General features: G+C 42.2%; 2 protein-coding genes, 1 non-coding gene and 1 pseudogene across 8 annotated transcripts in view; 2 read left to right on the top strand and 2 right to left on the bottom strand.

Moving 5' to 3' along the window:
• SHLD1 (shieldin complex subunit 1) overlaps positions 1–14,973 on the top strand; it is a 104,944-nt gene extending 89,971 nt beyond the window's left edge. For 5 of the 6 annotated variants that reach the window (XM_007191715.2, XM_007191713.2, XM_007191714.2 and 2 more), the window contains one exon: positions 14,055–14,973. In XM_007191715.2, coding sequence (XP_007191777.2) covers positions 14,055–14,497 — 443 coding nt within the window. In that variant the 3' untranslated portion in view covers positions 14,498–14,973. Of the gene's footprint in view, positions 1–11,075; positions 11,229–14,054 lie in introns of all 6 variants that reach the window. The other variant, XR_003624278.2, reaches the window with a different exon arrangement.
• A 27,534-nt stretch (positions 14,974–42,507) lies between these two features.
• On the bottom strand, positions 42,508–42,580 carry TRNAR-CCU (transfer RNA arginine (anticodon CCU)). The gene has a single exon. It is a non-coding gene; the product is annotated as a tRNA-Arg (tRNA).
• A 6,477-nt stretch (positions 42,581–49,057) lies between these two features.
• On the top strand, positions 49,058–62,295 carry CHGB (chromogranin B). Its single transcript, XM_007191718.3, has 5 exons — positions 49,058–49,297; positions 53,805–53,851; positions 54,318–54,411; positions 59,383–61,022; positions 61,917–62,295. Exons 1-5 carry the CDS (start codon positions 49,249–49,251, stop codon positions 61,998–62,000), a joined length of 1,914 nt encoding a protein of 637 aa, XP_007191780.2. The 5' UTR covers positions 49,058–49,248; the 3' UTR covers positions 62,001–62,295.
• Positions 62,296–67,970: 5,675 nt separating this feature from the next.
• Positions 67,971–68,528, bottom strand: LOC102999135 (EEF1A lysine methyltransferase 2-like; annotated as a pseudogene).
• Between the last annotated feature and the right edge of the window lie 3,561 nt (positions 68,529–72,089).

The raw sequence follows: 72,089 nt of genomic DNA, 5'->3' as shown, positions 1-72,089 counted from the left end.
ACGCTCCAGAAAGTAGGCATAGAGGGAACTTACTTACCTCAACATAATAAAGAACATATATGACAAACCCACAGCCAACATCGTTCTCAATGGTACATAACTGAAACCATTTCCACTAAGATCAGGAACAAGACAAGGTTGATCACTCTCACCATTATTATTCAACATAGTTTTGGAAGTTTTAGCCAGAGCAATCAGAGAAGATAAAGAAATAAAAGGAATCCAAATCGGAAAAGAAGAAGTAAAGCTGTCACTGTTTGCAGATGACATGATACTATACATAGAGAATCCTAAAGATGCTACCAGAAAACTACTAGAGCTAATCAACGAATTTGGTAAAGTAGCAAGATACAAAATTAACGCACAGAAATCTCTTGCATTCCTATACACTAATGATGAAAAATCTGAAAGAGAAATTAAGGAAACAATCCCATTTACCATTGCAACAAAAAGAATAAAATACCTAGGAATAAACCTACCTAAGGAGACAAAAGACCTGTATGCAGAAAACTATAAAACACTGATGAAAGAAATTAAAGATGATACCAACAGATGGAGAGATATATCATGTTCTTGGATTTGAAGAATCAACATTGTGAAAATGACTATACTACCCAAAGCAATCTACAGATTTAATGCAATCCCTATCAAATTACCAATGGCATTTTTCACAGAACTAGAAAAAAAATTTCACAATTTGTATGGAAACACAAAAGACCCCAAAAGGCCAAAGCAATCTTGAGAAAGAAAAACAGAGCTGGAGGAATCAGGCTCCCTGACTTCAGACTATACTACAAAACTACAGTAATCAAGACAGTATGGTACTGGCACAAATACAGAAATATAGATCAATGGAACAGGATAGAAAGCCCAGAGATAAACCCACACACATATGGTCACCTTATTTTTCATAAAGGAGGCAAGAATATACAATGGAGAAAAGACAACCTCTTCAATAAGTGGTGCTGGGAAAACTGGACAGCTACATGTAAAAGAATGAAATTAGAACACTCCCTAACACCATATACAAAAATAAAGTCAAAATGGATTAAAGACCTAAATATAAGGCCAGACACTGTAAAACTCTTAGAGGAAAACATAGGCAGAACACTCTATGGCATACATCACAGCAAGATCTTTTTTGACCCACCTCCTAGAGAAATGGAAATAAAAACAAAACTAAACAAATGGGTCCTAATGAAACTTAAAAGCTTTTGCACAGCAAAGGAAACCATAAACAAGATGAAAAGACAATCCTCAGAATGGGAGAAAATATTTGCAAATGAAGCAACTGACAAAGGATTAATCGCCAAAATTTACAAGCAGCTCTTGCAGCTCAATATCAAAAAAACAAATCACCCAATCCAAAAATGGGCAGAAGACCTAAATAGAGATTTCTCCAAAGAAGATATACAGATTGCCAACAAACACGTGGAAGGATGCTCAACATCACTAATCATTAGAGAAATGCAAATCAAAACTACAATGAGGTATCACCTCACACCAGTCAGAATGGCCATCATCAAAAAATCTACAAAGAATAAATGCTGGAGAGGGTGTGGAGAAAAGGGAACTCTCTTGCACTGCTGGTGGGAATGTAAATTGATACAGCCACTATAGAGAACAGTATGGAGGTTCCTTAAAAAACTAAAAATAGAACTACCATATGACCCAGCAATCCCACTACTGGGCATATACCCTGAGAAAACCATAATTCAAAGAGTCATGTACCACAGTGTTCATTGCAGCTCTATTTACAATAGCCAGGACATGGAAGCAACCTAAGTGTCCATCAACAGATGAATGGATAAAGAAGATGTGGCACATATATACAGTGGAATATTACTCAGCCATAAAAAGAAATGAAATTGAGTTATTTGTAGTGAGGTGGCTGGACCTAGAGTCTATCATACCGAGTGAAGTAAGTCAGAAAGAGAAAAACACATATATGTATGCTAACACATATATATGGAATCTAAAAAAAAAAAAAAAAGGTTCTGAAGAACCTAGGGGCAGGACAGGAATAAAGACGCAGACGTAGAGAATGGACTTGAGGACACGGGGAGGGGGAAGGGTAAGCTGGGACGAAGTGAGAGAGTGGCATTGATTTACATACACTTCCAAATGTAAAATAGATAGCTGGTGGGAAGCAGCCACATAGCACAGGGAGATCAGCTTGGTGCTTTGTGACCACCTAGAGGTGTGGGATAGGGAGGGTGGGAGGGAGACGCAAGAAGGAGATATGTGGATATATGTATATGTATAGCTGATTCACTTTGTTATAAAGCAGAAACTAACACACCATTGTAAAGCAATTATACTCCAATAAAGATGTTAAAAAAAAAAGTTTCCGGAGCAAGTGAAGACACTTTCTAAGAGGCTCCAAAATGTTCTCAGCAACATCAGCATTTTTAAAATAAGAACTCGCCCCCCCCACTCCCCAGGGCGATTACTTTGAAGGGGGAACACTCAGCTATATATTTACATTCTGGTGTATTTGTTTCCAATTCAGTCTGTCACTTCATAGATGTACTTAACTTTGATTTGATGTGGAGTGAAATCTGTTTACACAAATATGTGTCTAACAAAAATACTGCTATGTGTAGAGAAATATCAGACTTTCCTTGTCTGTCTCTCTCAGAAAGTCTTACTGCTGGTGTCAACACTGGAACTGGCTCAGTTTTGACAGGAATTCTGTTCTGTTCCTCTTTAAATCTTAAAACTAGGAAATACTGACTTGTGGATTTGGACAGATTGTGAGTAGGCCCTCATTCTTCTTCAAGGAAGACGGATTGGCTTTTTGCTTCTCCAGCAAAGGGGAATGATCTTCTTGCTAAGTATGTCTCCAGCAACACTTCAAGCATCATTTTTAAAGTGCTTACTTTTTTCTTACAGTGAAGGTTAAGGTTAAAGTTTCAAGCATCATCTTAATTAGCGTCTCACGTTTAAATCAACTCTGCTGAAGTAAACAGCCGTATTCAAAATGGTAATGTTGCCATAGCAACCTAAATCCAACTCATTTGCTTTTTCTGCTCACAATTGTTCCTTACTATCTAGGCCAGGATTTGAAACAAATCTGCTGAAACATCCCATGTAAATGAGATTTTAAAAACCACCTGGGGGTAAAACACTTTAAAACAACGGCTTTAAATGTTACTGTGAAGCTCCTAATTCGAAATGGCTCCTGAAGGAGCTTAGGTCCCTTGTCTGATGGCCTCTCCTGGTCATCCCTTCTCAGGACTCCTCGTGCCCAGAACGTGGACGGGGTCAATGGATCACAGTTCTTTTTTTTAACAATCAATGGATTACAGTTCTTTTTTTTTAACAATTTTTTTAATTGAAAAACTTGATTTACAATGTTAATTTCTGTTGTACAGCAAAGTGATTCAGTTATACATATATATATATATATATATATATATATATATATATATATATACATTTTTAAAATATTTTTTTCCATTATGGTTTATCTCAGGACCTTAAATATAGTTCTCTGTGCTATACAGTAAGACCTTGTCGTTATCCATTCTATAAGTAATAGTTTGCATCTGCTAACCCCAAACTCCCAGTTTATCCCTCCCCCACCGGCCCTTCCCTTTGGCAACAAGTCTATTCTCTATGTCTGTGGGGACCACAGCTCTTGTTCCAACTTTAGCTAAACAGTTCTGGTCCAGAAAGTGAGAGAGTTGAACAAGGTAACTCCCCTTGGCTTTTCCAGCTGTGAAAGGGTCAGGTTCTATGTCCCATTAACTTGGTTACTACTTAACAAAATACGAAACCAAGCTGTTTTAAATCAAGCCTCAGGCTAATCCTAAGTCTCATAGTGAAGAAGAGAATTGTTATGCATTCCTAGGATCTAAGCCTGTGGTCTCTAAATGTAAATTATGAATCATCTCGGGAGGCTCTTGAACCCCTTGCCTGGCCCATCATCACCAACATGTAAAACCATCAGCGATCCTCATTATGGCAAATGATAGTTACATGAAAATGATTTTAATTAAGAAAATTAATGAGCAGATTAGCCTTTTTTTGTGTTCTAGTTGCAAATCTCTGCATTAAGTGACTCTGGAGACTTGGTCCTATCTTAATTTTCTTGTCTGGAAAATGAGACTCAGTAAGCTGGATGTGATCCCCGCCCCTGGATCAGGCTTGGTGTATGACTTTTTTATTAAATCGAGTAGAAACATAATATCACTTTTTGGTAGTGATAAGCTGACACCAGGAGAGTTGTTTTGCTTGAGAAAGTTTGCCATTAGAACAAAAACAGAACTTGAGGCTTCTCATGAAGTCTGTTTTTCATCCTCACATTTTTTTTTTAATCCCCTTCAGACTGGAAAAAAAACTAGTCATGAGATTAATTGGAGAAAAGTCAGACAAAGATATTGTTTTCTTTATAATTCATTTTCTATGCCATTAAAAAGAATATAGAAAAGAGACAAAAAAAAACAGAAAGAAAAATGGTAAAGAATATGAACAGGCAGTTCACAGTAAGGAAACTCAAGTGGCCAATAAGTATATGAAGAGCAGCTCAGCCATGCGAGTAATCAGAGAAATGTGAACCCAATAATGAGATACCGCTTGAAATGTCTGACAATATCAGGGTTTGGCGAAGCTGTGGAGAAACAGGAAAATCTAGACAGTGCTGGTGGGACTGTAAATGCTGCAACCACTTTGGAGAGTGATCTGTCAGGATCTAGTGAAATCGAAAACGCATGTTTCCTTCAACTCAGCAATTCCACTCCTGTATGTATTTCCAGAGAAAGTCTCACAAGTGCACAAGGGTTCACTAAGGCCTTGTTTGTGATAGTGAAAAATTAGGCACAACCCACATGTCCTTCAGCAAGAGGATGGATGAAAACTAATGCAGCCTGTCCCTACATTCACATATATATATATATCAATAATGGCTAGAAGTAAAAAATCATAAGGTTGGGTGAAAAAAAGCAAAACTTTGTATATTGAAAATAAGATTAAAAAGATCATCACACATAAAGCAACACTGTCTTGCTTATGGATACATATATATGTAAGGTATAAAAATGGGCTGGAAGGAATCAATTTCTATGTAGGAATTTCTATTTCTATGTCAACTTTAATTGAATTGTTTAATTCTTCTTTAATAGGAAAAAAAGACTTGAAGCAAATATGACATATGTTAATTGTCAATCTGGAGTGGTGTGAACTTAGATATTATAGTTCCCTGTAATTTTCAGAACATTTTAATTTCTTTAGAAAAAGACATAAAATGCCAAGGTAAAAAAGTAAGATAGCTTATGAATCAGACAGTAGAGACTGACCTTATTAATTGCCCCGGGCACCTACTTTTAGGGCTGTTCACCTATCACACATATTTTTGTATTTTTCCAGCATTCATTTTATTTCACAACAGTTGCCTTTTAGAGGTCTGTGTCCTCTGCCCCTTGCATCTGTTCGTCATTAGGATGAAAGGTGACAGCATGGGTGATTCATCCAGTTTTTACTTTCAGATGTAAGTAAGTACAGACCTAGACTGTGGTTTCAAAAGCACCTGACCAGACCATCCATCCTTTGAGGTGTTAACTGGGATTAAATATCTTGATGTCCACACCTCCTTGGGCTCCCTTGTATGTGGTTTTTGTCCTTTAAAGGAACAGCTGCAAATTCTAAACTGTATAAACCATCAGGCAAAAGGAGGCTTAAGCTGATTGATTTTTCTTGTCATTAATTTTACGTTATTAATAAGATAGGAAGTAAGTAACAGTGCTGGTGTTATACCTTAAGAGGAGGGGGACAGTCAGATGAAACCAGAAAGAGGAATCTAAGCAAGTTGCTGATGGGGTAGAGTGAACCGAGGCCCTTCACTTGCAGGGCAGTAATAAAAAGGTTCTTGGACAGCAAGAGGGTAGGAGAAATCCAGGTATGAAAAAGAGGGGAAAGGAAAAGAGGATGGTCTTGGAGTACAGTAGAACAAATCCACAGAAGGTTTAGCAAAAAAAAAAAAAAGTCTGTAGGTACATTATTTATACCACAGACTGGGATTATTTCTGGCATCAAACTCAACCCCCCTGCCCTGCCCCAGGTATGTGTGGTGGAACGTCTCACTGTTGACCAAGATATATCTGCCCCCTCCTCCAGCGTCAGCTTATATATGTAATTTATCATGATTCATGTATTCACATAGTGGATTGTGTAATCCAAGGCCCGTTTGAGAGTGAAAAAGGGTGCTATTAATAATTAATTGAGACAATAGGCACAAACTGGGGATTTCCTGGGCAAACACCCCAGTTACGCTAGTGAATAGTGGTCACCCTACTAATACACACATTTACATGTGCATTTGAAAGTAAAACTCATCAAATAAAACAAAACATCAAAATTTTTTAAATGTATCTACCATGTGCTGGCCCTGGGGATACACCAGGTAACAAGAGAGACAAAAAACCTTGAGTAGGAGAAGATTGACAATAAACAAACAAATCATATATTATTAGGTACTATTAGGTTTATATGGAAAGTATAAGGCAGACAAGGGAGATAGGGACAGCCAGGGTCTAGGGAGTGAAGGAAATGTAATTTTAAATAGTGTGCTCAAGGAAAGTATGGCAGACTGAATTATTGTTCACCAGTAATCTCTGCCTCTCCCTACAGGAGAATTTTTCTTCCTCATTCTTTTGAAATCAGGTTTGGCCATACAACTTAACATTGGCAATGATATGTGAACAGAAGTGACAGAGCTCTCCCGGTGACTGTCTGCTCCACCATGCTCTTTTCCCTCTGCTATAGTCACTAAGCAATGTTGAGGTAGTGGCTGCCCCAGTGGCCTGGGTTCCAGGGAAAGGGCAAGGATGATACAGATCCACTTGTAGTATGACACAGAGTGCAAGTAGTAAGAAACAATCCCTTGTTGTTTTATGAGATTTGGGGCTTGCTTGTTAAGTAGCATACCCTAGCCCATCCTGACTAATACAGAAGGCCTCAATGAGAAGGTAACATCTGAGCAGAGAACTGAAGGTTGTGAGGAAACCAACTGTGCAGATACGTGGAAAAATCATGTTCCACAGGGAGGAACAGCAAGTGCAAAGGTTTTGAAGAGGGAACATTCTTGATGTGTTCCAGGATCAGGAAAGAAGCCAGGATGCAGAGGTATCAGCACCCTGCGGCCTGTGGGGCTGGAGGTAGGACTTATTTTTGTCCATCCAGTGATCCTGCTCAATCCTCTATTCCTCCACAAAGCATGGAGTGGGGAGGCAGGAATGAGAGGCATAGGAGAGGATATGAAGGAAAGGTAGGTGAGATCTGGAGCAGGAAGATGCAGCCTAGCAGAGTGGTGCCCCACATCCTTGGACCACAAACCCTAATATACTAAAATTGGTAGCTCACCCATGTAGATACCTTGGGAGGCCTCTGACTGCTGTCATGAAGAAGATGAGTCAGTGCATCCAAAGTGTGCCCTCCTCCCATTCACCTTGTTCTCATGCCCGTGACTTTTTCTTAGAGCCTCCAACAGACAAACCAAGGCAGCAGGGTCACCCTTAGGAGTGTGCCATGCAGTGCCCTGAGAAAGGGGCAGCTTCCCCTCCAAGCAACATAGAAGACCATACAAACCACATGTTCCTTCTTTCCTTGAATCCTGATAATTCGTCATATTTTTATTGTCTTAGAGTAGATTTCTTTCAGCTCTGTACAGCCTTGAAGCCACAGATCCTCCCAATTAGCAGTTGCTGGTAAAAGAAACTCTGGACAAATAGGCAGGGTGGGCAGCTATTGATGCTGCTGCCTGGAGGAGGCAGAGTTAAACGTCAAGCCCATTTAAAGGGAACCTGTTAAGGATGGAACCTAAAATGTGCCGCAGAGGTCAAACCCCACTGTGCACTTATCAGCTGCAGAAGTAGGCACTGAAGAGTCACTGGAAGAAACCCCCATTAAATATCCGGGTTTTTGATGGCCAATGGCATTAATCTCAGAACGCAGCCATTAATCTCAAATGCTCCATGCTAATTGACTGTCTCGGATTACTAAACTCAAATAACCTCTATAACTCCTCAAGATATAAAAATAGTTTTAGGTTTATAAGAATCTCAAATATCTATACGTTATCTTTTCTCTCTTTGGTCAAAAGAAAATTTAACAAACGGATGTTCTGGTGGATAGATGACCTGGAAGCAATGCATGCAAGAGCATTGTGGCGTCAAGCCCCATCCTTCTCTCTTCTTGCAAATCCTAGAGAAATCTATTCATGATGGAAAGCATATTGAAATAAAAAGGGAAATTCCACCCAATTTATATAATGCCAAAATCATTAGGACTGGGGCCCTTACTGAGAAAAAAAAAAAAAAGCCATCTCAAGGTCTGAGAGGGAAGGAAAGCATGGTGCAAATAGGTGCCAGCAAGAAGGGCATTCACTATGCAGGGATCAGTAGCAAAGATGTCTCGGGGAGCTCAAGGCAAATCAATCTATTACAATTCAGTGGGATTCAGCATTCACTTCCCACTCCTTCCAGAATCCTTTGAGCCAGTGTTGTTCTCTGGGGGTGGAGGGCACTACTGGCATTTGGGGAAAGGATGATTCTTTGATATATGGGACTGTTCTGTGCATTGTAGGATGTTTACATCCTTGAGCCCACTAACTAAATGCAAGTAGCACTTTCCAATCACTGACACAAAAACATCCCCAGTCTGTCCCTAGAGTAGAGTACCCAGTTGAGAGCCCTACAGGTCTGAGCTCTAGCAACAGGTAGAATAAAGTGGGGTTTGAATATAGCTGTGAGGATGCTCCACTGAGCAGGAACTGACCAAGTTATCAGAGATCCATCTTCCATCCACGTGTAGGTGCATCAGGAAAAGAAGTGATTGGCTTTGTATACTGGTGAAGAAACTTTTAATACGTTTGGGTAAATTTAAATTTAAATAATTTTTTTTCATGATAAAATGTTTTTTATTTGTACTATAAATGTTAATTAGGAATTCTTGAATGAAACGTTTACCTTTTTTGGAGATGGGTCAAGGGAATGGTGGGTACAAATAGCTAAGAAATAGTATGAGCCAATGTAAAAATAAGGAGTTGTTTGAAAGCCAAAACTGATCCTTAAACTATCTGAGAAATGAAATGTCAGGATCCCAATGTCAAGTGTGAGCCTCACTACTAACTAGCTGTGCAACTTTTTAAACCCCTATATCTCTCTGCCTGTCTCTCATCTGTGAAATTATTGCAGCAGGTCTCTTTACACATAAATAAAAATCAAAGCAAGACAAAACCCTTCAACTGCAACAGCAACAGGATAGAGCTGACAGAAAAGTTCATGTCTTAGAGAACAAATCAAGAAATGGATTACTTTATGTTAGAATAAAAACATTTAAAAATGATTTGGATGCCTTCCTCCCAGGATGGAGTGAGGAAAACAGCCTAGATGCCTCAGAGCCTCATTCTTGGTTGGATTTACTCCACCAGGACCGTGCTTCACACCCAGTGGGAGCACAGTAAATGCTGAGTGAGTGCTGACACCTGCTTTGTGCAGCATGCATGAATGGCAGTGCATTCCCTAGCAACTGAACAGCGTACAATAACTCTTATGAATTTTTAGATTAAATTTACCCAAACATATTAAATGTTTAAATTTAAATTAAATGTTTTAAATTTAAATAATTTACCCAAACATTTAATATACCCAAAAGGCCACAACAGCCACATGATTAGAGAGATGGCTTTGTAGTTGGAAGTAAAGCAAATTTTAAAAGGAAATCAAAGTCTGAAATGAACTGGAGGCAGTGTTCAAAAGAACTGATGTAGTAAATAACTCAATGCATGTTGTCATTACTCTTCTAGAAAGGGGAAGGAGGGTTTCTTTGAAGACAAGCTGCTGTCTGCTTGACATTTGCATGTAAAATAGAGGAGACAGGCTAGTTTTTTAGGTTCTTTCGTGGATACTGAATTTCAAAAATTAAATGAAATATAACAGTGAGACACAGATGAAAAATTTTTAAATCTGCATATCAAAGTTATTGATCAGTTACTTAATAAGTACCTGCCCTGCTACTTGGAGTGTCACTGCTGAGCTCTCCTTCTCTCTCCCACTCTTCCCATTGACACTTCTCAGCCTCTGGCTTCCTGCCTTACCCCCCAGGACCAGATCATCTGTGGGGAGGAAGGTGTGAAGGAACACCTCATGCTGCCATGGTGGGACCTTTCCCCTTCCCCTTTCTCCTCACCTCTCTAATGGCAGTACATTCGTTAGGCGAGTACATTTGCCAAGCCCTGGACTAAGGCTGTTTTGTTTGTTTTAATTTTAAAGTAGGCCACCCAAAGAAATTTTAACAATTATTCCTCCAGAGGTTTGTTTTAATTTTTTTCTTGAAACAATCTCAAACTCAGAAAACTTGCAAGTACAAGTAACATTTTTTTTCATGAATTATTTGAGAGTAAGCCACCAACCTGTTGCCCACCATCCCTGATTTTCCTACAAACAAGGACATTCTCCTACAAAGCCCAATGAAACCATCAAAATCAAGAAATTAACAGTGACACATTACTACCATCTCATCCCCAGACCCCATTCGCGGGGCCCAAGAATGTTCTGTAGAGCAAAAGGAGCCAGAGGAAATCATGTGCTGCATTTAGTCGTCCTGTCTCTGTAGTCTCCTTCAGTCTGGAACAACTGCTCAGCCTCTCCTTGGTTTTCATGAACTTGGCACTTCTGAAGAGTACAGGCCATTCATTTCGTAGAATGTCTCTTGATTTGGTTTTGTCTGCGGCTTCCTCATAATTGGTTCAGGTGATGCACCTTTGGCAGGACTATCCGAGAAGTGGTGCTGGGTCTTCCCGTTACACCTGGTCAGGTGGCACATGATTTTGATTTGTCCCGTTACTGATGGTGCTCATTTAGATCACTTGTGGATGGTGATATTTGCCATGCTTCTCTGCTATATTTAAAGTTATTCTTTTTCCCTTTGTAACTAATAAGTATCTTATGGGGAGGTACTCTGAGGCTGTAAGTATCCCATTCCTCTTCAAACTTTCAATTATTTTATGGATTCATGGTTTTCTGTTTTAATAAATGGGTTATAATCTGTTAACTCTCATTTTTTTGATGCTCAAGTTGTTCCAGATTTGGCCAGAGGATCCCTTTTGAGCCGGCCTCAGCTCCCCCTTGCTGTGCCCCCATCATTCTTCGAGCATTAGAGAACGGTGAGATGTTCCAGGCTCATCTTGTACTTTCCTATCACCAGCCTGGAACCAGCCATTCTTCAAGGTGGGCTAAGTGCTTTGCATATATTATCTTAGTTAATTCTCACAACATGAGAATCATGTGCTGATAACTGGTAGTGTCTCCATTTTGCACACCAGGAGACTGAGTCTCAGAGGTGTTAAGTAACTTAGTGTTGCACAACTTGAATTTGGCAGAGCAGGGATTTGAACTTGGGTCTACTTGACTTTGGAGACTGTGTTACAAGTCACTCTGCTTTAGATGATCCCCAGCTTTCCACTCTGTCTATCCACATCACCTTCCACGTTGTAGAACCTATTGACCTATGTGGATAAGAAAGTTGCTATTGGAAAGTGTGCTCAGCATTCCAAGTGAGGTGGCCAGGAAGTCCTCTCCTGCAATTTCTCTGACACAAGGACTGGAAAGAGGCCAGCCTCTGCCACCCTCACCCTCTGCCCATCCAGGAGGCTGCAGTTCCGCAATGGGCTTGTTGGGAGGAACTTAGGCAGAACTAGGCAGAAGCTCTGGGCATAGCAGCAGCAAAGGAAATTTCTTTTCCTTTTTTAAAAATTTTATTTTATTTTTTAGGCTTGAGGGGCCTGGGACATAAACTAGGCTTGCTGAAATCCAGTGTAATGGAAGCACCATCCCTGCCACTGAATTCTTTAAAAAGCACGGTCGCTGTTGTCTGTCCCAGGAGCCTGTCTGGCCACTCTGTGAATTCTCTCTCCTTCTGCCTCCAGGCTGGGTCTCAGGCTGCTGAAGGTACAGCCAGCTGGTAGAGGGGGATAATGACAACCAGCCATGGAGTAGTTTAGTTTCTGCTTCTTCTTGCCACATGGCCTTGTTCATTAACCCTCCTCCTGTTTCCACAGTCTCTGATTCTGGTCCCTTCCTAATAAGACTGCACGTAGCCTTCTCCAAAGAGGCACCCCTCACTAGTTCTGCTACGTGCTGATCCTTCCCTTACACTGCATTTGTCTTTGCATCCACACTGTCCCCAGTCAATGTCATCACATCTTTGTGTATTTATGTATATCCTGTGAGTATTTTCCAGTTGTTTGATGTCTAGAAGTATGTCTCCTCTTCCTAGTTAAGGTCTAACTATCTCAGGTGAAGAACATGGTCTTCAGCATCCTCTGTTTATCTTGTAGCAACTTGTAATGAGTTACATTTATATCATCACCTTTCTGTAAATGTGTGTTGAGTCAATGAATGCTTGTCCACGTGTGGCCCTGCGTGTGTCTCTCAAAACGTGTGTCCACATTCTTTTTGGATACTCTAATGCTTTGGATTATACTTCTCCATTCCCTGTATTACCGTAGAAGTTCTAGGCGAGAGATCATTTAGTAAAACTCTTGTTTTGTAGATGAGAAAGCCGAAGCTCAGAAAGGTGTCATATCTACCTGGTAGTAAAACTAGAGTCAAAATCCCAAATCCTGCCTCCTTTTCTAAAACTTCACCCACTGCATCATTCAACATTCTTCATCATTAGCAAGTACAAATATTTTTTATTATAACTACTTGTTGAATTAGCAAGGGTGGGGTGTGTGTGGAATTAAAGTTAGTAATTTAATAAAGCTTATATCGGAGTGAAAAAAGGAAAGTATATTTTGATTTAAAGTATGAACTTTTAAAGAATAAACCTGGTAGTTGTATAAGGAATTCTGCAACTTGCAAATTAATTTTTTGTATGAAGTCTTTTCTAGAACACATCGATAGGAACATTCTGTTTCAAAAGACCTAAGAGATTCCTATGTTAGGAATTAGGGTGCCCAGAGAGGTACAGAAAGTTACCTTTCTGGTACAGAAAGTTACAGGAACTAGGGTTTGTCTTCAGTTCTGGTTTCTTCTTGTCTATTATTAAATCACTTAGTTTGTTACCCCTCCTTTAAAAAGCACAAAGGTGGTAATTTTAATTTAGAGGTAAAGAGTCTATAGGATTATTGTAGGGGGTAGAAAAGAAAATGTCTGAACTGCATAAATGCCCAGAATCGTCCACACTGGGGTCACTGCTGTGTTTGTGCCATGGATCCCTTTGGCATCTGGTGAAGCCTCTCAACCCCTTCTCAGAATAATGTTTTTAAATGCATGAAGTAAAACATATAGGATTACTAAGGAAAATATATTGAAATGTAGTTATTAAAATATTTAAAGAACAAAGATATGATATGTAAAGAATATGTAATGCTTTTTTATTAAGACTTACATAATAAGATCTAGTGTCAGAACTATTAACTATGGTGATTTCAGAGTAGTGTGTCTTAGGCTGCTCGGGCTGCCCGAACAAAGTACTGTAAACTGGGTGGCTCACACAACAGAAATGTATTTTCTCACAGTTCCAGAGGCTGAAAGTCTGAGATCAGGGTGCCACCATGGTCAGGTTAGTCAGGGACACAGTTAGTTCCATAGCATAATGATAAGCATAAATGGTATTTTAAAACATCTTCAACAAGCTCTAATATGAAATGAAAATAACTGTGATCTGTTGGTAACAGGGTCACAGGTACTGCTGCTAATAAGTTTGTTGCCTACATTCATCATGGACGGAAATTCCTAATTTCAGGTAGAGGTTAATGAAAATAAGATAAGATTTTTTTCCCCCATACTAGTTCACAGCCACCCTGAATTTCTATATAAGGACTCCCAGGTTAAGAACCCCTGATACATGCAAGTATCTTACTTTGAGCAAACAAGTGGCATAATCCCAGGATAGTGGGAACAGATTCTGAAATCAGCTGATTCTGTCCATTGCCAGTTACCCAGGAATAGTGAGTGTGTTAAATTGAAAAGAAACATCATCTGCTCTTGCCTTGCTTTTTGATATTTTAAAATATGTGTTTGAGTATTGGAATGTGTTTTGTCTTGCAGACACTAGTAACCTAAATACTGAACAAAATGATTCCTGGACCTCTGAGAACTCCTGGCTTGACCCTTCTGTGAAGGGCCCACCAGAGACCAAGGCAGAGGAGGCTGAACTTCGGAAATCTCTGGATAGATTCTATGAAGTATTTGGCCATCCACAGCTAGCCTCTGGAAATTCACTCTCCACATCTGTCTGCCAGTGCCTGTCTCAGAAAATCAATGAACTGAAGGGCAAGGAGAACCAAAAGTACACCCTCCGCAGTTTTCAAATGGCACGGGTCATCTTCAACCGGGACAGCTGCTCCATCTTACAGAAACATTCCAGGGACGCCCACTTTTACCCAACCAGAGAAGGAAGTGCGTCTCTGGAGGATGAAAAGCTGACCCCAGGACTTTCAAAAGAAATTATTCATTTCCTCTTGCAGCAGAACTTGATGAAAGACCCATAAGTGTTGCCTGGTGGTGAGAGCAAGCATATGCGGGGTAGCCCTGTGGCTGATACTGTTGGTGCATCACCCAGAACCCCTCAGGTCTCTTGCCAGCTCTGTGTGCCCAGCCCCCAGCTAAGTGCTTTGCAGGCAAAGGCTGGCATCTGTGATCTGGCCCTGGAGCCAGTTCGGCCCAAATGGAGAGCCAGCAGTGTCTGGGGGTTTTATTGCCTCCATGGCCACCCCATCTCCTAACCAACCCTTTGACCTAAGGCTGGTGACCAACTGGTTTGGGAGTCTGAAAGTCCAGCTTCCTTGTCTCCAGGAAGGACATGCTCTGAGGCATGATTCAAGTTCCAGAGCTCTCCTCCTGATCAGGCCAAGGCTGGGGCTTCGCATGAAATCTTACTCTTGCCTGGCTCCTTCCTTCCCCTGTCCTTCTCCCACTCACTGGTGTCTCCTGGGAGCGTTTCCTTAATAAATCTCTTGCACCTGAACCCTTGACTCAGATTCTACTTCTGGAAGAAGCTGACCTAAGAGAATAGGCTTCCGTTCAATGAGTTTTTTTTCTTGTTTTTAATTTATTTACTTTATTTTTATTTATTTTTGGCTGCGTTGGGTCTTCGTTGCTGCATGGGGGTTTTTCTCTAGTTGCGGCGAGCGGGAGCTACTCTTCGTTGCGGTTCACGGACTTCTCATTGCGGTGTCTTCTCTTGTTGTGGAGCATGGGCTCTAGGCACGTGGGCCTCAGTAGTTGTGGCTCACGGGGTCTAGAGCGCAGGCTCAGTAGTTGTGACGCACGGGCTTAGGTGCCCTGTGGCATGTGGGATCTTCCCGGACCAGGGCTCAAACCTGTGTCCCCTGCATTGGTGGGTGGATTCTTAACCACTGCACCACCAGAGAAGCTCTCAGTGAGTTTTTTTGAAGGGAACAAAGCCTTATGCTGAATCAAGTATAAGAATTTTACCAAATTGTAAAACTGTGACCATGTGATTGGGAATGTATGTCCCCCAATAATACAAAGATTTAAATATGGTTCCAAAAAGAGCATCAAGTCTTAATCATACCTTTGCCTCTCCAAAACCAGAGTTTCCTGTTTTATAACATCAACTGGGCATGGAAGGAACATTTGAACCATCTAAAATAACAGCTAAGATTCGCAAATTTTTTTTTAAAGTCTTTTCATCTCCACCAGATTGTAAACATGAAAGGTGAGAAAAAAAAATGTGTACCACCCACCAAAGTATGTGTAAGCTCACTTATGATAAGCTAGGCTGATGGATGCAGGCTTGTCAATTTGTGGTGGAAGAGAAAAAGGAATCCTTTGCCCAAGTGGATTCCTTCCTCTCATTATTTTTGTCTTCTGCCTGCCTGCTGCCAGCACCCTCTGTCGCCCTCTGAACAGCTGGCCCCTCACCCCTGTCCTGCCCTTGCTTTGCCAGGGAGCAGCTTTATTTATTTATTTATTTTTAATTTAAAAAAAATTTTATTGGAGTCTAGTTGATTTACAATGTTGTGTTAGTTTCAGGTGTACAACAAAGTGAATCAGTTATACATATACATATATTCTCTCTTTTTAAGATTCTTTTCCCATACAGGCCATTACAGAATATTGAGTAGAGTTCTTCCCTGTGCTGTATAGTAGGTCCTTATTAGTTATCTATTTTATATATAGTAGTGTGTATATGTCAATCCCAATCTTCTAATTTATTCTTCCCCACCCTTACCCCCTGGTAACCATAAGTTTGTTTTCTACATCTGTAACTCTATTTCTGTTTTGTAGATAAGTTCATTTGTACCCCTTTTTTATATTTTTAATTTATTTTTCATTTTCATTTAATTTTTTATGTTTGGCTGCTTTGGGTCTTCATTGCTGCATGCAGGCTTTCTCTAGTTGAGGCGAGCTGGGGCTACTCTTTGTTGCGGTGTGCAGGCTTCTCATTGCAGTGGCTTCTCTTGTTGCGGAGCATGGGCTCTAGGCGCACAGGCTTCAGTAGTTGTGGCACACAGACTTAGGTGCTCTGCGGCATGTGGGATCTTCCCGGAGCAGGGATCAAACCTGTGTCCCCTGCATTGGCAGGCAGATTCTTAACCACTGCGCCACCAGGGAAGTCCCCGTACCCTTTTTTTAGATTCCACACATAAGTGATATCATATGATATTTGTCCTTCTCTGTCTAACTTCACTCAGTATGGCAATCTCTAGATCCATCCATGTTGCTGCAAATGGTATTATTTCATTCTTTTTTATGGAGAGCAGCTTTAAATAGCCTGAGCAGGCCTGTGCTGGCAGGTCTTCTGCTCCTCAGCTGTGTCCTGAATATTCGTTTGAGATTTGGTTGGTAGAAGGACATCTCCCTGCACTGAGCTCCCTGAAATTGTAATCAGAAGCCTCGTGCTAATCCCTCTCTCGAAGGTCCTTCGAACAAATTGTACTGACAGAAAGGGCTCTATCACTTGACTGCGGGAACAGTGAGGGAAGCTGGAAATACTGAACCAATTAGATGTTGAGGACTCTGGATGAAATTTAATTGGCATAAGACTCCGTAAGATTTCCAGAAAGCAGATTATGCAGATAGATCAGCCTACATGTGTATGTTAAGAATGAGGGCACCCTCTCAGGCCAGGTCTCTTAGGGACTCTTTTTTTTTTTTTTTTAATTTGCTTTTTTATTTCCCTGATTCAGTTTTGGAGGGATGCTGCTTCTGCTTTTTTTTTTTTTTTTTAGCAGATATTCATTTTTAATTTTTATTTATTTATTTATTTACTTTTGGCTGTGTTGGGTCTTCGTTTCTGTGCGAGGGCTTTCTCCAGGTGCGGCAAGCAGGGGCCACTCTTCATCACGGTGCGCGGGCCTCTCACTATCGTGGCCTCTCTTGTTGCGGGGCACAGGCTCCAGACACGCAGGCTCAGCAATTGTGGCTCACGGGCCTAGTTGCTCCGTGGCATGTGGGATCTTCCCAGACCAGGGCTCGAACCCGTGTCCCCTGCATTGGCAGGCAGATTCTCAACCACTGCGCCACCAGGGAAGCCCACTTAGGGACTCTTGACTGGAGAGAGAAGCCCTTTTAAAAGTCAGGAATTACTTAGTAAGGCTTCCAGCTTTGGGATGATCAGAGGTAGGAAGAATATCCACTTCGAAGGGCAGGCACCACTGGAAGGAGACCTAACAGAAAGGAAATAGGAAATGAACATGTCTTTGAGAAAATAAGACTCCAGATCTTCCTCTGACAAGCAATAATCTGCATTTTCTCCAATTCAACTGCCCCCCCCCCAATAATTATGAAACCAGGGAGACTTACAATTGAAATTCTACAGGTTGAATTTTGAAGTTGCTAGTTTTTTGATGTGTAGCAAATCCATAGATGCCCTTGAATGCTGTAGTTTTTAGCATTATTCTGTCACCGAAATATTGGACTTTAGTTTCCATGGCTACCAACAGAAGGAAACTAGATTATTTTATACTGTTTTTGAAAGACAAAAGATACAAGCTATTTGAATTTCCATGCTGGGAAGCAGCAGCTTCTGTTTGGCAGTGAGATTTTAATATCAGTGACTTTGTAAACTTTATTAATATCAGTGCTGTGGCTGTTCAGAAAAAAGGTAAACTCTGAAAGCAGAGAATTTAGAAGTCTAAAAACCAGAATCACCTTAGGGTAAAAAAAGACTGTGGTGTGTGTTTACTTGTTTCTGAGTAAGTGCTTGTGACAGGTCAGTACAAAATATTTGATTCCCTGCAGTCTCGCTCCTTAATTTGATCTTCATGCAGTTAGGATGGCATTTTCCATTTATCACTGTTTACCTTTAATAAAGACTAAGAGATAAGGATATTAAGGCTCTGGCCTCTGGCATCATTGTCTAACTCTGCCCTACAGATCACTTCACTGACATCTTATCATCCTCTGAACGTTCTATCTAGGATATCATCTGTGGCCCATTTCAGAGATCTATGGGAGGATGGATTTGCTTCCAGGAACCTCAGAATTCTATGGAAGAGAACTGCTACCAGTGTTTTAAGTTTGTGTAACTGTTATTCACTTCATTAATCTGTTTCTTTGCATGACCTATATATGTAATAGATTTTATTACCGGTAATCAGCACGAAACAATACAGTGATACTTTTAAAACTTTTAAAAACTTACTTTTTAAACTTTTTATTCGTTATAATCACACAGAAAAGTGTTTATAAGTGAACATCTTGAAGATTTTTGCAAACTGAACCCACCTGTTAACCAGCCTCCCGCTCAGGCAGCAGACACTAGCAACCAGCCCAGGCTGAGTGGAGATTTTCAAAGAACTGATCAGAATGGTTTGCTCAGATCAACGTTTCTCAAACCACTGGTTGTACACAAAAGAACTTTAGGTGCTAGATGGACGATGTTTATTTTCATTGTTATCTATTCATTTATAATTATAAAATATTATAACTACTATGTCTGATCTATGCTTTTACAGATATTACATAGGATACACCTAATGTAAGTACTTAAAATTTTAAAGTGAATTGAATTAGTGAAAAATTAACTTAATAATAGTGTAGGTGACACTTAGATATATCAATAATTATGAAAGGTGGTATACTAGAAAATGACTAAAATTTGGAATACAATGGGGTAATCTATGGTAACGTCTGTGTTCTATTCTCTATTCTACCATCTCTCTCCTGGAATACTGCAAGGAAGTTCCATCAGGTCAAGCCACATCCACCATTTCCATTCTCTTTACCCTGCAGCCATAGTGCAAATCATTTTATTTTATTTTTTGGCCATACCATGTGGCTTGTGGGATCTTATTTCCCTGACCAGGGATGGAACCAGGGCCCCCCCGCCCCCGGCAGTGGAAGGGCGGAGACCTAACCACTATACCACCAGGGAATTCCCAGTGCAAATCCTTTTAAAAAGCAAAATATGCATCAATAGGTAGCAAATTAAAGAGAAAGAGCTAGCCTTGTCAAAGGTGAAAATGTTTCTAACTCTACAGTGATTAAAGCAACTAGAAAAGAAAAATAGACAAAGAAAAATAATTCAGCCCATAAATAGATATAAATGTAGATGGAAACTGAATATATGATGAAGGTAGCATTTCAAATCCATGAGGAAAAGTGGATTTTTTAGCAAATGGTCTTAGCACATTTGGCTCCCCACCCTGGGGGAGGAAAGGAAAAAAGTTTAGATTCTTCACCTCACTCCTGATATCAAAATGAATTCCAGATGGATTAAAGATTTCAAATTTAAAAAATAAAATCATAAAAATGTTAGAATAAAAAATGAGTGTATACATATACATATATGGAAAGAGCTATCTAGATATCTTGGAATAGAGGAGATCTTTCTAAGAATGGCACAAAACCTGAAAATCCTAAAGGAAAAATGTGATAAATTTGACTTTTTAGAAATATTAAAATTCTGCAGGCCAAAAATATTTAAGGTCATAAACAAGATCAAAATGAGGAAAAATACTGGGAACACATGTAATAAAGAGACTTTTTTTAATAAACAGAATTCTTACAAATTATTAGAAATAAACCAAATGAAAAACCTGACAAAGGATATGAACTGATAGTTAAGAAAAAAGTATATATAAATGGCTAATAAGCATAACAACCATACTCAAACATGAAGAACTGCAATTTATGAGGTTAAATTTTCATTTATTTCAATAAGATACCCTTAGTTGTTTTGGGTTTGTCTGTTTTTGTTTCTTGATTTTTGTATTTTGGAGGTGGTAAAAAGTTGGAAGGACTCTAGTTCTGGCAAGAGTACAGGGAGACACGTGCTCTGATTGACTATCAAGGGGAAAGTAAAGTGGCAAAGCTTTTCTCAGGGCAATTTGGCAACTTCTATCAAAATGATGAAAGTCTACTTTCTTTGACCCAACAGCAGGGAACCAGACCTGGAAGGTCTCCTGCTGTCATGGAGTTTACCCTCTAGTGAGGGTGACGGACAAAGACAAAGGCAAGGTAACTTCAAATAGTGAGAGGTGCTTTGGGGCAATAAAAGGGACGTAGTAGTGCCTGGGGTGGGTGCTTAGACTGGGTGGTCTGAGAAGGACTCTGAAGAAGTGCCATTTGAACTGAGAGCTGCAGGGTTCCCCAGAGCCAGCCGCACAGAGGCTGGAGCATCCAGGCAGAGGGAATGGCATGTGCGAAATCAGTGTGAAACAGCCTGGTATGCGCTCTGAGTGCCCAGATGGAAGGAGGTCCCTGGGGCTAGAGCACACTCTGCAGAGGGCAGAGTGGTAGATGAGTTTCGTAAGCAGGGGGAGGCCTTTTAAGCCCAGGTGAGGAATTAGAATTTTATTCTAAAGAGAGTGGGATTTGAAGATTTTAAGCAAAATTAAGATAAGTTGCCATATTCATGGAAAATTTTTAAATTAATTAATTAATTTATTTGGCTGCATTGGGTGTTAGTTGCAGCATGTGGCATCCTTCCGTTGCGGCGCATGGGCTCTTCGTTGCGGTGCACAAGCTTCTCTAGTTGCAGCTCACGGGCTTCTCTCTAGTTGTGGCATGCAGGCACCAGAGCACACGGTCTCAGTAGTTGTGGCGTGTGGGTTTAGTTGTCCCTCGGCATGTGGGATCTTAGTTCCCTAACCAGGGATCAAACCCTGCACTGGAAGGCAGATTCTTAACCACTGGACCACCAGGGAAGTCCCCGTGGGAATTTAGTCTGTGTTGAGGGTAACATTTCAAAACTCTGGTAAATGTTGAATTACCTAAATATTCTATAAATGGTGAGATCTCTTCCTCACAATATACACAAAAATAAATTCCAGATGATTAAAGATCTAAGTGCAAAAAAAAAAAAACTCTATAGAATTGTAGATGACAATAAAGATAAGTTTAGATAAGTTTTTTAATACTCTTTGCATGAGAAAGCACTTCCTAAAACAGATAGCAATGCAAAACAATAAAAGACTGACAGTTATGACTACATAAAAGTAAAAAACTTTGAAAGATATCATAAATATGTGATAATGGTATTATGGTTTTGTAAAAAAAAAATAGAGATGTATACTGGAGGATTTAGGGTAAATGTCTTAATGTCTATAATTTTTTATTAAATAAAAAAATTTTATAATACTTAAAATACTTTATCAGAAGCAAGATAATGAAACAAATATGACAAAATGTTATCAGTTACCACATCTAGGTAATGAGTATATGGAGATTCACTAGTCTTTCTACTTTTCTATGTGTGAAATCTTAATAATAGAAAAAAAAGTTTATTTAAAAAAGAAGGAAAGAAAGGTTGAAAGACAAGAGACAGACTTGAGAAAAAATTTGCTCAGATATTAACAAACAAGAGTTTAATGTAATATATGAAGAGTTTCTGTAAGTAAATGCTAAAATGGCAAATGAATAGAAAGATGAACTAAGAGTATGAACAGGTACTTCACAGAAGAAATGCAAATTGTCAGTAAATATTGTGGACAAAAAGCATTGCCTGGCATTTCAGTAAACAATGACTGTTGCAGCCATCACGCCCTCAGCCAAGGCTGCTGCCCTGATGGTGCACCCTGAGGGGAACTCAGGACAGAGAAAAACTAGATGCTGGCCCTTCATAGTTAAGGTGCATATCAAAGGAATAATTTCAATGAGCCCAGACTCTTGCATCTTCCCATACTAAAGCACTAAAATCATTAACTTGAAATGTCTGGTTTTTGGGATTAGCAGTAATCTTTTGATGTTCAACTACATGTTTTGTTTTGTTTTTCAGCAAAAACTCCTATATATCCTGGCTCCTCCCTTAGCTCTTTGGAACAGTTCCCCAGAGCTATCTGGGAGGCTGCCTTCCCAGGCTATAGTCCTCAGTAAGTTCCCTGAATAAAACATAACTCGCAACTGTTAGGTTGTGCGTTTTTTTCTCAGGGGACAGTATGAATAGCCGCTTGATGTAAGTTATCACAGAAGTGCAGTTTTTAGGGACTTCCCTGGTGGCACAGTGGTTAAGAATCCGCCTGCCAATGCAGGGGACACAGGTTCGATCCCTGGTCTGGGAAGATCCCACATTCCACGGAGCAACTAAGCCTGTGAGCCACAACTACTGAGCCTGAGCTCTAGAGCCTGTGTGCCAGAGCTACTGAAGCCCATGCAGGGCAACTACTGAAGCCCGTCCGCCTAGAGCTCACACCCCACAACAAGAGAAGCCACTGCAATGAGAAACCCACACCCGCAACAAAAAGTAGCCCCTGCTCACTGCAACTAGAGAAAGCCTGTGCACAGCAATGAAGACCCAACACAGCCAAGAAAAAAGAAATGCAGTTTTTAAAAAGTGTTGCCATTTTAGAATATATATGATTGGTAAGAAATTGAAAAGATCAATCCCGTCCAGTGTTAACAAAGGTGTGGGGAAAAGGCAATCCAAAATGAAAGCATGTATTACCTTTGCAATGACATAAGTAACTGAAAAATTAAAAACATAGACCCAACCTTGCCACTTGCCTTCCATGCTTCTCGCTGCCCTTGGTCTAGCAGTTGGTCCTGCCCATCCCAGGGCTTCACCCTTACTCTCTTTGCTGCAGCCACAGCGGCTTCTCAGTTGCTCAACATGCTACCTCCTTAACCAACAGGTTTTGGGTAGGACTGTGGATTCCTTAATAAGTGGCAACCATCATTTCAAACACCGCTGTTACTGGCCCCATTTTACAGATGGGGAAACGGAGGCACAGAGAACTAATAGGTAGTGGAGGTGGTGCCAGAGCCCATACCTAACCCCAAGCTATCCTTCTCTGCTCCCTGCTCCAGAATGCTGGCCTTCCTCCCACCCCAGGGCCACCCACAGTGTGCCTTCCTCAGAGAAGCCTTCTGGGACCTCTCCCTCCCACCTTCCCTGATGGGAGGGGCTACCTTCCATAGGTGATGGCTACAGCACAGAGCATCACCTTCATAACTTGATTACACCAAACAAATGTAATGATGTGGTACATGGTTTAAGTCTCTTCCCACCTCTCCATCTCCCACCCCCATATTGTTTAGAGATGTGTACTGAAGGATTCAGCGGTAAAACATTTTGATGGTTGTAATTTACTTTAAAATACTTCAGTGGAAGCAAGATGAAGCAGATATGATCAATTTCATTCGCTTGTTGGTTTGTGTATATCCAAGTAAATGACAAGCCAGTTTGCTTTTTTCAGCATTTTTACTCAAAATATTTTTTTATTCCTTTCCTCTCTCTATTCCCATTCTCCCAGGTCACTTTGCAGTGGCTGACTCTCTCAGACTCTACTTTCTTTTCCAGGGGAAAACCACATTCCTTATCTGTCAGAGAGCACAATCTCCATGAGCAAGTTTACCTTCAGAGAAAGCCCACTTTTTTTTTTTTTTAATTTTTACTTTATACTGGAGTATAGTTGATTTACAATCCACAATATATTTTTAAAAATGTATACAACTTAATAGAAAATAAAACAAGCAACCCAATTAAAAAATGGAGAGAGGATCTGAATAGACATTTTTCCAAAGAAGACATACAAATGGCCAACAGGTACAGGAAAAGGTGCTCAACATCACTAATCATCAGGGAAATGCAAATCAAAACTACCATAAAATATCACCTCACACCGGTAAGAATGGCTATTACCAAAAAGACAAGAAATAACAAGTGTTGGCAAGGACGTGGAAAAAAGGGAACCCTTATGTACTGCCAGAGGGAATGCAAATTAGTGCAGTCACCATGGAAAACAGTGAGGAGGTTCCTCAAAAAATTAAAACTAGAGCTACTATATAACCCAGAAGTTCCACTTCTTGGTATCCATCCAAAGGAAACAAAATCCCTATCTTGAAAATTTATCTATAACCCAGTGTTCAAGGCAGCACCACCCACAATAGCCAAGACATGGAAACAACAAGAGTTCATCAAGAAATGAATGGGTTTTTTAAAATGTGGCATATATACAGTCAAATATTTGTCATTAAAAGAAGGAAATCCTGCCATTTGTGACAACATGGATGGATCTTGAGGGCATCACACTAAGTGAAGTCAGACAGAGAAAGACGAATACCAATACTGTATGATCTCGCTTATATGTGAAATCCAAAAAAAAAAAAAAAAACCCAAAAGTGAAACCAAAGCCATAGATAGAGAACATATTGATGATTGCCAGAGGCAGTGGGTGAAATGGGTGAAGGTAGTCAAAAGCTACAAATTTCCAATTATAAAATAAGTCATGGGGATGTAACATACAACATGGTGAGTAGAGTTAATACTACTGTATAACATACTTGAAAGTTGCTGAGAGATCCTTTTTTTTTTTTTTTAACCAGTCATCTTTTATTGTTAATTTTCCATTAGGATATGAAATGATTCAGGGCTGCCAGGCAAAGGTCATGGTCAGGAATGTAGAGTGTGCCCTCTTCAGTGGTACTCATTTGGCTACTCATGTTTATGGAAGATTTCTTTTCTTTTTACCTTATTCCTTCATCTGCAACATATTCCTCTGTCATCTCATTTTGTCTAATTTACTGTGTTTGTGGTCTCCTTTCTGCAGGCTGCAGGGTCATAGTTCCTCTTGCTTCTGGTCTCTGCCCCCAATGGGTGAGATTGGTCCAGGGGCTTGTGTAGGCTTCCTGGTGGGAGGGACTGGTGCCTGTGCTCTGGTGGGTGGAGCTGGGTCTTGTCTCTCTGGTGGGCAGGGCCATGTCAAGGGGTGAGTTTTGAGGTGTCCGTGAGCTTAGTACAACTTTAGGCTGATGGGTGTTGGATGAGGCTGTGTTTCTGTCTTGCTGGTTGTTTGGCCTGAGGCGTCCTGCACTGGAGCTTGCAGGCTGTTGGGTAGAGCTGGGTCTTGGTGCGGAGATGGGGACCTCCGGGAGAGCTCATGCCAATTAATATTCCCTGGGGCCAGGAATTCTCTGGTGGTCCAGCGGTTGGGACTTGGCACTCCACCACAGGGGCTCAGATTTGACCCCCAGCTGGGGAACCAAGACCCCAAAATCCGGGATTGTAGTTCCCTGAGCAGGGATCGAACTCAGGCCCTAGCCAGTGAAAGCATGGAGTCCTAACCACAGGACCGCCAGGGAATTCACATGTTTAAGTTCCTTGTAAGAATGGCAGTAGTTGGGCTTCCCTGGTGGCGCAGTGGTTGAGAATCTGCCTGCCAATGCAGGGGATACGGGTTCGAGCCCTGGTCTGGGAAGATCCCACATGCCGCGGAGCAACTGGGCCCGTGAGCCACAACTACTGAGCCTGCGCATCTGGAGCCCGTGCTCCGTAACAAGAGAGGCCGCGATAGTGACAGGCCCGTGCACTGCGATGAAGAATGGCCCCGCTCGCCGCAACTAGAGAAAGCCCTCGCACAGAAACGAAGACCCAACACAGGTAAAAATAAATAAATAAATAATTAATTAAAAAAAAAAAAAGAATAGCAGTAGTTGAAAAGCACATAAGCTGCCAGCACCATAGAAAGCCCAGCAACACTCCCCTTCTTCCCATTAAAATACTTGTGGTAATACCGGTAATAACCTCTTTGAAATGCTCCAGCAATGCATTTAGGGATGAAATCCTGCGTTAGTATCCAGTGTGGCAGCTCCCCTAATTTGACATCCAGGAACTTCTCCTTCAGTGGTACGACTGATGCCATCTTGGAGTCCTGGCTGTCTGCTCCAATATGAACTCTTCCGTGTTGAGCAAGGTTTGAGGCATAACTAAAGGCCTTCCCACATTCTTTATCTTCATAGAGTTTCTCACCACTCTGAATTCTCTGATGCAGAAAAAGAGATGAACATTTTCCAGATATAAAAGTTTTTCTATCGCTGATTATTTTATAACTTGAATCCAAATCTGTACTCCAGCTTCTTGTTTCTTCCCTCACAACCATCCAGCGTTCTTTCCCTGGCTCTAATAAAACAATTACGTCTGGCTTAGAAATGGAATGGCCCACTGAGACCAAGTTACTATACTTCTCCATCATCACATCCCAGTACAATTTCTGAACAGGGTCGAGAAATTCCCACTCATGCTGACAGAACTCTACGGCCACATCCCTGAATGTTATTGGTCCATGGGCCATGGTTTTAGACATTTCAGAGCTGATCAGTCCTCATGGTTCGTTTACCAGAAAAACACAGTGTTCGGAAAACCCAAACTGTCCCTTGCGGGCTTGGGCTATCTCTGCACAGTCGTTTCTGTGGACACCTACGCCAGTTTCTTGCTTGGATGGAGAAAGCCCATGTTAAGGAGACCCAAATGACAGCCCCTTTGGGATAAATGATTCTGTCAGCAAATAGGCTTGTGGACCAGACTCAAGCCTGCTTACCTGCTTGCAACCCACTGGCCTTATTCTCTCATTGTTTTTTTCTTAAATACCTGAAAGCTGTGCATTGGAGAAAGTGGTTTTACCAGCAGCTGAAGCAAGAATTCTACAAATCCACCCAAATGAATCCTTTCCAACTGCTGTCTCTCTGGATAGTGCATTCACAGAAGACACAAGACTCAGAACCCCTCTCTCACTGTTATTTTTTCCTTAGCCTCCTTCAGAATTTGCAGCTTAATGTCAGATGCCTTAAGCACACTTTATTATTTTATGAGAATGTAATTCATATGTATTCGAGCTGTGAAAGCGTTCTGGTTACCTTTGCCAGGTACCCCTGGGATCCTGATTAATACTTGCTCACTGACTCTCTAGAAGGTGTGTGGCCCATTTGGATATAAGGTGTGGAATTCTCAGATGCTCTGGTTCAAGAACTCCTGGCAGCAAGGATGCAGTGCCTAACCCTCCCCTGATTTTTCACATTCTCTCCCCACTGTCTTGTATCCTCAGCCTTCTCCCATTTCCTCTCACTTTTCCATCATGTATTTCCAGGTTTCCTTTATCTTAAAAAAAAAATTACACACACACACACACCCATACACACACACACAGCAAAAAAAAGACCCCTTCATTTAATGATGTTAGCTCTGTCCATCTCCTCTTCTTCCCTTTGCTTCCATCTTCTGGACCAAGGAAATAGCTAAGACACAAGATGCTGGAATTTGGAAACAGAGAAGACCCTGAGATGGCTCTGCTGCTGTTCACCCCCAAGCATGCCACTCAGCCTCTCTGGGCCTGAATTTACTTATCTGCAAATTGTAGATAATAGGTGATTGTTATGTCTCAGAGTCTTTATGAGGCTCTCATAAGTTAATGAATATTCAACATATCTTAATATAAAATGTGCCTGAAAGCCCTTTGTAAATTATAGAGCACAGTGAAATTGTGAATTTGTAAGAATGGCAGTAATGTTCTGTGCTCACCAGTTCATCATCCCTTTCTAATCTGGCCTCTACCCTACCTACTGCTGCTCAGTTGAAGCCCCTTTCAGCCATGACTGTGACTAGCACCCTCCTCCCTTGAAAGTGAGGCCATTGTTAGTCACCCCCTCAAATCCCAGCAGAGCCTTTAATGTCCCATAGTAAGGAGTGGTTAGATAGATTATGGCATATCCACATTATGGACCACTATGCAGCTGTAAAAGAATGAGGAAGTTCTTTTTTTTTTTTTTAATTTTATTTATTTATTTTATTTATGGCTGTGTTGGGTCTTCGTTTCTGTGCGAGGGCTTTCTCTAGTTGTGGCAAGTGGGGGCCACTCTTCATCGCGATGCGCGGGCCTCTCACTATCGCGGCCTCTCTTGTTGCGAAGCACGGGCTCCAGACGCGCAGGCTCAGTAATTGTGGCTCACGGGCCCAGTTGCTCCGTGGCATGTGGGATCTTCCCAGACCAGGACTCGAACTCGTGTGCCCTGCATTGGCAGGCAGATTCTCAACCACTGCGCCACCAGGGAAGCCCGAGGAAGTTCTTTTTATCCTGGTGTGTAAAGAGCTCCAAACTCTATTATTAACTGGAAAAAAAAAAGCAAGGCGAGAAAGAGTCTATGCAGTAAATTACCATTTGTGTGGGGGAAATGGAGGCAAAAGAGAAATGTTTGTGGATGCATAAAATATCTTTGGAGACATGCAGAAGAAACATAACTCTTGCTGCCTCTGTGAGGAAGAGCTGGGGAGCTGGGGAATCTATATCCAAAAGTACATCTAGTAGCTTTGTAACAAACAGAAGACTGGTCCCCAAAGATGTCCATGACCTAATCCCTGAAACCTGGGAATATGTTACCTTACATGGCAAAAAGGACTTTGCAGATATGATTGGTATGATTCAGTTAAGGATCTTGAAATGAAAAGGTCATCCTGGATTGTCCAGGTAGACCTGATGTCATCACAAGTGTCCTTATATAGGGGAGGCAGGAGTTTGAGAGTCAGAGAACGAGATGTGATGATGGAAGTGAGGTCAGAGTGATGCCATTGCTGGAAGGGGACCATAGATAGCATTCCTTGGAAAGGCAAAGAATGGATTCTCCCCAGAGCTTCTGGAAGGAATGCAGCCCCGAGATAATATATTTGTGTTGTTTTAAGCCACTAAGGTTGTGGTAATTTATTACAGCAGCAGTCAGCAGCTAATACAGTGGCTTAAACAAAAACATTTGCTCAAAATCCTGAGGCAACTTCCAGTTCCAGGAGAAGATGATATAGACTCATTTCTCCTGGCTCCTCCCCTCTAAAAACAACCAAATGCCATGGAAAGAATTTGACAGACAATCCTACTCTGAAGGACTCTTAAAGATGGAAAGAAGAAAGTGGACTGGCTGGGGACCTCACGTCTTGAAGAACAACACCACGGTGAATTCCCTGGGTGTTCTTTTATCTTCCATAGATCCTGGGTACCAGCCAACCTGAAACCTGAAACCAAAAGCAGACAACAGATTAAAAAAAACAAAAACAATAGACAAAAAAGAGAGAGAGAGAAAGAAAGAACAAGAAAAAGCAAGCAAGCAAGCAAGAAAGAGACGGAAGAAAGGAAGGAAGGAAGGAAAGAAGGAAAGAAGGAGAGGAGGAAGGAAGAAAAGCCTGTCCTCTCTGGCTAAAGGACCAGGAAAAGAGAATGATAGCAAAGGCTTAGTGGGGAGACTCATACCCTGTGGTAGCAGCAGGCCCAACCCGCTCACAGCAGCAGCAAGAAGCAGAAATGAATTTCCAACCCATCCCTCACCCCACAGTCACAGACAGCAGCAGACTGATCTGCCCATAGTGGTGGTAACAGCAAAATGCAGGTTGGCCAACCCATCCCATGCCGTACCCTCCCACCCCCAACAACAGTCAACCCAATCTGCCCACATCAGTGGAAACAGAGAAACCCAGGAACCAAGCTCATCCACTGCCCCACACCAGGTGAACAACAGGCAAGCCCCTCCAAATTCACTAGTAGTGCCAGCAGACTCAGTGTCTCCAGCCTTCCATGCAGTGACAGAAGGTAACCCAGAACATCTCCCTTCATCTGCCTAATGACACCAAGCAGCCCAGGGAAGCACCTTTAACCCATGTAGGCATCATGTGTAGGGATCCAGTTGGAGCTTAAGCAGAGCCAGAAGAACAAAGTGGATCAGAACAACATTGCAAGGGCTCAGAAAACTAAACTGTCATTGAAATGATAGCCTACAAAAGTAAGCCTTAAAAAAAAAAAAAACTAAACAGAGTGGCTGCCTACTAAAATAGAAGATTTATGTAAGATCAAGAGTCTCCTAACATTATATGCAAAATGTCCAAATACTATAAAAAAAAATCACTTGTCATACCAAGAAGCAGGAAAATCACAACTTGAATGAGAAAAGAGAATCAACTGACACCACTAGTGAGACGAATCAGTTGTTGGAATTATCTGGCAAAGATTTTAAAGCAGCCACTATAAAATGGTTTCAGCAAGCAATTATGAAATCCCCAGAAACATGAAAAAATAGAAAACCTCAACAAAAAAATAGAAGTTACAAAAAAGAACCAAGTGAAAATTATAGAACTGAAAAGTACAACCACTAAAATAAAAAACTCACAGGATAGGCTTAATGGTAGAGTGAAGATTACAAAAGATGGAATCACTGGACTTGAGGACTACTCAATCAAATTCACTCAGTCTGAAAAACAGCTAAAAGAGACTAGGGAAAAAGAGGGACCTGTGGGACAGTAACAAAAGCTCTAACATATATATCATCAGAATCCCAGCAGGAGACAAGAGAGACTGTGGGACTAAACAAGCATTCAAAGAAATAATGGCTGAAGTAATGGTGAAAGACAGAAACCTACAGATTCAAGAGCTAAGTGAACCTGAAATAGGATAAATCTAAAAAACTCCTCATCAAAACATATCATAATTAAACTTCTGAAAACTAAAGAAAAAAATCTTCAGAGCAACAAGCGAGAAATGATGCATTACTTACAGGCAAATACCAATTCAAATGACAGCAGATTTCTCATCTGAAATCATGGAGGCCAGAATGAAGTGGCACAACTTTTTTCAAGTGCTGACAGAAAGGAGCTAACAACCACACCTCTCCCGAGTTCCTGTCCTATAGTTCTAATTTCCCACAGGACATTCTACTCAGATGCAGCCTTGTCAACTTAAACAAAATATATAAAAAAACAAGTATATGTATCTGCTTTCCCCCAGGCTAATATTCTCATTTAATGTATCTAACTTGTCAATGGCATTAACATTTTCTGAGTCACTTAGTCATGATGGAGTCATCATAACTTTAACCTCTAACTCCTTTACTTCACTATAGCATGCAGTGGTGAAGATCTGAGACCCAGCAGCCAAACTGCCTGGGTGTGATCTTGACTTTACCGTTTATCAGCGTGTGTCCTTGGGCATGTGACTTAATCTTCCTGTGTCTCAGTTTCTGCATCTGTAAAACAGGAGTAACAATGATACGAGTTCAGGGTGTTCAAATAAGTTCAGATTTGTATGGTATTAGAACAGCACCTGGCACATCACATAGTCTTGGGGGGATTTTTGGTGTTGTTTTTTTTTTACTTAAAAGTCAAAGTTCTCACATCTGCCTTTTCTCTTTCTTCCCACTGCCATCACCTGCTCCACGTTTTCATCTCCTTAGGCCCTCCTCATGGTTCTCCCTGCTGCCGGGCACTCCCACACACTGTTGCTACCATTTTGGTCTTTCTAAATCCAGTCAGTGTTGGATCCCATCCTGTTCCCCACAGAAACCTCCCAAGCTCTTTAATACCAACAGGGTGAAGCACAAACCCAGGTCTGTGTGATTCTAACCCTAGGATTCTTCCCTCTCCTTGGTTCTCTGACCTCATGCCCAAGCTCTATGGCCTCCAAGATATTCCTCCCTTCTCCAGCCCCACTCCCCACCCCCGGCTGTACCCAGCTACTCATTTATGCTTTAATCCTACACAACAGGACCATCCTCTAGTAACGTGTGTACATCTGCTTTCCCCAAATAGACAGAAAGTTCCTGAAGGCCAGAGGCACAGAGCAGTGCTGGATAAATACTGACCATTACATGAACCTATTCTATAGTTACACCTCATGTTCAGCCTCCTGGTGGGGTCAGCTTGACAACTTCTTTCTCTTTCCTACAACTGAAACCATATAATTTTAAACCAGGAGCAAGGGGCAGGGGGTGGGAGGTGGACTTGTACGTTCTGAGAAACATCATGGCCGAAGGAACAGTCCAATTGTAGGCATCAGAGGCAACAGCACTGCCACTAACAAGTGGAATATCCAGTGAGGCTCATATAACTTCTCTGGCCCTCATTTCCATTTGCAAAATGAGGACATTAGCAAAGCTCCAAGTCCTCCTCAGTCTCAAATGTTCCGTGACAAATCTCTGTGAGGGTGGATTCAGGAAACTGATTTTCAAATTGATTGAGTGGTGTGTTGTTAGTGCATGGAGAGTTAAACCACTCTTCATAACAATTCATTTCGTGAGTTTAGCCTATCAGCCAGGGTTTATTAGGGACCATTAACTCTGCAGTACTGTGGGTTGAGTGCTGTGGAGGAACAGAAGTGATATCTCACAGGATCCTTGGCCTCAAGCCGTTTATTATATAATCTGTTTATTATAATTATATACTAAAAGCTCACCAAGCTTATGATCCAGGAAATTACTTTGTTTACCTAAGATTTTTGTAAAATAAAGTTACATATGTTATGTAAGCTGTGTGAGCTATGAATTCTGTGTCATTTCTATATTATTTTATTTGAAATACACACATATTATACATATATAATATATGTTTAGATATAAATATATGCATTGAAAATGTATGTATTTAAAATATCTCCATTAACAGACTGGGTGTTTAAAAACTATTTAATAAACCAAATGATGTAGATTTTCAAACTTTCACAAAAATAGAATTGTATTATGTGCCCATCACCTAGCTTCAACAGTCATCAACTTTCTGCCATTCTTTTTCATCTATCTCTACCCACCCCTGCTCCTCATTGTGTGTGTGCTAAAGCAATTCTTCTTATCAGTGGTGAAGAATCCTTCTGTTTAATTTCCAATCTGTCATGGACCACATACAGTTGGGCATGCAAGTTCAACAATACCCAATTGGGCTCTGCGCTGGTCAATGAGACAAGTCCACTCATAGCTGCTTGGATGCCATGACAATGCAAAGTGCTGTCCCAGTTTCTAAACACTCATTGTCAATGTCTGCATGTACCACAGACTAATAGCACACAATTGGCAAACTGGCACTGATCCACAGACCACACTTTCAGTAATACTGTGCTAGAGTATTTTAAGGCAAACCCAAGACATTCTTTTATTTCACCCATAGATTCAGCATGTATGTCTAATGCATAAGGACTTGGGGAAAAAAACACACCATAATACCACTAATACCTCCAAGATAATCATCAATAACTCCTTAACATCATCTAATAGTCCGTGTTCTTACAGTTTTAGTTGAATCAGGATTTAAACAAGGATCTACCATTGCTTTTGGCTGACATATCTCTTAAGCCTCTTTTAATCTATAATAGTCTCCCTTTCCTTCAAAAACTGTTTTGAACCACTCTCCAGACTGGTTTATCATTAACTACAAAAGTTTCCCTAATTCATAGTGTTTCAAGTGGGTTTTCCCTGAAATTGTTATAGTGTGACCATGGGAAGGGCTTAAAAACAAATGATCTCTACTCTCCCCACCAAACTCCATGATCTATGCATGTTATGACCACACTGCCCACTCTCCAGACTGTTTTCATGGCTACAAAGTCATTCACATTACTGAGTACGTAAAAGTGCCAGTCACTCTCCCTGTCTTAACATCTCTGATTCTTTGTCTCCAATGGGACCATTCATATAGCAGACCTGTGAACATTTTTAATTGAATTATGGGTTTCCTTTGCCTTGATATGCCCCAAACAATGTTTACCAGATACAATCATATGCACCATATAGAACTGAGATATTTGGGGACATATGCACAATATAGACTTGAGATACTCTTTGATTGTTGATTTGGACCAGATCCGTCTGTGGGCTTCACACAATGGCATTTTTTTTCCCCAGAAACCCTCTTCTTACCACTAAGGATACAGAAGCTCAAGTAGTTTTGTGTCTTCACTGTCCAACACTCCATGTAGTGTCATAGACTTTTAGAACAGGAAAGGAAACTTAACAATTATGCAATCAAGCCCTCTGCAGGGAAGGAGATAAAGCCCCTTTGACTAGTTATCTAGACATCTAGATGCCCCCTAGACAAGAGCTAGGTCTCTGACCTACAGGGGAGACTCTGTACACTTGGGGATATCACTCTCTGTGCCCCTCAGGGTTCTGGATGGCACATAACAGGAGTAGACTCCGGCTAACTTTAGTAGAAGGATAATGGGGGCTAACAGAATTGACCAGAAGCCTGGATAACTAGGTTTTAAAGACAGGCAGGATCTGAGAGAGGCTGGGCAGCAGGAACACAGCTGAGGTCATGCTGCAGGGACAGCCTGATTTGAATGTCCCTAACCCTGGCCCTGCTGCCTCTCTGGCTGATGGACACCACCACAGCTGAGGCCAAGAGCCCAAGTGCCTCTGCTGTCATGGAATTCTGAACTGTCCCTGAGTCTAAATTAAAAGTCCAGGGTGGGAACACCTGAGCTGCTGAGGCTGGATAATGTGACTGTCCTCTGGCAGCCAAGTGTCAGGGAAAGGGCCATCTGGCTTGGCTTGCTTCTACAGTAGGAAGTGAATCCTGCTTCCCACCATGACCCACATCATAGAGGAACGAGCCTTAGGATGCTAATTATCCTCCCATGATAGCAGATGACACTATCTCCGCAGTTGAACTTCTGTTAGTGTAAGGACATAGACAACAGTAGTTATTTTAATTCTACGAAATATAGAGATATTTCCTACCACCTCCAGAAAATGGATTACATCCCCAGACAAACAGCACTATTCTAAGTGCTGATTTTGCAAAGGATTTAACCTCATTGAAGGAGAAACAGTTTCTTTTGTGTCCTAGTAGTTCAGTGACTGTCTCCTGGCCTAATTTCTGGGGGAAAACTGAAGATCGATCTGTCCACCTGACTTTCACTCAGATGCTCAGTGTGAGCACAGTGACTTCCAAGGGCATTAAAACTTCTTCTATAAGGATTCCATTAGTGATTGGATTTGCATATGAAAATATTTCATGTTGCTACATATCAGATTGGAGCAGAGATGAGCTGGAACATAGGAGATTTGTTGAGGCAACAGCTAGGATTCTGTCACTGTTCTCTCAGTGCATTTCTGATGGCTCTCAAATTCTATAATGGGAGGTAGTATTGTGTGGGTAAGTAATATGAAGCCAGAGCTGACACTGTGACAGCTGTTCCCAAAGGCAAAGAATATTTTTGTTACCGGGAAAAGATGTCCTTGCATTTCCTGGGCTGAGGTAAGAGTGCTTGGCAGTCCCTGTCTTCTCTGTTTTCTGATCGTCTTAACAGATTACAAGAGAGAAAATAATGAGCCAGAGGGATCTTCAGAGCATTTGTCCACTGCCTGTGTGTCTTAGTTTAGGTTCCCTTAGAAGCAGACTCTGAGGCACAAGTTCAAGTGCAAGTAGTTTATTTGAGTAGGGGAGTAGGGAACTGAGACAAGAGGGATGGAAGCCAATAGGAGGTGCTTGCTTAAGGAAGATGCCACTATGGACAATCGGAACTCAACCCTATTGGGGAACTCTGGGGGGGCAGTGCAGAATGTAAGCCTCAGTTATCCTGAACAAGGAGTTATGGAGCTGGGGTATAAAAACACCAATTCCACAGTGTTTGGTCGAAGGCTGCAGCTGGGAAGGCACTAACTCTCCAGCACTTCTGGCCTGCTGTGTGCTAGGCAGAGCAAACCCAAACCACCAGACAAAGCCCTCTGGCAGTTGGAAGTCAGGCTGCTGTGCACAAAATGTCAAGGCCCAGGGTGATACGGGCAGGGTATCCTCAGCATCTGCTACACTGTGTTCTCTCATCCTCCAAACTAGTGGACAAACTTTCTGCTCCCCATCCGTTCAGATCCCAGAGTAAATCTTCCCAGAATCAACTGGGAGATGCACATCCTCTGCCTCCCCCAAACCAAATTTCCAATTGATACAGATTGCTTACTTCACTACTCATTGTTCGGTAGCTCTCCACCCATGTTACAGGGTCACTCTGTGGTTTAGTCCTCTTTCCTCCCTGTCTGGTAACATGCTAGCAGCTCAGACCCTGACCACAGCCCTGGAATAACTGAATAAATCTCACTGACTGACTGACTCCAACCTCCATCCATTCAGTAACATCTTAGATATTTGGAAATGCCACAGTCCACAGCCAATGCACTTTAGACAGGTCCCTGTCAGCTTTGATGTTTTGGAGAGATTTACTATTTGCTAAACATGATAAGTTTGGGGTATGTGATCTTGAGGGGATATAGTATTTCTCATCTCCAAAGGAAAAGGTCAGATTCCTTTAGGACTATGGATAGCATCAGTGTAAACTGTGGGCCAGCCAGCTGTGAGTTGGCAACTTGGCGATGTCTGGGAAGAAAGGCTGGGACCTCGGTGAGAGCAGAAACATTTACTCAATTGTTGTCTGGTGTATGAACATCCTACCAAGATTCACTGAGTGAGTTGAAAGGCCATCTGAGGCTTGATGTATAATCTTATATTAATGAAGGGATAGCCTGAGTCTGATGTCTTTCTGGTTTTCATCATTTTTTTTTTTCTTCTTCCACCCTGATTATCAACCTTTATTAAAGACTGGGAGATCTCAGAGTCAGTTGGCTCTAACGAAAAGGACCTTAATAGATCACCTGGGAAGTTTCTCTGCCTTCAGGCAACACTACACTAAACCATTCTTGACAGGAAGTTGCTTACCCTTGGTCTGAAAACTCTCCCAAAAGAGGTGGGGAAATGCCACAGCCTCCCTGTTCTCAGTGTCTCTCCTTAATAAGCTCTGGGCTTATCCTTGCTTGAATTTCAGCTTCAAATTTTTAATAAATGTCATGGTGACCTCACTACAAAGATTTATTCTGCAGAACACCCCAAGTGACCTATGACTATCACAAGTAAAATGATAGTATTTAAATATATGAAGTAAGTAGTTTTTCAGGAATTTAGTCTTCTAAGAAATCAATTAAAAACATAAGTAGGACTTGCTTTGAAATTCATCAACAAGTAAGATGAGGTGATGGATGGATAGATGGTGGCTAGATGGATAGACATGAGATAAGTAAGGATAGTAAATGTTAATGGTAAAAGCTGGTGGGTATACAGCTCTTATTTGTAAATTTTTATCAAGGGACTTCCCTGGTGGTGCAGTGGTTAAGAATCCGCCTGCCAATGCAGGGGACACAGGTTCGATCTCTGGTCCGGGAAGGTCCCACATGCTGTGGAGCAACTAAGCCTGTGTGCCACAACTACTGAGCACCGCAACTATTGAAGCCCGTGTGCTCTAGGATCCACGTGCCGCAACTACTGAGCCCGCATGCTGCAACCACTGAAGCCTGCACGCCTAGAGCCCATGCTCCGCAACAAGAGAAGCCACCACAAATGAGAAGCCCACGCACCGCAGCGAAGTGTAGCCCCCACTCGCCACAACTAGAGAAAGCCCTCACGCAGCAATGAAGACCCAGTGAAACCAAAAATAAATAAATAAATAAATAAAATTTTTTATCAAGTTTTCTGCATGTTTGAAATTTTTCATAATAAAATGTTGGGAAAATATATGAAGGATATTTTTTAAGTGTATTAAATGTCTACCCACATACATTTGTTTATAACTTGGGGTTTTAAATTACCACAAACTTTCTTAAAGATAATCTGTTCTTAATAGAAAGCATACTTGAAATCCTAAAGAGACCTTTATTGGCTCCTAAGTGGTAGAACTAATTAAACAATCAACAGATCATTAATGAACACCTCCAAATTACTCTTGGAGATATGAATATATACCACCTTCAAAGAACTTAAATTCAAGTTGGGAAACTTACTTCTATATTTATCTGTCTAGATATCTATCTCATCACCTATACTTAATCTGTGTCATCTGCATCATTAACACCTACATTTTCCTGCCCAGATCATAAAATTGATATTTATGCCATCTATCTATATCAAACACATCATCTACATCTATGTTTAGAGCTATATCATTCATATCTACTCTTACATCATCATCTACATCCATATTTACATACACTTTACCTACATCTATGTTTACATCTATATCATCTACAGCTACATTTTCATGTTCATCATATGCATCATCTACACTGATGCTTAAATCTACATCAGTATCTACATTGGCTACATCACTGGTTCTCAACCCAGGCAACTTTGCACCCAAGAGGCATTTAGCAACATCCAGAAACATTTTTGATTGTCACAACTTGTGAGTGGGGGAGAGAGTGCCCCCAGCAACTAGGACAATACACAGAACAGCCCCTGACAGCAAAGAAATATCCAGCCCAAAATATCAATAGTGCTGAGATTGAAAAAATTTAATCTACATCCATGTTTACAGCTATGCCATGCACATCTGCACCTATATTGAAATCTACTCTGTCTACATCTGTCTTTATATCTACAGCATTTACATGTGCATTTACATCTATGTGATTGACAGCAACATCTACAATACCTACATAAACCACATCATCTATATCAGCACCTGCATCTATGTAACCTACATCTTTGACATCTACATCTACCTGTGTATCTAATTAGCAGCTCAGAGCATGTTTGTTACATTGGAATGAGTGATCCATTTAATCTAAAATTAAAATTTAATCTTAATTCTCCCTTCCTCTGACCATGAAGATTCTGATGAACCAATTCAAATGTGTGTTGGGGGGCAGTTTGGGGTTTCCCTACACCACCAAGCAACTATAAGACAGCAACTGGGAGTCTTACAAGTCAACTCAATTCTGACACTGTCAACCCAGAGATAGCATCAGATGTCATTGGTTGAGGGTTCAGTTCCACAAGACTGCCCTCCACTTCAGGTGCCAATCACAAGTCCAAGACTGACTGACTGTAAATGAAGGGTTCCCATGACCCCCTCCTTGGATTTAATTAGTTTGCTAGAGTGGCTAACAAAACTCAGGAAACCAGTTTAGTCACTAGATCTCTGTTTTTTTACAAAGGATATTAAAGGACATGAATCAACTGCCAGATGAAAACATGCACAAGGCAAAGTCTCAGACAAAGGGGCTTCTGTTCTCATGGAGTGTGGGGCCCAGCATGATGGCACATGCAAGCACTTTGGTTCACCAACAAGGAAGCTCTCCAAACCCCATCCTTTGGGATTTTTATGGAGGCTTCATTACATAGTCATGATTGATTAATGAATTCAACTTCCAGCCCCTCTCCCTTCCCCAGAGGTCAGGGGATGAGACTGAAAGTTCCAGCTCTCCAATCATGTGGTTGGTTCCCCCAGCAACCAGCTCCCATCCTTAGGTGCTTTCAAAAGTCACCTTCTTAACATAAACTCAGTCAAAAGAGGTTTGTTCTGAATATCAAGGCAACTTTATCACTCTTAGGAAATTCCAAGGGTTTTAGGAGCTCTTTGCCAGAAACAGGGACAGAGACTAAATGTATATTTCTTATTATAAATCACAATATCACAGGCCACATACAAAAATGTTACATCAGAATGAGTGGTCCATTTAATCTAAAATTAAAATTTAATTTTAATTCTTCCCTCCTCTAGCCACATACTAAAATGTGAGCGGAACAGAACATGACCATTGTCGATGACACTTGCTAAAGTGTAAGAGTTGTGAACTCTTTGCTGGCTTTGTCCTGGCTTCAAAGGACAACTTTGGTTCCTGTTAGAAGAAGCCAAAGAGACTCCCATTTTCACTTGGATTGAGGTGAGAAGTTAAGCATGTGCTTGATGATTTTCATTCACACCCTCTCTTTGCTTGCCAGCCCCCAGGACCAGAGGGCATCTGCTGCAGACACAATTGTCTCTACTATTGTGATAAAGAATAATTTACTCTCAAGAGAGCAGTCACTGCCCTTTGAGAACTTGATATGGTTGGATCACACCTTGCTCCACCTAAACTCATCTGGGCTGGAAAACATACAGTTGGCACGTGGGAAGCCACAGATCTTGCGAGTTCACCCTGAGCGCTTGGGCCTCAGAGTAGTTAAGAAACTGCTTATCCTACAACCAAATGGCAACTCAGGTTGCCACATTCTTTTAAGCCCCCATGGGCATATGAGCTGACTTGTCAGCCAAGGCAAAAGTAAAATTATGTTTTAAATGAAATTGAGAACATGGGAGACAAAACAAGCAAAAGCAACTTTCTGTGGCTTCTTTAGCCTATGACATTTACTAAATATCTATGCTTCCTGTAGAAACCCACGCCTCTTGGAAACTGTTATTTGTCCTCCAGGAACAAGACTGACCCTGGGTAAAGTTTCAAAACAGATTCTCAGTAAACTTTTTGTATCCTCACTCATTGTAGTGTTTCTAAATTTTCAAAAAATATTAATTTTTAGAAATTGAAAGTGAAAAATTAGCAATTCTTTACTCATTATTATGGATTTCTTAAAATATTTCAATATATAAGAAACACACAGCTTAGTAGTATTTACAAAAAACTGTAGCCTATGGAAAATACCCAAACATTGTAAATGCCAGTGAACATAATTGAATAGTTTTTAAAAATAATCTAACATTTGAATTTAACCCAGCAAATGCTACACAATGTCATAGTTTTAATGTTCTCAAAAGTAAACCACCCACCCTCCTACTGGTTGAATGTCCTCCCTAATAATGATTCCCACATTTGGTTGCTCATCAGTCATTCACTCAGCAACATGCACTGAGCAGCCACAATGTACCAGGCCCTGTTCTAGGTGCCAGGAATAGAGTACAGAATGAAAAGGGCAAAAACCCCTGCCCTCACGGAGCTTGCAATCTAGTGGGAGAGGTAGGCAGCAAACAAATAAGTAAAATAAATGTGCTGTTTTACTAGTGGTAATAAGTACTTTGGAGAACAATAAATCTGGAGAAAGGATAAGGAGAGCTGGCAAAGTGGGAGAGGGGAGGTCTGGGAAGGCCTCACTGAAAAGGTGGCAATGAAGCCACAGAAAGTGCCAAGGATCTGAGGCAGAAGGATGCTTGGCATGTTTTAGGAAGAGCACAGAGGCCTGTGTGGCTGGAGCAGGGTGCATGAGAGGAGAAGTGAGAGGGGTAAAGGAAGCGAAATCATGAAAGGCTGGTTGTGAGTGAAATGGGAGCCATTGGAGCATTTTGAACAGAGCAGTGACATGACTAAATATTTCAGTCTCTGTCTGGCTGCTATATGGAGGATGGACTATAAAGAGACCAGAGTGGAGGCAGGGAGAGCAGTGAGGAGGCCATTCATTTAGCTAGCTGAGGGATGGTGGTGACTTGTAGTAGTGGTAGTAGTAGTTAGAGGTGGAAACCAGCAGTTAGATTCTGTACTTATTTTCAATTAAGAGTCTTCAGGATTTTCTAAAAGATCAGCTATTGGTGTGAGAGAATAGAGGAGTTGAGGATGACCCCAAGGCTTGTGGCAGAGCACCTGAAAATATGGAGACACCATTTACAGGAGTGAGGCCCCAAACTCTTAATCATACATTATATAATTTTGGGCTACAGTAGAGGTGGCTGAGGACAGAGACGAATCAGAAATAAGACTAGTCACAAGAAGTCAGACTCCAGATTGAGCCCGACCACATAGAAACGTGGCCTGATGCTGAACTCTGTGAATCTCTCCTAACAGAGGCTAAGAGGGGTCCTAAGATTCGGGCAAGGCTGAGCCCATAGGCACAGGGTAAAGTGTATTCGTTGTGGACAGTTGAGGTCAGCAGAGGCAGTCAAGTGACACCCCGAGACAAATACCTCCTTGACCCACTGAAGTTAGATCAAATGCTGTCAGGGGACAGAGATTTAAAAAGGCCTGCACCCTCCTCCTAGGAGTTCTGGAAGGGCTTCCCACCACGCACTTTGCAGTGTTCACAGAAATGTCCACTTCAGCAGCCCCACCTTCACCCCAAGAATATAATTATGGGAGTTATTGTTTCCGTGTGGAGCAAGAGCAGAGCTGGCCCACCAAGTGGGCCATAACCCACAGGTATGAGCTGAGAGATCCTGAGAAGGTCCTTAACTGAAGTGGGTCCCTGGGGAACCTCTCGCTGTGTGTGACATTGTACTCATGGATTCTCTCCCCTTGGAGAGAGGTTGCTCTAGGGACAGGTTGCTCTGAAATGCCTCCAGGAGTAATGTTGGCTTGGTTTGGAGCCTCCCAGCATTCATTAGCGCTTTGTAATAGCACATTTTGTACAGATTACCACTTCACTTTTAGAACTGGTATGGTGGGATGTTATCAGGTACTGAGACAGGAAGATGATGGAAGCTGGGTCATCTGGATGCTTACTCTAGAGCAGAATGACAAGGAGACAGAGTGTGGTCCCCAAGTTACTTCTTCCTCACCTCCCAAAGTTCTCTTGGTGTCTCCCTTTCGTCTAGAGGGCCCGGGAGAAATGGAAAAGAGAGTATGGAAACGAGAGGCTTGGGGGCCATTGACTGACTTGTCATTTCAATGCCTTCTCTGAGGCTTTCGTTGCCTCTTTGTGCCTTTTTAAAATTTATTTATTTATTTATTTGGCTGAGCTGGGTCTTAGTTGTGGTATGTGGGATCTTCGTTGCCACATGCAGGATCTTTAGCTGTGGCATGCGGGCTCTAAGTTGCAGCATGCGGGATCTAGTTCCCTGACCAGGGATCGAACCCAGGCCCCCTGCATTAGGAGCACGGAGTCTTAACCACTAGACCACCAGGGAAGTCCCTCTTTGTGCCCTTTTACCTCAAAACAAGAGGTAGCAGCATCCAAGAACACCCGTGTGTGGGTTTACTTAAAGCAGGGGGTAGGAACTTGTGTGTATGACACTCTGTCTCTTATATACTCTTCTTGTTTTCTTTCTTGCTCTACATTCCCACTGTCAAAACAGTGTTCAGTGTATCACAATAAAACACTTACTTATTATGCAAACAAACCATTGCTCTAGCTTTGAAGAAATATTGTCTATCCATTTCATGGCGTTTTGGGTGAATTCAGGAGTGGGGGTAATTCAAGTTCACTTTTCAGTGACTCAACCATTTCCCTTGAAGCAACTGCTGTCCTTCGTGCTGCTCTGGCCTTTCTTCAACCTCTCCTGGGGCTATAGATTCAGTGGGGCCTTTTGGATGCCCCTTTAATTCCTCTTCCACCTCTAGGCTAGAAACTGGCCCAAGATTCAGGTCTGATGAACCCTGAGACTTTTGCTTTAGTCTGCAGGAGCCGGGTACCACTTTGCCCCTTGGGTCATATGCCTGCAAAGGTTCTTTCTCCTTTCCTTAGTTAGCTATGAAGTCTGCCTTCACTTTACTTCTGGGGGGAAAAGACCAAATCCAGTAAGTCTTCCAATATTTATTTTCATACGTAATAGGATAATATGCCTTCTAAAAGACAAAATGTTGAGACTGGCCCATCCATTGGTAATTTAGTTTTAGGCAGTACTGAATTTGTATAGCAGGATAAAATTATTCGGTGCTGTTTTCTCAGCTTTGTGAGTGAATGCAAAAGAAAGGAAAGCAGCTAGGAAAGTGGGAGAAAGAGATGGAGAACAATCCTTTAATAAAACGGATAAGTGGCCCACTATATATATACATGTTACCCAGAACAAAAATATGGGCAATTACAATCTTGGGAGGTTTCTGATTATGCATATTTACTTAATGGTAATGGCTCCTTGAGGACCATTATGAATTACTGAGAAATAAAATATTCATAGGTATAAAACTGTAATTAGCCTACATGGAGTTTTTCTGGAGTTTACATCTACAGAATACATTTTTGTGAAGGAGAGGCCTGCCTGGGAGTTGGTATGCTCTAATCTTCATCATAAATAATTTAAAATTCAGCACCACCAAAAGAATGCCTCCTCTCAGAGCAAAGAGTGCTTATGAAGTCCACCAGATCTCTCAGAATCACGAGATGGAACCAACTTACATTTCATGACTCCTGAGGATGAGCACAGAGAAAAAGGCCAGACAGAGTACACGAGGGAGACTTCAGAACAATCAGCACAGGACTGCTTCTGCTTTCCAGTATCAGATATGTTGGCCTGAAGTTACTGTGATATCAAAGTCATGACCATTATTTCTGGCTTGTTGCTAGAAATTCCACAAATTGAGATACATATTTTGGAATGAAACCAAACTTCAAAAATCCCTATGAAGAGTGTCATATAGAGAAGGATTTTTCAGGAAAAGAGGAGAAATAGGCCCCTGGACATCAAGCCATCAGAGATAGAAAGAGGTTGCTCCTAAGAGGTGGAAAGAACCCAACGGAACAGGATGCAGGTCTTGACATCTCTGCTACTCACTGCTTGGCACAAGTGCTGGAAAAGGGGAGGACCACACCATCTGTGTGCTTCCACTAGGGACCCCACTCAAACTCCTCAACATTCACACCCACATTCCTCCCCTGCTTCTGGACTTGACAGAACTCCAAACCTCCTCTGATCTTTTGCATTAGTCCTATCTTAGGAGCTGTGATTTTTCTCCTTCACTCTCTACCTATCTGCTTTTATCTCTCGAGGATTCTTCATGATTTCTGGTCCTATTGGAGCATTCCCCCTTATACTACAGTACTCATATGTGTAAACAATGTGCAAGCATTTTTCTATCCTATGTTACACATAAACCATTTGAACATGATGAACTTGGCAGGTACACTCAGGAAACAGCTTCAATCTTCTCTTACAACTGTCTGCAAGCATTTCTGTCAAAGCTCCTTTTCTGACCCTTGAACAACATCTCAGGCAGAAACAATAGCTTTTCATTAACTCTGGACTATTACAATAGTCCAAACTTCTATTTTTCACCCAATTCAAAGCCCCTCTAACTCCCAGCTGCTGCCTGTCCTGGAACAAGTCATGGGGAAAAGGGAAGGGTTTGCCTCTCCTTTTGTTTCCTTGTTTCTTTCTTTCCTATCCTACCCCTCCCTTCAGCTCCTTCAGGTCTGGACCGAAGAAGAGGATGACAGAGACGGAGGAGGGTCCAGAGATGGCCAGTGTCGTCTGTGGTCCTCTGTTGGTTTTCAGTGCCCTCTATTGTGGCACACCTCCAGATGCTGGCTGGCCCTTTCACAGGGGACCTTTGTGGATTCATTAGAGTCCTCCATGGGAACCTCTTCACTCCTCCAGTCCCTGATGAGAGTGATGCTCTCTGACCTCTCACAACACCTCTCAGCTACCATTATCAGCACATCTCGGGGATCCCCTTGCTCCTTCAAGCAGGGGCTTTTGGGGGTGACTTGAGACCAGTAGCATTCTGTGGAGGCCATTTAGCCCAGGGAAAACTCTGCACATGCAGATGTTCCAGCTTCTGTCCTCTCCCCTTAACTTGCCATTGAGCCTGCTCCAGCTGACCTCCTGCCCACTCCACCTTGCTCACTTCACTTTCAAACTCTTGGGGACACAAATTAAATTGCCCTGTGATCTCCTTCCCACTCTCTTCTATTGGCATTGGAGCGAGTCTATGGGTTTCTGCAGCTCAGCAAGTGTCTGGCAAGGAAATGAGATATCAGTCTCCCTTCCTGCAGACAACTCCACTTTATGTTAGTTTCTTGCGGCCCCCAACTTGCCAGAGATAGGAAGAAGCATCATGAAACAGTACAGGGCTCCCTACAAACTCTCTTCAAAAAAGTTCTTTCTCCAACCAGTCCCTTTATAGTTTTGCATTTCTAGGTTTGTATCTGTAGTGTTCCCTTACACAGACTTGTGAGTGATACCCACTGTGCCAGTTTGGCCCCCTGTTAACAAGTCTTGTAGAAATGTGACTGGCTTCTCTCTTTGAAACATGTGAGTACTTAAAACCCATGTTGCCTAGCTTTGAGGCTTCAGTCAAAAGTCAGACATAATAAGAAAAATTCTATTTAACATCCTGCTCTATGTTTGTGAATGTATGTGTCATCATTCAACTTTCCCAAAAAGCAGACCCTGAGACAAAGATTTGACTGCAAGTAATTTATCTGGAGATAATCCCAAGAAACAGCAGTGGAGAGTAGAGAAGAAAAACAGGAAAGGAAAGTCAGCCATAAAGAGCTTGCTATCAAGAAAATTTCCACTGTGTGTAACTAAGCTCAGTCTTGCTGGGAAACTCTCAGGGCCTACGTAGAATACATACCTCTGAGGGAGCTGTGAATCTGGGGTGTTTATACACCTCATGTTTGGGTGAGGGCTGCTCCTGGGGGTCTTGATTCCTCAGCATTTCCAACTTGCCATTTGCACAGCTCTGTTTGCTCTGGTGACCAGAGAGAGCTATCGGCAAAGAAATGCAGATCTTGGCCATTGGAAATCAAGCCAGTGTGCTCCAAAATGGTAAGAATGCGGGAAATTAAGGAAATGGGCAGAAAACCAGCAGCATCTGCTGCAGTGTGTGTGTGTGTGTGTGTGTGTGTGTGTGTGTGTTTGTGTGTGTGTGTGTGTATGTTGGGAGGAGGAACATATGAGAGACCAGCAAGCAGCCTTCATTCTAGATCCTTACCATGCGATATGTTGCTAACTATAATAGATTTGTCAAGCACCTAATGGTCTTATCAACCCATCAGACCCAAATCATAGTTATCTCCCCTAGTTCTCAATATCTATTTCTTGCTTTCTCTCCAGTATATAAACAAATAAGTGCACCTGTTCATCTAATTTTCTGCAAACCCCAATTGAAGAGGAAGATCCCCTGTTTTGTCACACCTGAATGGTTGTAGCTCTATCTCTTGACCTCTTTTTTTTTTTTTTTGGCTGTGTTGTGCAGAATTCAGGATCTTAGTTCCCCAACCAGGGATCAAACCCGTGCCCTCTGTATTGGGAGCGAGGAGTCTTAACCACTGGACCACCAGGGAAGTCCCATCTCTTGACCTCTTTTTAGAAATGTTAATATATATCTTCTTGCAAGCTATATGGAGTTATATTACCCATAATTTAGTGGGTTAAAAAATAGTTTCTATCTTCTCTTAAGATGAAGATTTGATTCATGATTTCTTAATTATGTCAAAATGTATTAGGAATCTAACCTGACATAAGAAACCAGGTACTAAATGTATTGTAGGATCATCTAAGGAAAACTACTTATTGACATGGTCTTTATTAGGAAAAAACCTTAAAGTCACAGAGATAAATGTTTATCTTATTGGCCACAAACACAGGGAATTCTGTAGATGTACATCTGCAGGGCAGCAGTTTCCATGGTAATGCCATTTTCCTGGCATGCCATGCTCTCTCACCCTCCTTTGTAGACCTGGAGTCTACCCTACACTTCTCCCATCTTTACTCTCTGACTAGTGAACTCTGCTAGAGCAGGGGGAGGAGTATATTTCCTTTTGCCATTAATGTTGGGATTAACCCTGTAATCTGCTATAGCCAGTGTAATATGTATATACTATAGTCCTTGATATATAGTAAACATTTATATATGCAAATGAAATGAATTCATAAATTTTGAGAGAAAAATCTAAATTCAGAACCTGTATTGCTAACCTGTGGTTTTGAACTACATGCCATTTTTTTGTCTGTTTGCTTCCTGATTCCTTCCTCTGTTCTGTACTGCTGGAGAGACTGGCCCTTGCAAACTATATTTTACAGTCTTCCCTGTCAGTCTTTCCCAGGTATGTTCAGCCACTAAGAGGTACTTGCACTGAAAGAAAGGAGAAGTCAGTGTCTTTAACCCCCTTTCTCTTCTTGGGAGGAAGGGGATGCATCTCTAGCAGTGGCTGCTTCTCTTCTGTGGTTCTAGCTCCCTTCCTCCATGGCCCCATGGCCTTTGTAGCTTGTAAAGCTTCCCACTCCTACCAGGTGGTCCATGTTTCTGGGGTCCAGAGAAGACACATCCTTTCTTTACCCAGCATTCCCTCAGGGCGTAGCAACTGCCTGCAGTTAACAATCTCTGCGTCTCCTCATTTTCTCCTATTTGCTTTTCAGCTTTTCTAATCCTTGAGTATTATTTCCTGTATTAAATTCCCTCTGGTAGTTTCATTTTCCTGGCTGGGTCCTGATGGATTGCCTATTTCAGGAGCCATGTGCAAAGCTATGTTTTTTTCTGAACCCTGGTTCCTAAGGGAGATTTGCTTTCCTCCTTAATTCTTCTTTGAGAGCATTCCTGAGAAATGTTCTTCCTTATGGCTTCTTTTCTTTTCCTATAATAATAGTATTCTGTACAACTTGAGATAAAATTATATCCAGAACAACATCAGCAATCAAAAAGCTACGTCAGCCCACTATTGTAAAGATGTCATCTGTTCCCAAATTGATCCACAGATTAAAGATGCCAGCTGTTACCAAATTGATCTATAGATTTGATGCAATTCCTATCAAAATCCTCAGAGTTTTTCATGAAAATTGAAAACTGATTCTAAAATTTATATGAAAATGCAAAGGGCCAAGAATAACCAATAACATCCTAAAGAAAAACAAGGTGAGAAGACCTTTTCCACCAGATATCAAGACTTATTTAAAAGCTATGGTGATAGAGAAAGTATGGTACTGCTCCAAGGATAAACAAATAGACCACTGAAATGGAATGGACTGATATTCTAGAACAGTCCAGAAACATACCCATACACATACAAAAAACTCCAGGTTTTTTTCAAAGTTAAACTACAGAGCAGGTGGGAAATATGGTCATTTCAGGAAAAAAAAAAAATTCCCAGAACAATTAGGTGGTGATATGGTTTAAAAAAAAAAAAGTGACTGTACCCCTATCTCATACCATGCTTATTCTAAAGCCCTGTTTCCTAAGGAAAATATTGATTTCCTCTGTCATCCTGCTTTGAGAGAATTCCTGAGAAATCTTTTTCCCAAAGGCTTCCCCCCACCCCGCCCCGTACATGGTCATCTGAAATAATAAAAAGTTTATAAAATAATGAGAAAAAAGAAAAGTAAGTCTGAATGTAGGAACTGGCTGTCGACCAACCGACAACAGTGAAAAGACACACAGCCTCAAACACATGTTTCTAGATATGGAGGTTGGGGGGGGCGGTGCGGTGCGGGGGAGATGAGAAATAAGCTTGAGCAATCTAAGCAGGACCTCGCTCCTCTCCCCCCGACTCATTTTAACTACCTCCCCTCACCCTTACACCCCTTCTTCTGCCTAACTCCCCACCCCCGCTCAAGACCCAGAGCACCAAGGCGACTGGACTGGCGTAAATTTCTTCCTACTTGCGCCACCGCCCCCGGGGCCGCCTCACGACGTCAGGGCTGAGCGAGGGGGCGCCGCCTCCTGGGTGCCCGCCCCTCCCGGCCCTGCGGCCCCGGCTTGCTCTTTAAAAGAGCGGGGCCTGCGCCAACCGCGCCACACCGCGGGGACCAGGATACAAGGCTATTTTCCCGGAGTATCTTCATCTCGCCTTCCGTCCACGTCTGCTCACCGCCAGCCGCCGCCCTCTTCTCCTGCGCAGATTACGGCGAGCCGGGCCATGCAGCCCGCAGTGCTTCTCGGCCTCCTGGGAGCCACGATGATGGCGGGTGAGTGGGCACTGTGGGGCGTTCAGCACCGCGGACAGCGCCAGCCTCTGCCTCTCCGGCCGCTCTGGGCATCCTGACTGGCGGATACTGGGAGACGGGGAGGGTTGAGTGGATGGTGTCTCCCTCTTGCTTGAGGTTCTTACTTTCTTCTCTTCCCTGGGTATTTCCCTTCAACTCCCCGCCCCAACGTCTGACTTGGAAAAAGCCAGAGGGCTTCCTAGCCCAACCAAAAGAGTCTCAGTTTTAATAGATATAAAGAAGACGTGCCCGCGCCTCCAAGGAAACCCCAAATTTTGTGCTCACTTCTAAAATGTCACATCCTCTTTACCTGTTTAGAGAGATGCTCTTATAGTCTTATTCTGTATCTGTAATTAAGTGTTTGTTTGGCTTTTTAAAGCCAGATGACCACGGAGAGACAGGAGTACATGTATTATATTAGTTGACAACTGTATAATTTATTTTATTATTTTATTATTTAAACATGATTAGATAAAAGTAAGTCTCATGTATATGTGTAGATAAGATATATCTTTTTTCTTAACACATTCATATATGTGTGTTCAGGTATATGTATGCACAGGTTTAGTGTAATATTTTTCTGTATTTTGTATTTCTGTCTCTGGGGAGAGGTAATTTCACATTCAAATTAATCCATCTTTAAGTTATAAATGGAAACTGCAAGAGATATTTTGACTTTTGTATTCCAGAAAAATAATGAGTATAAAATAACCACAAAAAATATTTTTGGAGTAGTAAAAAAAAAAAAATCGTTTTAGTCAATTTGGGAGGATAAAATTTTAAGTAGTAGATATTTGACAGTGCCTCTTTATGTGTGGAAAATTATGGGATTGATCTTTCAAACTACTCTGAATCTCAAAGAAATGATCTTTGGAGATTTGGAGATTTGGGGGGAAAGTGTGTGTGTGTGTGTGTGTGTGTGTGTGTGTGTGTTGATGTAAAATCCATGAGTCCATTGAGAAGTAAATATGCCACCACCAGACTAAATTGGAGGGTTTTTTTTTTAGCTGTCTTAATGACCTCAGAGAATATTGTTCTTATCTGAGATTGAGATTCCTAACTAGAGTTGAGGCATTGCCATCCATGAACATGAGGGTTTCATTGACAGCAATTATGGGATCCCAAAGAGAAAATGAAAGCCACTGGTAATTTATTTTATTGCAAACTACATACATTCAGAATTTTCTAAAATTCTTGTCACTCTTACAAATTGCCTATAAATGTTCTCGATTTAATTAAAGAAAACCAAATGAATGTTTAGAGTCCTTCCTGGTCAAAAATATTTTCAGAAAGGAATTGCTTAACAAGCTAAATCTGTGCTATACATTGTGCTATAGACCACAAAAACAATGTCATTTATGAGACTTATTTAACTATAGTGGTAAAATATTTATGGCTCTTATGCAAGATAATATTTTAAGAAGGGTTTATATTTTAACAGCAACTAAAATCAAGATATTATATTCTTTAAAAAAATTTTTTTACTGAGCTATAATTCACACACCATAAAATCCACACTTTTAAAGTGCATAATTCAGTGATTTTTAGTACATTCACAGATTATCACATTTCAGAACATCTTCATCATGGTAGAAAGGAACTCCATACGCATTAGCAGGCATTCCCTATTCCCACCTCCCCCAAATGCTTGGATATTAGACATGGTAGCCTTCAAGCAGAGTTTGTTATTTAGTAAAATCACAGGAAACCTGCAGAAACCATCTGGCTCATTTCCTACCATTATGAACTTCTGAAGGGAGATCTACACCTTTCTACAGGAGTTGTGCACTCTAAAAATTAATATGAGTGAAGGAGCTACTTGCTATTCATATATACTAGGTAAGATGGTTTCTGCATCCAAAAGCGTTAGCGGGGACTTCCCTGGTGGTGCAGTGGTTAAGAATCCACCTGCCAATGCAGGGGACACGAGTTCGATCCCTGGTCCAGGAAGATCCCACATGCCGAGGAGCAACTAAGCCCGTGTGCCACAACTACTGAGCCTGCGCTCTAGAGCCCGCGAGCCACAACTACTGAGCCCGTGTGCCACAACTACTGAAGCCCATGTGCCTAGAACCCGTGCTCCACAACAGGAGAAGCCACCGCAATGAGAAGTCTGCGCACCGCAACGAATAGTAGCCCCCGCTCGCCACAACTAGAGAAAGCCTGTGCTCAGCAACAAAGACCCAACGCAGCCAAAAAAAAAAACACAGTTTGCGTACCATGTTATTTTATAGCTGTATTTTCATTCTGGGATGAAACCTTAGTTTGGTAGTCTTATGGAATATTAATACTTTGGAAGTTATTCTCAGATTTATCATATGATATTATTTGAAAAATTTTCTGCCATTTGACTACTTCACTATTATCACAATTATTGGGTTTTCTTTTGTGCACCCTTAATGTTAACTTTTACAAAAATAAGTTAAACTACTTTAGGGGTATCAACATACCTTCGGTTATTACGTTGCTGCCACAGATTCTATTGGAAGAAATACAATGGAACTTAGATGTCTCACTGGATGCATAATATGCTTCCATAAGGAGACCTTAGTTCCTTTCCATCAAAAAGATGTCTGAAGAGCCTCAATTAGGAAACAGGATTGTTCTGTAAAAACAAACATGAGCTACAAATTGTTTAGAGTCACAAAAGAAAAATATTCCTCTCCCCTCAAATCAGATGACTGTTACTACTTTAGCAATATCAGTAGTTAATAATAGCACCTATTAAACATTTGTGGAAAAAGAAGAGAAAAGTTATTAGCAAGAAACTGCATTTACCAAAGAAAGTTTAGTAAAGCTAGAATTTTAAAAGGCACCTTCTAGTTTATGACAGAAGTAATTCTCTCAGTTATTTCTTTTCAGAGCATTTTAAAGATCTCAGGTGGGAAGAGTAAGTGCCAACGTGGGAATGTTCTCAAATAACAGCCATTTGGGGGATAAAATAATGGCCCAGCATATTGGACCCTGAGTACCAAAGGTGGCCATCCAGATCTTGTCTGAACTACATTTCAGGAAGATAGTGGGGTCATACCTTGTTAATCACTTCTTAAATATTTTACCAGTGATTTTAACATGCTGCATAACTTTGGGCCTCTTGAAACAATTGAAGTAGATCCCAGGCTGTGCTTTGAAAAGGAAAATTCAGTAAGGTGAACAAATGAAATAGGAGTTTTATGTCTAGATTGAGCCCTATGATATGTAATTGATTGGGAGGAGGTAAAGAGATTGGAAAGCAAATATTTGGGGAGGAAAGGTCAGGTTGCTGGTAATAAGAAACAGCATTTGAGCAGCTTCCATCTCTGATGTCTGAGAGTTTTGCTCTTGCTCCAAGTAGCTCTTCACTTGTCTCAGAGACCTGGAAGAATCTTCTGCACTGAGCTTCTCCAGCCATAATAGCAGTTTCTCCTCTACGGAGTGTCAGGAGAACTGTAGAGATGGGCATATATGTAAACGCTTTGAGCTCCTCCAGTGGAAAGGGCTTAGACAAAACAAAGTCAAAGTGAAAGATAAAAGAATCAAAGCAACTTCGAAAAAGAAAAAAAAAAAAGCACTGTAAAATTAAAAACACCTGAAGCATTTCCTAAGATGACAAAGGCACTTCGATCACTTCAATCCCTGGTTTAAAATAAGCAGAATCTCATGAAATTTAATTTAAATAAATTAAAATTTATCTTTCTGCAATATCCTCATGAACCATCTGTTAAACACCTATTTGCGTATGATATTACGGACTCAACAATGTCCTGGTAAAATTAGATACCTCCCATATTCTTTACATGGCTTCAGACAACATGGGGGAAGGGAAACAGCACTGATACAGACACATCAGCATGCTTGTCCAAGAAAAGGCTTGGGAGTAAAACGAGGTAATTAATTATATAAGATAATCATAACCACATTTTTGTAAAGGAAGTGAGTTTCAGGGAGAATATTTTCTTGGGGACAGGAAAAGGCAAAGGGAATCACAGATCTTTACCCGTTTTGAGTAGGCAGAAGGGTTGAGGAGGGCACCCCAGTTTCATTTAAACTAGGTTTGTTTTAAACTTTTTATTGACATATAATATATGTACAGAAAACTGCATATAGATCGTAAGTATACAGCTTACTGAATTTTTCCCTCCTTAAGCACACCTGTGTAATCAGCACCCAGATCAAAAACAGAACATTGCCAGCATCCCAGAAGCTCCCCTTGTGTGGATTTGATTTATATTGGATATAAGATAGCATTCATTTTCAAATCATGTTTATGACATTGCTAGGGGAAACAGCTGTGTGTGTGTGTCTGTGTGTGTCTGTGTGTGTCTGTGTGTGTGTGCAACTGGGGCAATTCTGGTCCCTGGGACAGACATCCCCAGCTCTCTCCACTCTGCTCAGCTCTGACTTTGCCCCTCCCTCCAAGTAATATGCTTGGGGTGGGGTGATTTTGTGAGTTTGGGGACACACAGCTTCCAAAAATCAACTCACTTCACATTCTTTTTTTCTTTCAAAGCTGTCAGTTCTATGCCAGTGGACATCAGGAACCACAGTGAAGAAATGGTAAGTTGAAATGGAAGTCTGGAATCTAGACTTATATCTAGACTCTGGATTCTCCCACCCTTTATCTCATCACACTAAACAAAATAAAAAACAAAAATAGACAAACAACAATGAGGAAATGGGAGCAAGTGATGTCCCTCCTGCCCTGGGCTTTTACCTCCTTCCTGGATGTTTTAGTGCCCCTGAGGATAGCTCTCATCACACTGTTTTCCTTTGAATCTGTTCAGAAATGGGTGTTTATTTCTCTTCTCTGGATAGTCTTGACCCTGTGCCTTCTTGCATTGCTCTGTGGGGAGGCCTGGGAGGTTTCATTACAGTCCTATATGTAAGTCTACATTCCTGACCCAAGAGGTCTGCATCGGTACAGGTCACATAGCCAAGCCTCTCTTGACAGCAGCTCTGGGTTAAGTAGTCGGGCATCCCAGTGATACCAGCTTTGCCAACCTGCTTTCTGGTTTCCCCCTAGGTGACTCGCTGCATCATCGAGGTCCTCTCAAATGCCTTGTCGAAGTCCAACACTCCACCCATCACCCCTGAGTGCCGACAAGTCCTGAAGAAGAGTAAGTATCCTCCACTGCAGGAGATTTTTGTCCCTTGAGTAGTTCTTTCTCTTGCTCCCTCTGTTTCACCTTCCAGTTTACCTCCATATGAACCAGGGGCATGATGCAATAGGAAGACTACAGGCTAGATCAGTATCTGGGGAGATAACATATGGCTTCCAAACCCTGCTCTGCCACTTAATAGCTGTGTTACCATGGGGAAGACCCCTTGCCTCTCTGGGCTTATTTCCTCAAAATAAAATGAGGGAGTTGAACTCAATGATAGTCTGTGAGCTGTCTATATAGTTCTTAAATTCCTTGGTTCGAGAGTTTGGAATTTTAAAACAGGGTTTCATTTGGGTGGAGGGAGGTATGGGGAGTGCTTGTTTGTGATTAGACAGGGGGGCAAAGTGTTCTGGAAGCAATGGAAGATGAAAGGATAGAAGGAGACAAAAATTACTCTTCCCTTTACCTTCTATTCTTCTGACAATGAGGAGTTAGAAGTTTGGAAAGGTGACTGGGAAACTTCTGGCCTGTGTACATGACCGATTGGCTAAGCCATTTTAATGCATAGCTTGATAGAATGAGAGGTAATACCAAATGGTGTCAGGAGTTCCAGGCCTGAGAACTGGAAGGGGTGGGGGTAGACTTAGAGCATCCAAGGAGTCAGAGCAATGGCCTTCTGGTTCTAGATTGGAATGTTCCTCTATACAAAACAGCTTATGTTGAAAACAAAATTTGAACAGTGATACGAGCAGTATCCATTGGAAGTTGACATGAAGAGGTAAATTTTACAAAACTATGCATCTCTGGGACTTCCCTGGCGGTCCAGTGGTTAAGACTCTGTGCTCTCAGTGCAGGGGGCACAAGTTCGATCCCTGGTTGGGGAACTAAGATCCCGCATGCTGCACAGCATGGCCAAAACAAAAACAAAAACTATGCATCTCTTTTAGCATGAAGTCAAACTGATTCAAACAAATCCGAAAAGCTCTGTTCTTTTCAACACCTTTCTCTGCTTTTAAATTTTTGGTCAGGCTGAGAAGAGTGGATTTTCTTTTTTCTTTTCACCTTCAAAATCTCCTATTGCAAGATAATACTCTCTTCCTGTTGCTGCACATGAGGCCCATGCATAAAATTATAACAAGTATGAGTGACTAGCCCAAAGAGTAACCTGCGGGGACTCAATCCACTATTGGGGGCTTCAGGATAACCATCGTAGGTGTGGGGGCCTGAGACTGTAGGAGACCCATGCACAGTGGAAGGAAGCTTCTCTACCACTCCCAGCCTACCTGCCTCTTTCTGAATTTCTCCCCAACTTTCTTTTCCAGCAATTACAGGAATGATCTTGTTAGAATGAGCATATTAGCCATTGCAGGGAATGAGTGAGAGCAGGGTGGGTCTCCAGGCAGGGACTAAAGGCTGCTCCTTTGGGCAAACCCATCTCGTTATCTCCCTTCCCCTTTCTTTGTTTACCAGATGGATGCAGAAGTTTTCGGTCTGTCATACTAGGTCATCAAAGAACCAAGATTGCTTAGGAAGAGTTGTTGATTGTAGGGCTTTGCTAACTGCCAAGATCAGATTCTTAGCTCTCAGGTAGGATTCTAGCCTCTGCTCATCACTGATTGTGCCCTGGGGTCTTTTGAGTCTCTTGAGAGAGCCCCAGGAAAACTGGTAAAAATCAAATGACCCATGTCTATCAGGACCTTGGAGACATCATACCCAGAGAGCCATTAAATACTGAGATTAGGGATATTTGAGCTCCTTCGGGGTTGCAGACTTAAACACCAGCCGGGGCCAGGCAAACACATAAGAGAAAGGAATAAAACAGGACAGGAAGTGACTCACGAACTGGAGGATACATGCCCCTTCTAAGGAGGAGTAGATTTTTCTCAGCTTGAAACCTATTGTGAGAGAAATACAGATTCTGTTACCAGATCTTGGGATTTTTCAAAAGAATTTAAAATTTGGATATCTAAGCAATATCTCCTAGTATTTAAGTATTGCCTCTGAATTCAAATTTACTAAAAATGTTATTTAGGCCAAATAGAATTCACCTTTGGGCTACCAGTTCATAACTTCTGTTGACTGAAAAAAAAAAAAAAAAGCACAACCTAAAATTTGAGATTTATATTTTATTCCATGGACATACTAAGGACTTAAGCCCAGGAGAAAACCTCTCAGATACAGTCTGAGGGACTGTTTTGAAGAGGTAAGGGAGGAGCCAGGATATATAGGCGTTTTTGCAATAAAAACCAGATAGTCAGAACATCAAAATATTACTGTTAATTAAAGAAAATCAGACATCTTAAGTTAACGAATTTAGCACTTTTCTAGGTATAGGAAGATGCAAGAGTCTGGGCTTATTGAAGTCATTCCTTTGATATGCACGTTAATTATCTTGTTTTTTTCCATCCTGAATCCCCTCTGGGTACACAGTTAGGTGTGGCTGCAGTGCCTAGATGGCCAGGACATCCTTTGTTTACTGATTTGGCAGGCGACATTCTTTGTCCACACTTCTGTCCTATTCTGGTTTTCTCTCTCCTGCTGAAATGTCTTATGCTGATCACAGGACTGGTGGAGCTTTCTGCCAACAAGCTGGATGAATTCCTTCATGTAGCCTCCCTCCCATCCCCAGCCCATCTCTGTCTCCACTCCCACTCTCTCCAGCACATCTCTGGAGTGAGCACACGCTTACTGAGCAAACGAACATTTGGGGAGCAGGGAAGAATCATTGTTTCATGGCTTGAAGAGACCTTAGGGAATTCATAGTCCAATTTCTTAACAGGTATAAGAATCTCTTTGATCTGGTCATCTTTGCAACGTGATAGCTAGGGATGGAAGGTGCATTTTCCACTTTTTACTTGAAGTAAGAGTGAGCTTCACACCTTGGTTTTACAGATTGACAAGACTGTATGCTGCTAATCACAGCCCTCCTCAGATCTCACCTGAGGGGACTTAAAGCTAAATTTAGGAGGAAGTGCTAAGCCTCAGGCAAGCTGCTACAAGCAACACACATTTAACCTGGAAAAAATAAAAATACTTCTCTTCTTGACCGGCAGGCAGTAGGAAAGGGGCCACACAGCCTCTGCCCCGGGAAGCTGAGATTCTGTCTGGATGACATCAGTATCTGCTCAAAGCCTCCCTGCTTACCTGTGCCTACCTGGTCAGCCCTGCCTCAGTGCTGCACACACCACCACTGGCTCTTAAAAGGCAGAGGCACTGGTGAGGGGCCAGCCCTCAGGTGTCTGGGTGTGAAAGGTCAGGGACATTTCAGTTGCCTCATAAAACATGAAAATATTATCATGCCTGGCTGGGCTTTTAAGCAGAGAGGAATAGACTGTCTGCTATTTCTTGGACATTTTTACAAAACAGACCAATTTTTTCTATTTTGCAAATGTCAGTTCAAAATGACTCATCAAGAGCCATTCAATAGAAATATCATGTGAACCACAAATATAATTCCAAATTTTCCAGTAGCCACATTAAAAAAGTAAAAAGAGACAGGTGAAATTAATTTTAATAATACATTTAATTTTGTCCAGTTTATTTTATTCAATATATAATTTGTACATACAATATGTTTATAATATATATTATCTTATACATCCAAAATATTATCATTCCAACATATAATCAATATGAAAATTTGAGATATTTTACATTCTTGTTTTTCATCTGAAGTCTGAAATCTGGTGGTTTCTTACATTTACAGCATGTCTCAGTCTGGACCAGCCACATTTCAAGTCCTCAGTAGCCACAAAGGTTTGGTGGCCCCCACCATGGATGGCGCAGACGTCAGCCTAGAGCTGTGAGCAACCTTGGCTTCAGGTGTTCTATATGAACTCAGTGACATCAGTTGAAACCCAAGCCCTCACAGCTAACAACTCAGACAGTGTTAACTGCATATCTTCTTTCACAGGATGTCCTTGAGTTAAGGAGGATTTAGTGAAGATGCTGTCAACATTTGGAAAAGATGAGAAAAAACAGCATTCAATTAAAATGTCAGTTATACTGTGTACTGTTGATTTGTGCAATACAAAGATAACTCAGTTTACTGAAGTTCATTCTCAACATTTGAGAACATGTGGGGTGGATGGGACCTGAGTGAGGGAAGGACATGGTCCTTTCCACTGCTGTGCAGTTTTCTCAGGGAAGAAACAAACACCCTGCTTATCACCAATTACTAAGTTTTATTGTCACTTACTGCTAAGTTGCATCTACACAGTTGACTGGACAATAGAAGTCTGATAAACTAATTTAAAAATTTTTCAATCCTTTGTTGAATCTGATATTTCCCATTTTGGGCATTTAACTTCATTTAGCTGGATTCTATGGGAACCATTTACACAACGCTAACTTTTAAACCCCTACTTAGAGCAAACATGGAAAGAATGGTCCTGAATTACACCTCTCTGAGCCTCAGTGTCTCTGTCCACAAAAAGAGGAGGTTGAAATACACAAATTCTAAGGTGTCTTCTGGTTCTAAATTCTAGTATTTTATAAACCTATATTTGGATTTCAATTTGGTCATTGAAAGATGCTTGTTGGGTGTTATGAAAAAATAAATATGCAGAGAATTTATTATCAGCTTTAAACACAGCTAAGGAGTTTTCATACCATTTCTTTCTTTCTTTTTTTTAATATTTATTTATTTATTTGGCTGCGCTGGATCTTAGTTGCAGCATGTGGGATCTTGGTTGCAGCAGGCGGGATCTAGTTCCCTGACCAGGGATCGATCCCTGGCCCCCTGCACTGAGGGTGTGGAGTCTTAACCGCTGGACCACCAGGGAAGTCCCCATACCATTTCTTTTAAAAATAATCTGAGTAAAAAAATAAAATAAAATAAAATAATCTGAGTATATTCTTTATTAACTTAAAAAATTACCCAAGGATTTTCAGGATTTTTAGGATTTGTAGTGATCACTGAGGCTGTGCTTACTGAACCACAAACAATTCTGAAGTGATACTTACTCTTTTTTATTTTCATTACAGGTGGAAAACAGCTCAAAGATGAAGAGAAAAGTGAAAATGAAAACACAAGGTTTGAAGTGAGATTGTTAAGAGACCCAGCTGACGCCTCAGAAACCCCCAGGACCTCCAATAGGGAGGACGCAGGGGAGGAGGACGCCCAAGGCCAGACAGTGGCAGACACAGAGGGCGGTGGGCACAGCCGAGAGCGGGCAGGCGAGCCCCAAGGCAGCCAAGTGGCCAAAGAAGCAAAGACACGCCATTCTGAGAAGAGCAAGGGACACGACAGGGAGGAAGAGGAGGCGGAGGAATATCAGAAAAGGGAGCGTGTGGAAGACGGCAGTGAGGAGAGACACCCTGGAGGGCCAGGAGAGGCACAAACTGCTCTTCTTAGCCACAGAAACCAGACTCCAGCTAAGAAAGAGGAGTTAGTGTCCAGATACGATACGCAGTCTGCGGGGGGCCTTGAGAAGTCGCACAGCCGGGAGAGGAGCAGCCAGGAGAGTGGAGAGGAGACCGGGAGCCAGGAGAATGGGCCCCGAGAGCCGCAAAGCCACCCCGAGCGCCGGGAAGGACCCGAGGAGAGCGAGGAGGATGTCAGCCCAGAGGTGGACAAGCGACGCTCGAGGCCAAGACACCACCACGGGAGGAGCAGGCCCGACAGGTCCTCTCAGGAAGGGAATCCTCCCACTGAGGGAAGGGGGTACTCCCGGGAGGAGCCCCACGTGGGCACAGCCGGCTCAGGGGAAAAGAGAGCCCGCCATCCAACCCTCTCCAGGGCTTCGGAGGAAGAAGCCGAATATGGGGAGGAAGTGAGGGGTCACCCGGCTGCCCGGGCTCCCAGGCCTCCCAGCGAGGAGAGCCCAGAGCAGGAGGACAGGAGGAAAGGCCTCGGCCTAGAGCTGAATAGCATGGCGCACGGCTATGATGAGGAGAGCGAGGAAGAGAGAGGCCAGGAGGGGGGACCCCGCCACAGAGCCCGGGGAGGGGAGCCGGGAGCCTACTCCACGCTACACCAAACAGAAGAGAAACGGTTCTTGGGTGAAGCACACCACCGTGCTCAGGAAAGCCAGACGGAGAAGGCGAGGCGGCATCCACCAGGCGAGTTGAGAAATTACCTCGACTATGATGAGGAAAAGGGTGAGGAAGGAGCCCGGGGGAAGTGGCCGCAGCTGGGGGACCCGCAAGACGCTGAAGAGAACAGGGAAGAAGCTAGGCTTCGAGGCAAACAGCATGCTCCCCATCACATCACCGACAAGAAGAGATTAGGGGAGCTTGCCAGTCCGTACTACGGCCCTCCCCAGTGGAAGAGCAGCCAGTTTGAGAGAAAAGACCACATGGATGACAGTTTTCTTGAGGGTGAAGAGGAGAACGGGCTGACCTTGAATGAGAAGAATTTCTTCCCAGAATACAACTATGACTGGTGGGAGAAAAAGCCCTTTGAGGAGGATGTAAACTGGGGGTATGAGAAGAGAAACCTGGCCCCCAAACTGGATCTGAAAAGGCAGTATGACAGAGTGGCCGAACTGGACCAGCTCCTTCACTACAGGAAGAAGTCGGCTGAGTTCCCGGACTTCTATGACTCGGAGGAGCAGATGGGCCATCGCCACGCAGCAGAAAATGAAGAGGAGAGGGCTGGCCAAGGAGTTCTGACGGAGGAAGAGGTATGGTGTGGGGCTTTTGCTTAAAACTGACTTCCGGTGGTTAATTTTAATATGTTATACACAAGACTGTCTGATATTACGGGGAGACATGGATGGGAATTAATCACCGTGGGACTGGATGCCTAGTAACAGAGTGGAGACAACCTCTGGGTTTGATTTCCACCTGGCGTCTAGCCATTGTCCACATCCCTGTTCATTTCCTCTCACTGCAGTGCTGCAGTGCTGCAGTGCTTCTCAACCTCGGCTGCACGTTGTCATCACCTGGAGAGCCTGAAAAATTACTGGCATCTGGGACCCACACCCAGAGATTCTGTTTGGTACTGGATGCTGCCTGGGCATCAGGATGTTTTAAAGCTCCCAGGCGGTTTCCATGTTCAGCCAAGGTTGAAAACCACTGGTCTGGTGTCTTCTCCTTGATCATTTGACTTTTCATCACTATTTCCCAGGGTAGGAGAGAACAGGTGATACAGAAGTTAGTTGCTTAGTTCTATCTCTGTCATCTCCTGGCCTATAACAGTCAGACATCTACGTGTAGGAGAAGTAACATTACCAGAGCTTTACCTTCCTTAACAATGTGTTTTTCCCCCAATTTTGATTATGTAGGTTGGTGCTTCTCAGACTTGAATGTGCCTCAGAATCATGTGGGATTTCTAGCCTTAGAGTTTCTGATTCAGTAGGTAGGTCCCAGGTGGGGCCCAAGAACCTGTATTTCTGACGAGTTCCCTGGTGATGCTGATGCTGAAGGTCAAGGAACCACACTTTGAAAACCACTGATGTTGGGTATCTCCTATAGCCTCTAACATCAAAAATCCCCCTTTCTGTTCATACTCCCTAAAAGTGCAAAGAGCTAAATTGATCTGGGACCTCATGCCTCTACTTTTCTGTATTTTCTAGGAAAAAGAACTTGAAAACTTGGCTGCGATGGATTTGGAACTACAGAAAATAGCTGAGAAATTCAGTGGTAACCGAAGGGGCTGATGGTCGTTGGAGCAAAGGGCAGATTTTAAAAGCAGCCCTCACATGATCTGTTTTCCACCACTTCACTGAAAGACCCCATTTATTTACCCAAAGGCAGAAAGTAGAATTTACCGTTCATCAAATGTTTGACATGATTGGAAATGTCCTCAATTTTTGCCAGAATGTTATTGAAAATATGAATAGCATGACTTGTAGCATATTCTTTATCAAAAAATAGATATATTAACATGCTTGTGACAATGACTGTGCTACTGTCCTTGAAAAAATGTCTCAGTTTGAAGTAATAAAAGATTCACCTGAGGCCAAAAGTGTCATGTTCTCAGCTTCCTTTGGGCTAATAGGGAGGAGTGTGACTTTTAGATCCATTCTTCAAAGTGAATTCTAAAATACAGCACTAAGATTTGTTGGTTTGTTGATGTTTGGATACAGAAACGAAAAAAAAAAAAGGAAAAGAGCAAACATCTGAAATAAAAGAATGTGGAGAGGGCTTCCCTGGTGGCACAGTGGTTAAGAATCTGCCTGCCAAGGCAGGGGACACAGGTTCGAACCCTGGCCCAGGAAGATCCCACATGCCGCGGAGCAACTAAGCCCGTGAGCCACAACTACTGAGCTCGCGCTCCTAGAGCCCGTGCTCCACAACAAGAGAAGCCACCAAAATGAGAAGCCTGCACACCGCAACGAAGAGTAGCCCCCACTCACGGCAACTAGAGAAAGCCTGCGCATAGCAACAAAGACCCAACGCAGCCAAAAAACTAAATTAAAAAAAAAAGAATGTGGAGGATATAAAGAGAAAGAGATCAGGAAAAGAGATTGCTCCCCTAGGCTGGAGAAAGATTAAATAGGCTTGAAGAACCTGTTTCAAAAATTATTATAAGACATTACTTTAAAAATCCGATTATCTGGAGAGCTCTGGGAATAGCTGGCCAAGGGTCATTTTTCAGGGCTGAGGAGAAAGCCTGGATAGTGGGAAGAACTCCAGACTGGGAATCACAACATCTGGGGTAGGCCAGACAGATCCTTGGACCTTCAGGGCCTGTCTCATATCTGCTCTATAAGAAGACAGTGCTCTGACTCTAAGTAACTGTGTGACTTTGGGCAAGTTACTTTCCCCCTCTGGGCCTCAGATTCATCAGTAAAACAAGGATATCTGTTCCATTGGGTTGTTGTGAGGATGACTGAATTTAAGCAAAACACTCGGAGTAGTGCCCAGTGTAAGGCAATGGTGCAGGAAACGGTGGCTGCTACCATTTTTATGGCTGCAGCTTCTCACAGCAAGACCAACGGACTATAGCCCTTCTCCCTTCTTTTACTTGGCATTTCATTCTTCACAGATGGTGGCTTCTACTTGGTTGATTACTCCTGTTTTGGCAGTTCAGGTAAAGAGTTGTCCTGCGGGCATCACCCATGACTTTTATTCATCTGGAAGGCCTGGTTCTCCTCCTCTAAACTAAGTTAAGACTTGCCTGTGATAATTTAGCCAGATTCTTGTCAGGTTAACTCTTGGTGACATACTTCTCCAGGAGAGTGTCAGTTTATCATATGGAGAGCAAGCCAGTGTGATGAATCAGTGTGACGAATCTGACAGAAAATTGTTCTAAATCTGGGCACACATACACTTCTAAAAGGCTGCTTATTGTCTCTCTAGGTATTTTTTCCGGCCATGGGATCACGATGGGCTGCTCGCAGAGGCAAGTGGGAAGTGCTGGGGGTCATGGCTGCTGGAGGCAGTCCTCGCGGGACAAGGAGTTAGGATGCAAATGTCGTTCCGATTTCTGGGGGCTGCCGTAAGAAAGTACCACAAACTGGGTAGTTTAAAACAACAGAAATTTACTCTCTCACAGTTCTGGAGGCCAGAAGTTCAAAATTAAGGTGTTGGCAGGGCTACACTCCCTCCAAAGTCAGTAGAAGAATGTCCTTCCTGCCTCTTCCAGCTCCTGGTGGCCCCAGGAGTTCCTTGGCTTGTGGCAGCATCATTCCAATCTCTGCCTCCATCTTCTCATGACCATCTTCTTTCTATGACCCTCTCCTCTTCACACAATGTTCTTTTTATAAAGATACCAGTCATGTTGGATTAAGGGCCCACCCTACTCCAGTATGAGTAATTACCTCTGCATCAATCCTATTTCCAAGTAAGGTCACATTTGGAGGAACTAGGGGTTGGAACTTCAACATATCTTTTTCTGGGGGCAAAATTCAAGCCATAACAAACAGGCCAGCTCCCGCACCCCTCAGGTGGATTAACTCTGAGCCGCATATTCTATGCCTCCTAGAACTCCCTGGGGGATTGAGCCCCAGGTGCCACAGGTGGCCTGCTCTCTAGTGCACCCTTTATGGGCTCTCTTTACCTCTCTGTCCTGCTCCTACTGGTGACCCTACTGGTGTTTCCTGGGATCACCTCCCAGATAAACCGATTGTCCTCAACTTCTCATCTCAGGGATTGCTTCTGGGAAAGCCCGACCTAAGAAACCATTCAACGGCAAGCTCAAACTCGTCTTATGGTAAATAAGGTAACCACACGTTGTAATACATTGTAGTTATAACCTCTTGTGTTACTGTGTCTTGACAGAAGATACTGGGAAATGCTTAACACATTGTAATACATGCAATGCAATATGTCTCTCCTCTTCTCTACTGCAGTCCAGTAGAAAACAAAATCATTTCCTAAATAAAGAGAATTCAAGGGGTCCCAAATGAATAGGGATTTACTTACTGGATGAGAGAAACACTGCAATGCATCAAATGCCAGCCTGGCAAGTCACACACACACACACACACACACGCACACACGGTGGGTACTGCTCATGAGGAGAAGCTGCTGGCAGATGGAGCACAGCTCTGCTTGGTGCCCCAGGCTTGGAAATGGTTCACACAGCTTCCTCCTGGCCCACTGCCTTGTGAGGCCCTGTGCTCTAGCACAGCTTTTCACCTTAGTTTGCTGACACTTCAGGGCAGGGGAATGTGCAGGCACGAATGACCTATCAAGGTTGCAGGAAACATCCAAGAGAATCCCACCTGAGCCGTGGTACCCAGCAGAGTGCAGTTAGGACCTCTGGGTGCCACCATTTCTTTGAGGAGTCAAGGACTAACCGGGTCACTGTTTTTTTCCCCCTTTAATCAAAATAATATATGTTGATGGCAAAACATTGAGTGAGTGTTATGAGTTGAATTGTGTGCCTCAAAATGATATGTTGAAGTCCTAACCCCTGGCACCTGTGAATGTGACCGTATTTGGAAATAGAGCTTCTGCAGATGCGATCTATAATAGTTACGATGGGGTCATTAGGGTGGACCCATATCCAACATGAAGAGGGAAATTTAGATACAGACACATACAGAGAAGAATGCCATGTGAAGACAGACATACAGGGAAGAAGTCCATGTGAAGACAGTGGCAGAGACTGGAGTTATGCTGCCACCAGCCAAGAAACGCCTGGGGTCACCAGAAGCTGGAAGAGGCTAGGAAGGGTTCTCCCCTAGAACTGTCAGGGGGAGTGTGGCCCTGCTGACACCTTGATTTGGAACTTCTGGCCTCTAGAATTGTGAAATAAATTTCTGTTTTAAGTCACCCAGGTGTGGTACTTTGTTAGGGCACCCTATGTACCTGATACAATGAGAAACAAATGGCCTCTGCCCCCCTCTTCCCAAATCCTTCTGCAGATGCAGCCATCTATAGTTACTTTGCAGTTTTTTTTCTTACTTGAGTATTTAATTGTCACAGTCTCTAATATTTTATCAAGTGATGGGACAGGAGGGGAGAAAGTGTCCTATCCTTACAAAATGAAAATACACAACATACCATTGTAACATATAGTATAATTGGGAGATCTTAGGAACTAAATAATTAACTAAGTGCAACAATTACTATTTTTAGCTCAGGAGCTAGTCACTTGGACACATAACAGGCCTCAATGAGAAAGTAAAGACCAAAAGGAAGCGGGATGAGCCACGTGGACACCTGGGGAAGGACACTTCAGGCAGAGGGAACAGCAGGTGCAAAGGTCCTGAGACAGGAATGTGGTTGGCACGTTTGAAGAAGAACAAGCAGGCAGCATAGGGGACAGTCATAGGGGATGAGGGTAGAGAGGTGGAAGGGTCCAGATCATGCAGGGCTTTGTAGGTCCTGGTAAGGACTTTTGCTTTAGCTATTGGAGAGTTCTCTGGAGGACTGACATGATTTGCTTTACATGATAAAAACACTGTGGCTGCTAGGTTGAGAGAAGGCTGTAGGGGAAGTGAGGGCAGAAACACAGAAACCAGCAAGGAGGCCACTGCAAAACATCCTGGCGGGTCATTGTGATGGCTTGGACCAGGGTGGTGGCACTGGGGGTGGGGAAAAGTAGTCACACTCAGGATCTGTTTTGGAGGCAGATGACAGGGAGGGCCAATGGATTTGGTGTGGCAGGAGGGAAAGAGAGGCATCAAGGATGATTCCAAGGTTTCAGTCCTGAGCAACTGGGAAGAAGGGAGGTGGGGAAGGTTGCAGGAGGGACTGGCTTAGAGGGGAGGTATGTGGAACTCAGGTTGGGATTTGTTAAGTTTGAGATGTGACTAGACACCCAGTGGAAGTGTTGAGTAGGGTGTATGGGCCTGGAGCTCAAGGAAGAGGGTGGCTAAAGACACGGTGTGGGAGTCACCATCACAAAGATGGTGTATAAAGCCTCAAAATGAGGTGAGATCACCTAGTGTTATATAAATGAGCCAAAGATGGCCTCTGTATATCTGCCCCAAAGTTGTTTATTTCTTCACTGTAGGCTGAGAACTGTTAGCTCAAAAGCCTGTCAGTGCCAGACTCAAAATTTATACATCCATTCATTTTAAACATACCAAAGGAGCACATTTTTGGACATTCAGGGCCCATCTGCTTTGCATACCTCTGCCAAACTATACTTAGCATCTGCTGGTCATTGATAAGATAGAGCCATGTGACTACAAGACAGACCTCAATCCTTATAAGCTGTGAGACCCCTGCCCCTTGGACCTCTCTGACTCAGCGACTCCCTGCCGTGCCGCTGAGCGGCATTACCTAGACACCAAAGGCACCACCCCGACTCCCCTCTCCCTGGGAGTTCTCTTGCCCTCCTCCCCGTGAGTAGCAACGCCCTTGGTGCAGCTTCTGGACAGATTCCTGCTATGAGGAACATCCCTCCCTCCCCCGCCCTTGCAAACCTGTCAGAGCATCGTCACCACCCAATAAAAGTAGGTATGCGCTCCTGCCACCTCATGGTTCTATCTTTTTCTTTTATCAGTTCCCAAATCCCTTGAACATCCTACACCCAGGCAGCAAGTATAGACAAAAAAAGGGAAGAGGTGCAGTTGCTGAGCCCCGGGGCACACTGATATTTTCCTAAACATTCATCTCAGAGATGAAGAGGAACCAGCAACAGAGATGGAGGAAAAAAGGCTAAAAAGGAAGCAGGGAACCAGGAGAGGAAAACTGTCACACGGAGAGGGGTCAAATGCTGCCAATAGGTTTAGAGGACTGAGAAAGAACTTTGGATTTCACTTTACATCTTTTTTTTTCCTGTAAATTCACTTACTGCTTTAAAGTTTTTAACTGTTTCAGCAGTTACAGGAATTTTTTTTTTAAATCAGAAAGAAAAATATTTACATTTTAAATACAAAAGAAAAATTTTAATTATTCTTGGTTTACCTCTAAAACCCAACCACTTACATGCTCATGATTTTTTTTTTTTTTTTTACTAACCTATTCTATCTATACAATGTGTGCATCCTGTGTGATTACTAAGCATTTATTTACCCTTGGATTTTCTGTGTCAGGTTTACTTTGTTGTGGAGTTTCTTTTAAAAAGCTAACTAAATTTGTCCAATAAAAAGTCTCACATTTTTTGGAAAACCAGTGATGCAACATTGTTTCCAGATCTGCCTCCAAAGCTGAACTTGGGTGTTGGTAGCTCTTTGAGAAGTTCAAATCCTTCACTGAATTCATTTAGCAATGATTCCTTGGTTAAATTATATTAGGTTATTAGAAAAAAGTTTTTCACTTTTCAACATTCTGGAAAGAGATTTCACATAATGCTTCACCTCCTCAATTGCATTGTTAGGATTAAGGCTTATGGCATCAATAGTCCCTTTGGCAATACTAGTATGAAATCGAGGCAGCTTTGCAGAAAGATTCAAAAAGTCTTCTACCTTCAACTTAATAAACCTTCTTTCTCTATAATATTTCTGGAAAGCTGTATCAATTCCAGTAATGTTAGGGAAACTAAGTTCTGCCATTTCCAGTTTCACTATCAAGTACTGAAGCATCCAGTAGAATCTTGTGTTTTTGCATCTACCTTAGTCGAGCCATACCCTTTTCTCCAAATGAGATTAATCCTGTATCTCCATATTCTTGGAGAGTTTGCAGTTCTCTCACTGATAATAGCATCCCAGTGCTCTTGGGTCCCCAGCCGTTGGGACGAAGCCATCCCCTCTGGGACTGCCCCTCTGACTGTGCCTGGGGCCCCAGCGCCACTGCTCTGTTCGTTCCCACCACCCTCCGAAATGCTGCCCTCCTGCTCCACTCATCGCTTCACTTAAATCTGTGATCACCACACTTTTCCTTAGAGGGCCAGATGGAACATAGTTTAGGCTTTGAAGGCCATATGGTCTCTGTCACAACTATTCAGCTTGGCTATAGCAGAAAGCAGCCATGGACAGACAATACTTGAACAAATTAGCCTAGCCATGTTCCAAAAAAACTTCATTTATGGGCACTGCAATTTGAATTTCATGTAATTTTCACATATCACAAAATTATTCTTCTTTTGCCTCCACCCCAACATTTAAAACCGGAAAAACCAGTTTTTAGCTTGAGGCCATACAAAAAAACTGGCGGTGCACCAGATTGGGACTGTGGGCTGTGGCTTGCTGACACTTGGTTTAAAGCAGGCATATTCTTTCTTATTTTTGTCTCCTCTATTCCTTGAGTCTGTCCCCTTACAGCTACTTTGTGTCACTCACAGGTGATGGAAAAGAACTGTGAGAGGCCACCTTACTTACACTTACTTGTTTGTGGAAAGTACTCCCAGAAGGCAAACAACTTTTCACTCTCACTTCCTCCACCCTCTGGATTAATTTCTCTTTTTCCAAGTGTGCTGGTTTAGAATGATAACAACATACAACATATTGAGGCCACCCACATTTTGAAACAAGTTTTCTTTAGTACCTTGTTAACTTTCTGGCAATGTGAAAATGAAATGTCTAAATCTTTCCAGTCCTGTTTTAATATCTCATTTAAATGCCAGAAGCCCAGGTTACTAATGAACTGTAAGAGGCAAAAATAAAAGGAGGGGGGGAGTACATCACATTAATTTCCTATGCTTCAAAGATTTTGCACTTCCTCAGAAAGGGTCAAAAAACAGTGGGTGCCTAATAAATGTTAATGGGGGTAATTAACAGCTTATCAGTTGCTCTTCAGGTACTCACATTTCTTGCCATCTGACCTGTATTACATAAGGCCAAGAAAAATCTGTAATTTATTTTACAAAAATTAATATTAGCCCAGAGGCAACATTCTATTTCTAGTAAAGATATCAGATGTAATTGGATCCTTTCTAGCACTAGTTAAATAGAGTCCAAAATCAGGACCATTTAGAACAACATGAATTTTAATAATCAGATTTTTAGGACATGCTTCTTAGTATTTACTATTGCTATTGTAATATTTACAATCAATGCTTTATTTTTTTTAATTAATTTTTATTGGAGTATAGTTGATTTACAATGTTGTGCCAGTTTCTGCTGCACAGCAAAGTGAACCAGTCACACATATACATATAAGCCACTCTTTTTTAGATTCTTTTCCCATATAGGTCACCACACAGCACTGAGTAGAGTTCCCTGTGCCACAGAGTAGGTTCCTATTAGTCATCCACCTTATATATAGTAGTGTGCATATGTCTGTCCCAATCTCCCAATTCACTCCCCCTTGCCCTTTTCCCCCCTGGCAACCATGAGTTGGCCCCCTATGTCTGTGACTCTCTCTCTTGTCCTGCAAACAAGTTCACCTGTACCATTTTCTTAGATTCCACATACAAGCAATATCATATGATATTTGTCTTTCTCTGATTTATTTCACTCAGCATGACAATCTCCAACAACAAATGCTTTAAAACAAAATGCACACGCCCTACTTTTTCTTCAAAAGTTTATACATATTAAAAAAGAATATATTTTTGGCTTTTCCATATACAACCAATAAATGAATGATTACCCATTAAGATCTGGTTCATATGAGGGAATTCCCTGGCGGTCCAGTGGTTAGGGCTCCTAGCTTCCACTGCAGGGGGCCTGGGTTCAATCCCTGGTCAGGGAATTAAGATACCGCAAGCCGTGCAGCGCGGCCAAAAAAAAAAAAAAGATCTGCTTCATATGAGAGAGGGGACCAAGCTGGCAACATAGAAGGGTCCTGAACTCCCTCATCCCTCATTCGGATACACCAAATGTACAGCTACACACAGAGCAATCCCCTCTGAGAGAAATCCAGAAACTAGCTGAGTGATTCCTACACATCAGACAGATGAGAAAAGCCACATCAAATCCAGTAAGAGAGGCTGAGACACTCTCCACTTCATCCTTGGCACGGCACTGTACAGTTGAGAGGGAAATGCCAACCCCAACTCCCAGCCTCTCCCTGAGGAGCACAGGGTTTGGACCACAACATAGCACCCCAACATTTAAGAGTCCCACTCAAGGAACGAACGGGCCTCCTAAAGACCTAGCTCTGAAAGCCAAGGCAGTTTAGGTCCGTGAGACCCACAGGACTGTAGCAAACAAAGTAGCAGTTCTTAATGGCAACCAAACACTTGCTGCTGTGGCCACCCCCCGGGGCTCAGTGCAGAAGTAGTAGAGAACAACACCCATCTCCTAGCCTTTCCCTGAGGGTGTGACTACACACTTTACAAGGTGCTGCTTGAGCGCTAGGCTTCTAATTTAGCACACATTTAGGGACTGGCTGTGATCCAGGGCCACGGGAGTCTATGAGCACTTTCCCTACTTTCCACCTCTGGTTTGCCCCAACATTATCCGATTGCCAACCTCTCTGGAAGGAGCTTGTACACATGTCTGGCACCCCAGCTGCCACCCAAGGAATAGAACCCCAAATCTAATAGCCAATGAGAACTGCATTCACGAGTCCCACAGGACTTTAGCAAAGAAGTTTTTATATGGCTGCAGGAGCACCCCCTGCAGCTATACATCTGGGTTCAGTGCAGAGGGAGCAGGCAAAATTGCTCACCTCCTAGTTTCTCCCTGGAAAGGGCTTAACTACATACTTTCCCAGCTGCTGCCTGAGGATCCACTTCTAATCAGCCTGCATCTAGGTGTGACAGCAATCCTCCCCTTTGGGATATTGATGGGTCTTGGCACACTCTCAATTACTGGGAGCCACTAAGAACAAAGTCAGGGGTACTTAACAGCTTATCAGTTGCTCTTCAAGTAGCTTGGAGATCAGAAAGTCTTGAGAGACAACCAAGAGCTCAGACTGGGCTAATTGATGAGGTTTATCTCCTATATGAGACCATTCAGTCAAGACTGTGAGAGGTGGCTATTGTATCTAATGTGCAGGCACCAAGACTGAGAGTGAAGGAAAATAAACAGAGGAATATGTTCTAAACAAAAGAACAAGCAAAATCTCCAAAAACAGATCTTAATGAAAGAGATAAGTGATTTACCTGATAGAGTTCAAAATAATGGTCATAAAGATGCCCACCAAGGTCAGGAGAGCAATTCATAAATAAAGTGAGAACTTCAAAACAGATAGAAAATAAAAGTACCAAACAGAATAATTGAATATTGAATAATACAATAACTAAACTGAAAAATTCGACAGAGGGGCTCATAGCAGGCTCAATCAAACAGAAGAAAGGAGCAATGAACTCAAAGACAGTCCAGTGGATTTCATCCAGTCAGAGCAACAAAAAGAAAAAAAGAATGAAAAAGAGTGAACATAGCTCAGGAGACCTGAGACACCATCAAGTGGACCAATATACACATTATAGAGGTCCCAGGAGAAGAGAGAGAGAAAGGAGCAGAAAGCTTATTCAAATAAATAATGGCTGAAAAGTTCCCTAACTTGGAGAAAAAAAA

This window comes from Balaenoptera acutorostrata, chromosome 15, assembly GCF_949987535.1.
Source record: "Balaenoptera acutorostrata chromosome 15, mBalAcu1.1, whole genome shotgun sequence".
In the NCBI taxonomy this organism is placed as follows: domain Eukaryota; kingdom Metazoa; phylum Chordata; class Mammalia; order Artiodactyla; family Balaenopteridae; genus Balaenoptera; species Balaenoptera acutorostrata.
Note: the sequence above shows the minus strand (reverse complement) of the source record. Positions and strands in the feature narration are given on the sequence as shown.

What these genes read in the sequence shown, in the direction of transcription:
- CHGB (XM_007191718.3), top strand. Translation starts at nt 49,249, where the DNA reads ATGCAGCCCGCAGTGCTTCTCGGCCTCCTGGGAGCCACGATGATGGCG. An exon ending in GGGAGCCACGATGATGGCGG is followed by an intron (nt 49,298 to 53,804) that starts GTGAGTGGGCAC and finishes TTTCTTTCAAAG; the next exon opens with CTGTCAGTTCTATGCCAGTG. An exon ending in CCGACAAGTCCTGAAGAAGA is followed by an intron (nt 54,412 to 59,382) that starts GTAAGTATCCTC and finishes TTTTCATTACAG; the next exon opens with GTGGAAAACAGCTCAAAGAT.